General features: G+C 31.6%; 2 protein-coding genes and 2 long non-coding RNA genes across 6 annotated transcripts; 2 read left to right on the top strand and 2 right to left on the bottom strand.

The window, feature by feature from the left end:
* Positions 1-38358: 38358 nt before the first annotated feature.
* LOC139907055 (uncharacterized) lies at positions 38359-43050 on the bottom strand. The gene is made up of 2 exons (XR_011783369.1): positions 40099-43050; positions 38359-38880 (listed from the first exon to the last, which is right to left on the bottom strand). It is a non-coding gene; the product is annotated as an uncharacterized lncRNA (long non-coding RNA).
* Positions 43051-43151: 101 nt separating this feature from the next.
* Positions 43152-48153, top strand: LOC121128952 (uncharacterized). The gene is made up of 3 exons (XM_040724574.2): positions 43152-44163; positions 44242-44795; positions 46684-48153. The coding sequence occupies exons 2-3, from the start codon at positions 44565-44567 to the stop codon at positions 47290-47292; spliced, it is 840 nt and encodes a 279-aa protein (XP_040580508.1). The 5' UTR covers positions 43152-44163; positions 44242-44564; the 3' UTR covers positions 47293-48153.
* A 17818-nt stretch (positions 48154-65971) lies between these two features.
* LOC139907045 (uncharacterized) lies at positions 65972-67073 on the bottom strand. Its single transcript, XR_011783359.1, has 2 exons — positions 66935-67073; positions 65972-66885 (listed from the first exon to the last, which is right to left on the bottom strand). It is a non-coding gene; the product is annotated as an uncharacterized lncRNA (long non-coding RNA).
* Positions 67074-67585: 512 nt separating this feature from the next.
* Cds (CDP-diacylglycerol synthase) lies at positions 67586-70297 on the top strand. 3 transcript variants are annotated; one of them, XM_071893018.1, is made up of 3 exons: positions 67586-68218; positions 68270-68420; positions 68478-70297. In XM_071893018.1, exon 3 carries the CDS (start codon positions 68645-68647, stop codon positions 69947-69949), a length of 1305 nt encoding a protein of 434 aa, XP_071749119.1. In that variant the 5' UTR covers positions 67586-68218; positions 68270-68420; positions 68478-68644; the 3' UTR covers positions 69950-70297. The 3 variants fall into 3 exon arrangements, with proteins under 3 accessions (XP_071749119.1, XP_071749120.1, XP_040580499.1); XM_071893019.1 differs by having other exon boundaries at positions 68270-68447; positions 68509-70297; XM_040724565.2 differs by having other exon boundaries at positions 67586-68447; positions 68509-70297.
* The last annotated feature ends 1792 nt before the right edge of the window (positions 70298-72089 follow it).

Raw genomic sequence — 72089 nt, 5'->3', positions numbered from 1 at the left:
TTATGATTCATTGTTTTAATTAATAGCTTAGGTTTCTAGTTAAATCTAAAGAAAAATGCGTAACTTTATCCGAAACTTCTATGACTTCTATAAAATTATATTAGATGAATCCTCGTCAAAAGACCTGATATCAATGGACTATGCAAAAGAAGTTTAAAGTACATACACAAAATTTTAGACGAATCAGAATTATAGATAAGAAGAAACATTCTTGATTGATATACATGACTCCTCTTCCCCTTATAATCTCTTTAAGTTAAACAATTGCGAAGTTCAGCTATGTTTTTCACATATCAGTTAGATTATATTTCCCCCAGCTATACAACTCAACAATCAGCTACTCTGGCAAGGTTGTGTTAGGTAAGTAAGCATTTGAATAAGGGTCGAAAGTAGTACGTTATTTAATATCATTCCCCATGTTTATGGAGGGAGGAAAATAATTGTGAAGGGAATTGGGAAAAGCAGATCAAGAAATTCTATACTAAAATATACATTCATACGTTCATAGGGCAAAAAAATAAACGACATTATATGTATTATGTACCCGTAATATAACAAAGTAATTCATAGTTTCTTTCTCTCCAACTACATATTTGGGGAGTAACAACAGGCAACTGTTGGATCAAAAAGAAAGAAAAAAAAGCGCTGAGCTTTACGTTATTTTTATTTTTTTGGAGAAGGAGCAACAAAGGGTATTATGTTATGAGTGTAATAGATTTGCAATTCACAGCTGTTATTACTCTATTCAAAAGAAATAATACTTTTATAGTAATAATAAGAACAAAAACTAGAATAAAAAGAAATAAGCTTCCTTGCTCCAGGATGAAAGGAAGAGTCTCACCCTCCTTCCATAAAAACTTAACATATTATATTACCGGGCGCAGTGAAAAAATCTTTACACTTTGTTTTTGCTACATAAATCAAGGTTTTTGGGAATGCGGTAAAAAAAAAATAAGGTCAGATACTAAAAATAAACAATAAATGAAATAAATCAAAAAATAGAGCTTCCAAAGTGTTTTAAAAGCCGAGAAAATGCCATCTAAACGTTACAAACGAATTTCGTTCCGTGCAATTTTCGCAAAAAACAGACAGAGGAGAATTTGTTACCAGGGATCCAGACCAACTACTCGGATATGAAAGTGGTGTTCCTGAACATACGTCCAAAAAGACCCAAAAAGGGGCTGGAGGACAACTTGCCTCTCTGGCCAAAGAAAATGTGGCCCCCGACTCACCAAATGCCAACCCATTGAATTTCACTTTTTGGGTGCATGTTGAGTCCATGGCCTGCATCGTCCGTCACCCAAACATCAGCAGCCTCAAGGACACCGTCAACCAGCACTTGGATGCCATATCTGAGGACTACATCCGCAATGGGTGCAAGGCCTTCCGTGACAACCTGGAAGCCATCATTGCTGCCAAGGGGTCTGAATCAATGATTAGGGTAGCCAAGACCTCATATTAGTTTTTATTTTATTTTACTGACGTACCCTATTACAACTGGTTGCTGATATACACCTTGATAAAGTTCTAGATTGAAAGTCTAAAGATTTTTTCGCCGCACCCAGTATGTACTACTACAATACTAAGCTATGAGAGTACTCCAACAAGTTTGGAGGGATTTGAAAGTGTACTTAGAGTAATATTAAAAAACTAAGTCGAAAAATGTAAGCATTATGGGCCTATTTTGGCATTATTGTTAATTAATCGTTTACACTTTTTCTGTTCCTGTCTGAAAAAATAGATTTCTTATTTTTAAGCGAAAGGACAGTTAATTTTTGGCAGAAATTTAGTAAGGAACGAAAAAAACTTATTTGCTCCTAAGATGTTACTTTTGAAACCGGCTTTCAGCTTTATGTATCGCACAACTTCTAATCTGTAAAAACGGATAGAAAAAATCTAAAATCAGCTGTTAGTTCGCCAATTCTTCCCGAGTATGAAATTATTATTCAATTATGGTTGTATGGGGAAATTATTCAGAGGTTAACAAAAGCTCGTTCAAATTCAGCCAATCAACAACAAAGAACATCCAAAACACATAAAAACCAGCAGCTGACAACAAAATACTATAGAGATCATGTAAAAAACACTGTGTTTTTGTGTGTTAGGTAGGTAATTTCGTGTGATGATGTCAGTAGTTTATAACTTTATTTAGTTAAATATCAAATGTTGTTTTCGGTTTGTAGAGTTTACCATGCTGATGAATATACTAGGTCATGGTCGTAGCAAGGTGACTATATATAAAGTGTGTCGATAAAAGATTTATTTACTCTTTTATGACGCCACAGAGGAGCCAATTTAGAAGGAAATTCGATAAAACAAATTGTATTAATAAATAATATAGTACTTTATTTTCTCGTCAAACAATAATATTAGTGTAAATTTTTGCCCTCCTACGATTACGGCACTAAAGTTATTTTAAAAAAGAATAAATTAAATGTTTTTTTTTAATGAATAATAGGTCAGAACATAATTTTTTACTAAATATACAAACATAGTGGACATCCGATAGATTTCTACAGACACAAATACGCCTAGTACCTCTAGAAGAAGAAATAATTCTTGGAATAATATGAGTTAACACTGAACTTGGACCTGTTATGACGTCATCAAAAATTTGTCAGCTAAAGTCAACCAGACTGCGTTGCCAGTTTCTTAATGACGGACTATATTCCTTGGCCCGTAGTTAGTTACTTATAAAGTAATTCAGACTACTCTCAGAGCCCACTAGAGTACAAATAAGTATTTTTTTAGCCAATTAAATTTGGGTGAGCGAATTTTGTACATTCTAATGCCGTACATATTAATCTACCTATGTAAGAGCAAACTCCATGTTATTATTTCTATATTCTATTGCACTCATCAAAATTTGATCCACGTAAATACGTGAAATCACTCTTTATCTGTGATCTGACTACACATAGTTCAAGGCAAGATGACTCAGATTTGTATATACATTATGTACATTACACACGACTTTCTTATTGTCTTTTAAGTACTTGTGTCAAGGATAGCAATGTATTACAATCATTATTATTCAAGTCCTCTTAAAAAAAAGATTTAAATATTCACCGCCCATGTGTGCGTACGTCTTTAAGTTATAGTAATAAATAGGTATACAATACATGATTTTGAGCAAAAGAAGTTGCGTTAATTATCAATGTTCCGTATTTTTTATGCATAATAACAATCTTATATTCTTTTGATTATTTGATGCTCTCTGGATTATTTATTATATTTTAATATATTACACACCACAGCATTACCACGCTTTACCTTTATTATATCACGCAACCTTTCCCCAAAAGAACCCCCACCCAAAAAAAAAAGCTTGTAATCAGTTGTAATCAGCCAATACATATAAAAATATGAAGAAAGATCAACAAGAAATTGTATTCCTGTCACTTTGGAAACGGAGCCATGTTTAAATTGATGTGACTTTTATAATCTATCCGATAAATGATCGCAATAAAGAAAGGAATGAGCATTATTACTTTTCTTTGTATGCTGGGTAGATTTTATATGCCCTTGTTTGAGTTTTGTATGTATGTATATGAACAGCTGCCCAACATTATTTTTTTTCATAGACGTTATATTCACACTATAAAAGGGAAACAATAGATTCCACAATGTTAAGAAGAAAAACGTAGTATCCAAAATAGTTGCTAGATATAAGACATTATGTGTAGTATTGGATTGGTCTTAATAAAATGTGTAGTCCTAGGACTTTCCTTATAGCACGTCGTTACCTTTAGTGTATCACTCACCTTTCTTCCAAAAAGAAACAGAAAAAAGGCTAGAAATCAGTTGGTAATTAGCCATATAAGTCAATCACAACAACTGCCATTTATCTCTTATGTACTCCTAGACTATATCTGTCATATTCTTTCTTGGCCGTTTTTAAAATAAATGACATACAATAAAAATCTACATAGTATTTTATTCGATACTGTATTATAATATTGCTTGGTAATATTCTATTAAAAGAGTAGTTATTATATTATTTCTATGAAGAAATAGCCAAATTTTATTAATAGAAATAATAAAATGGTCAATAAATACAATATATAAACGACGGGGGATCAACAAGAAATTGTATTGCTGTTCATTTGGAAACGGTGCATAAGTATAGACAATGAATTCTTAGTTCATTGGTATAGAATAACTTATAACTTTGAAATTTTTGGAAAAGAATAAATTATGAAATAGTCATGACGTATCAAGGGAGAAGAAGGAATCGACAGCTGACAACAAAATGCATAAAGTGTTTTGTTGTTAGCCGTGATTGGTATTTTGTGGTAACTACAACACCTAAAATGACGTAGTTGCTAACTTTGTCTTTTCAGCTCTTCAAAATAACCTCTTTCAGATACAGAAGGCAAGAAAGCTAAAGTTTAAATTAGGATTTGTTTGGTTTGAACACGTTCTAGCTATCATTAATTATTATTTTTTCTCGCTATAAGTGAAGAATAGCTATAGAGATAGCTAGGACTGTAGGTCTAATTAGGTCAAATGTAGGTCAAGTCCTTAGGACCGACAGATGGTAAAAAAGATTGGACCGATAAAATAAAAGACTGAAAGGGGGGCTGATTAGGTAATTAGTCCAAGGGCCGATCCAACATTAGACAAAAAAAGTAATGCTCATTTTTATTTTCGAATTCGAAATGAATGAAATCAATGTAAGTAGTAGAATTCTCTATCGCTGTATAAATAATACACCAAATTAAAAGTAATTCTAAAGTGTTAAAATGACCTAGTAAAGGATCAGGCTTAACGCTCTTCCATTAATTTTTTTGGGATCTAATTTGTACAAAATATTATTCCATATCCAATTGAATCTATCTATAAAACAGAAGGCCTATCAACTGCTCTCTTTTCCCAGGACATTCCTTCTTTTTTCATCTTATCCATGCCGTCTAGGGATTTTTTTAATATAAAATAATGCAATGTTCTATTTTATGGACAACCAACGGTTCATGTTAAAAAACGACATCTACATTAATCCAAAATATTTATTAAGAAAACAAAAATTCAAAATATTTTTCAAAAGTATATTTTTGTACACGGCATAACCTCACAAAAACAAAAATACACTTTATATTTTGTTATTATCTTACGATATTTCTGGCCTCCCCCCCCCCTTATCAGTGTTCTTAGCGTTGATTGATTGAATTAGATATCGCTCTTAGCACATAGCGAACAGTTCTCAACAGATATTGAATAATAGCTCCATAGCTGGTAAAAATTGAATAACTATCAAATGAATTTGGGCCTTTTTTCTTTTTCTTCACGTAAGAAAGGTTGCGTGATACAATAAAAGTTACAACGTGTTAGGTGTATGAATATAGTTGTTTAATATATGACCTGCCGGTTTGAAAAAAATAAAATTAATGATTACCATTACAATTAAAATAATTCTAGAATTCAATGCTATATATACATACATAAGTAAACTTTTGAATCTGACTCCTAAACTAAATTTGAACAAATAGCAATTAAAAAATCAGCCCTTTCTAAAGTTTTTTTTTTCGTTATAACTTTATATTATTGCATTTTTAAAACTGAGAAAAAAATCAAAATACTAAATTAGAACAAATAGCATTTTTTTTTTTTTTGAAAAAAGATATTGTTTTTTTTTTTCCTCTATGACATTGAAATTTTATGGTTAAACGATTTTTGATTTTTTTTTTTGTGATAAAGTTTTCTTCTTGAGAATTTTTATAGTTGTATAAAAATTCTGAAGAAGTGGGGGCCAATGTCCCATTAGCCTCTATGGCTCTTATGCCACTGGATGCGACATACTATATATATTATATACATATATATTATGCGATAATAACGGCAACGAATTTCCCTCCTTTTTTGAAATAAAAATATAGTTTTTTCAATTATATTAAATGACCTGGTAAAGAATAAGGCTTAAAATACTTACTTGCATTATCTTATTTTCATGTACTTTATTCTACATCCAGTGGAATCCATTAACACAACACCTTATTTTTTGGAAGGAATTAAACATGGGATTTAGTATGAAAGGTTAAGTAGCAATGAATTATTCAATTCCCATAATGTTATTGTCTGATGATGTTGTGATTGGAGAAGAACTCAGGGTCGACAACTTATGCACTCCTCCATTTAAAAGCTATTTTGACTATATATACAATACCTATTATTATTTTTTTTTTTTAATACTCCAACACAAGTTGTAATCAATTATCTAGTAGTAAGATTTATTTCACCCAACAGGAAGATGGATTTTAATCGGTGAACTTATATGTATGTTATTTATGTATGAGATCTTTTTTCTTTCTTTTTATGTAGTGTGAGAGAAGATTTAATTCATTAATCATTTATCTGAGTTGTTTTTCAGGTATTCTTTGTATATTTTTTTGAAATTAATTATTTATTAATATTAATTTCTTGTAATGAATGATGATGACCTTATGTCTTGCTAACATTTTACACTATGCGTGGCTTGTCAATACAAAAACAAGATAGAACAGGGGTGTCTGTAGGATTATATTTGGGGGGGGGGCAAATACTTTAACTTTTTGAAAAAAAAAATGAAATTTCAAGTATCCACAGCCATTCACAATTTTTTTTTAAATTTTTTCCAATATAGTTTAAAATGTTAAATTTTTTTGGAAAAAAAAATTATAAATCTCTAGCTATTCTCAAAAAAATATTTTTTTTGGAAAAGATTTTCAAAAATTCATAGCTAGTAACAAAAAATTAAATTTTTGGGATAAAAAAAATTTGAAAAATCCAAAACTATTCATAAAATATCAAATTTTTTGGAAAAAAATTAAAAAATCTATAGCTATTCTCAAAAAAAAAAATTTTTTGGCCAAAAGTTCACTACTGTTCACAAAAAATTTAATTTGTCTATAAAAAAATTCCAAAAATTCACAATTATTCCTAAAATATCAATTTTTAGGAAAAAAAGTTAAAAATTCCATAGCTATTCCCAAAAATTTAACTTTTTTGGAAAAAATTCAAAAATCCAACGTTATTTACAAAAAAAAATTTTTTAGGGAAAAAAATTTCAAAAATAATATTTCAAATAAAAAGATTTCAAATATCAATTTTTAGGAAAAAAAAATCAAATTTTAAATTTTCTAGTAAAAAGCAAAGTTCTTTAATTTTTTCTTTTTTTGAGCGGTTACATACCCTCCACCCCACACTCTGCAGTTGCCCTTGTAGAAGGATTTTTCTCAAAATGGAGGGTGTATTACATTTGTTTTCTTTCGCCAATTATTGTCAGTTTCTATCCAAATAAATATTCTTATTCCCCCTATTGAAGACACGCAAATTGCAATTATTGTATTTAAAATTGATTGTCACAATAAAAGAATGATAAATTGATAGATTTTATTTCAAAGGCCATTATATAGATAAACTGGAATGGGCACTGTGTAAATGCAAACCTCTGCCTATGTTCATTTTTCCTAAATTGTATTTTTTTCGATATAAAGCATCTTTAGCAAGCCAACATAAGAACACCAATTTGAGCTCTCTACATCAATATGTTCCAAAGGTATTCTCAATTATTTATTTTTATCGTTTTGTTTTATCTGGCCTTTGATCTTGACTTCTCGAAATGTAATTGCCTCTTATTGTGACCATATAGAATCTTTGCACTAAATTAGATCAAAATCTATCCGTAACTTTTGCCCAACAGACAAAGAAACTAACAAATAAACAAACGTAGCCAAAAACATCGTTGGCGGAGATAACTATAGATAAATTTTTTGATTATTTTACCTCTTCTCGCAAATTTTGAATTATAAGCCTATAATTGACTCGAATATATCTATAAAATATTCGGCATTTTCTCATTTTCTTGATTTTTGTTTAAGATTATTTATATGTTGATGCATCACATGTATTCTCAAGAGGGCAAAAATGTTTTAAACTTTGTAGGGGAAAATACTACAATGTAATTTATCTATTAAGCAATAAGAAGGCTTAATATTTGCGTGATTAAAGCTACAGATGATCCCTTATACTTTTATTTCGACGTTTCAGCTAGATTATATTTAGAATTAAGGCTGATTTTAGAATTTTACTGAAACCATCACTAGGATTTTTCTTTGCTTTTTAACAAATTTTTTTTATAAAAAAACTTATATTTTCAATTAACTTTTTTTAGTCACAACAATGAACTATTTATAATAATGACGCAACAAAGTTAGAATTCATTTCACAAAATAGTTCAAATTTGGTAACCAAATATTATTCTGAAGGGGGAAGTGTACATTGTACAGTCGTACAATCAACGCATCCGTAGTCACTGAACTAGCTCGTGCAAGTTAAACATGAAAATGAAGTGTTGCAATTTACAATTAATTTGTCGTCTAACACGGCATTACGTTACCAATATACAAATTTACATTGTATTTTGATGTCGGTAGTCGTTTTCATTTTATTTTTCCACTTTATCAGTGTTCTGAAGGTAGATTGCTTGAATTCGAATTACCGGTTGTTAAGCATTGAACAATTCCCAACAATTATTAAATAATAATTAAGTAATTTTTTTATTGGGGTGGCCTGATTGGAGTATCTATGTATGGCTCACCATTAGATAAATACTTATAGTGGAGAAATTATGAGTGTCCAGGGCCCAACTGCCCCATCTCGGCGATTACATCTCTGTAACTCCATAGTTGAAAGAATTGACTAACTATAACCAACAGATTTTGGGCATTTTTCTGTTTCTTTTTGGAGTAAAGGATGTGAGATACAATAAAAGTACCAGGGACCAGGGATGCCCCTCATAACTTTATTGTATCCATAGATGCTCCCCTAAAAATCCCAAGAAGCAAAACTGAAATTCCAAGAATGATTATAATAATTTACAGAATATTAATACAATTTGACAATCACCTTTAATCAATTATATTTCATATTCTTATTCACCGTTAATAATATTTGCTGATAGTTCTATAGAATCATGTTCTGTATGTGTTTTAAGCCTATCTTGGTATCGTTGATGAACATTCCCCGTTTCAAGTTTCCTTATTAAGCCTATAGGAGCCTGCCAGTTAGAAGATGTTACCCTGTTCTTTTGAATATATTTTTTAGCCGCAGTAAAATCAGACAAAAGGAAAGCGAGTTCAAAAAAACAAAACCAAAAAACAAGTAGTCAACTCTCAACGCTTTAGATAAACAAAGTATGAAGATATAATAACTATAATCAAACGAAAATAATCAATTGTTGTTGCATGTACAGAGTGAAGACTCAAAAATTATAATCCTATTTGAGGCTGTCGAACCTCAGTTCTAAATGTCTGACAATTTTTTGCTTGGGGCCATTCAAAATAACTGACAAAAAGCTACAATTCGATGTTTGTTTTATTTTTGTGCGATCAAAAATGTCCGAGCAACAAGGAAAATAGCAGTGGGTGTGCGATCTCCTCCACGCACAAGTCGATCTCTGATAAGAAGATCTTCACAGTGGATGCTGTTCTGAACAAGAGAAATGATCGCTTCTTGGCTGAATCAAGAGCTCAGGTCCAAAGGAACTTTCAGGACCATACATCTAGTTCAGGTCATAGTCTTCGGCATCGTGGCATACGACGGCACCAAGATGCCTCCCTACTTGTTAAAGGAGGCAAACGAGAAATTGAACAATGACGTCCACAGGTAACATGGGTTGTCATGGTTGAAGAGCACGTTCCCTAAGGACAACTATATATTTATTCAAGACGGTGGCTCTGCACCCAGGTCTAAGAAGGTGCCGCATTTCTGCAGGGATGACATTTCTGCCCGTGGCATACTTCTGGAATTCGTCCTCACCCGCGTGAACCCCCCTGTACTTCGCTGTTTGATGCATCTTAGATGGCAAGACGAACAAGACATATCACCCAAATGTCGATGCCCTGAGGCTTGTGATCATGGAGGAGTGGAATAACTTGTTCTCAGGCGTCATCAAGAACAATTTTGCTTCTTTTCGTTCCCTCTTTCATAAAGAAAAATTGTTGAATTAACAACTTTTGTTGTAAAGCTTTACCGTTAAAATGGCCATAATAAAAATATGTAGATTTGAAAACGGCATTGAAAATTTTCTAATTTTTCAGTCGTCCCCCTGTATAAAATCCCAAGATTTCAACATTTTGATAATAACTACCCCTAACTTGACGTCAATATCCCAAGATTTCGGATAACTCTCAAGGAGTACCATTTTTGGTAAGGACGTGCTATTTTTTAAAATTATAAAACTTGTTTTCAGTATCCCCTCCCCCTTCCTCTATAACGGCACTGAGTATAATCCTGCCGGATTTTTAACCTATTTTTTTTTCTTATATGTATTGTTTAAAATAAATAAGAGTTGAGCCCCATCCAATAGGGATTTGCATAATAATTCAGTCTCTAATTATTACAATATATACATAAATGAAATATTTCAGTTAATTAGTTTATCAGAATAAGACAAGCCTGAATACCTTTTGCGGGTGGTCCTTCAAATAATGGAGAGAAAAAAAGAAGAATTTTATTTTATACATAGGTAAATGATGTTTAATTATTAGATAATTACAGTATATGCTAATTTCAGTTCTTATACTATAAGTATAGGGTCAATATACCTGAAAGTTGGTAATTCCTCCGACCTTTCTCTAAACGAGGGTTGTTTGAAAAGTCTCTGCAAAGTCTGAGAGATAGTACTACTGGCACGAATCGAGCGATTTTTTGTGCTGATTAAGCATTCTTTCATGAAAGGCAAAACAAAACAAAAAATTGTTGTCATTAAAATGGGTTTTTTTATATTTTTTTTTTTCATCGTTTAATCAACACACAAAAATTCTTTATCGTCCATTTTTTGAAAATCCCTCCACTGATTCAAGCAAAACAGAAAGAAATAGACCGATCTGGCTGAAAGTTGGTCTGTGGTCTTCCAATAGATGCTACTAATTAAACATAACCTCGATACGCCCCAATAGTATCATCTCTCGGACTTTGCACTGACTTTTCAAACGACCCTCGTACATTGGTATTTGAAATGAATTTGTTACTCTCTGGTGACGATTTTTAAAACAGCGCGTAGTACTAATAACAAGAGGTAGAAAGCTTGGACTCAAGCCTTGCGACTCTACTTGGTTCCGCATCCGTATTTTGACAACTTCAGACTTCATTCGAGATAGAAATCAAAGACTTGCAACTCGGGCCGGCTATAACTATTTTGGTCCTCTATATTGAAGAGATAACACGGACTCAAATCCATGTCTGGCCAGAAATAAGGATAATAACTGAGGCAAGGGCTGTTTTGAGTGTGAGTGAACCCTTGGGAAGAGAAAATGTGAGAGGCTATTTCATTTTTTGAATATTTGAATTTAATTTTTTTATCTTATTTGCTTAGAAAATAAAATGTGGGCCTTAAATGTTTTTTTTAAAGCCCCTTTTTCATTTTCCTATGGATCTTTTCTATGGAAATAAATTTTGAATAAAAACCTATTTTTTGGAAATTAAATTTCAATTTTTTATTTGAATCAAACCAGGCCTAATATAAGTAAAGAGCCCACGGCGTCCGGATAGGTTGCCATGGCCTAAGGATGGATCTGATTGTGACTTGATGGGAGCTAAAATATATAACTTGGGGCTTTATATGGCTTCAAAAGGTAAGTCATATGACTCTACTTGAACTCGAGAACATATTGAATTTTAAACCATTTTTTAGTTATTTTTTTCATCATGGTTTAAATCTGTTCAAAGCAATAACTACAAATGGAATAGTATTTTTCACAGTAGGTATAAGGACTTTTTCCCCAACTCTGATGTAATAATAACAGTCATGAACTGAGGAATGAATTTGAAGCCTGTAGTTCTTATTTAATTTGACTTAATTGCGGGTGCATCAGCGAGAATAATATCAAAATTAATGAATTCTTTTATTTTATTCAGACAATCCGAAGATTCGATCTGAAGACTGGACTGGACCAAATAAATAAGGACTGACACAACACTATTGATAAGAATAATATATTTGTACATACATACATATAATAAAAAGGTTGTTGGCGCCAAGTTTATTGAAATGGAATCAGTTCAAAATTCATTCTTGTGTAGGTTGTCGTTGAGATATGCACAAGTATTTTTTTTTTTTTCTTTCTTTTCGAAAAACTATAATTGGGTTAGGTTCAAATCGGATTATATAAGGTATTCATATGTTTCTTGGTTATAATTACCAAAAAGAGTTCTCTAAACACAAATAAAAGCAATTTCATTGAGAAATGAAATACTGAAATTTTCTGTATGATGGAGAGTCAATCTATAAATAGAACTTAAACATGAGTTTCCATGGTGTTGTTACCTCACTAACATACAAATTTACACTATATTGTTTTACTTATCTTCTTTTTATCAATGTGCTGCACTTTGATTGGTTAAATTCGAACAAACTAAACAAGTAACTATCCTTTATTGTATCATGCAACCTTTCCTCCTAAAATAATCCGAAATTAATTAGTCAATTCTTCCGTACGTTGGAATTATTTTTTAATATGTAATTATTTACAAATTAAGAAGAACTAATCAAATTTAACAAATCAATGTTTAGTAAATTGATAAATAGAAAAAAAACAGAAAATTAGAAACTGAAACAGTGGAAATGGAGTATATAGTTTTTTAATGGGGTTTTTGCTCATGGATCATGATCATTAATTGTGCCAATCAATTCATGATATCCTAGCCAATAAGCAAATAATATTATTACATAGTGAGCCATCGTAGTTAACTTATGGTAGATCGGTTAAGGCTGGAGAAGGATCTTACATCCCCCAGAGTACTTTTTGATGACATATGTAAGTTACATTATGTGTATTTTTTTACAAGTTGCATGCAAAAAATGCAACAAAACAATTTATATGCAATTTAATTTAATCAATTTAAGATAATCAAATATTTGTTACTCTATTGGATGTTTGATGACTTACTTAAAGTGTTTGTTTTCTTTTTTTTTATATTTTTGATAAAAGTAACTGATCCGTGATTGGTTCGTTAGATTCTATGGCACCTTTGACAATTATAATCCAAGAGTTCACGGTTATCTACTTTTAAATAGGTAGTTAATTAATAGATCAAAATCTAATGATACCCTCAATTAATAGTTGATAATATTTTCATTTAATAATGCCAATTAAATATGACATTGTGGGACAGACACATTGTAACATGTAGAATCTGCTTATTTGTTAAAAGCTACAATTTGAACAAAATCCTCATTTAGAAATAACATATTCTACCCTGTGGTTATTAATGAGGGATCATTTTCAGATTTATCTATATTGATTAGTTATTTCTTAAATTTTAAGGTACAGACATTATAGATTACTTTCGCCTACGAAGGTGAACGGGAATTATGTTTTTGACTCTGTTAATTTGTTTGTAGTCACAAAAGTTAGAAATTGATTTTGATCAAACTTGGTAAAAAGATTATATATGGTCACAGTAAGGGGCCATTAAATATAAGAGGTCAAGGTAACACAAAACGTAAAAATGCATAATCGACTATAACTTTAGAAAAAATTGAGATACATACTCAATTTGATTTTAGTTGGAGGTTTAGGGCTCTACTTAGTGCCCTTTCTAGTTTTCAATGTAATCATATTCAATTCTCCATATTCCTTCTATGTACCAGAGACATCCACAGTACACCAGAGGGTATTCTAGTAAGATAAGCAGGTTCTCCAGACAAAATTGGGTTACAAATACTGGTTCTGACTTATTATATCCTCGTCAGCAGCTCTAACCTGGTCTTGCAATAAGTCTTACACAGAACAGCACAGGCTAGTTTGTACTTAAATATAGAAGTCAAGTTTTACCTTCTTTCGCATAATGTCCCAAAATATTCCATTCAGACCCAGATTAGTCGAAATAGTCTGGATTTTCTACGATCACTTACTAAAAAAATACACGGTTGTATTAATTTTGGTTTTCGGTCTGGAAATTCAACATCAGTCTAATATAATTCTGATTTTTGTTTGGACCAACCGGTAGAGAAAGAAAAATATAGAGGTGACAAAGATTTTTACTAAACCGTTTGCTTTAGATAGGCTACAGATACTAAATAATCTGATAATGAGAATTTTAATACAGCTGTTGTGTTCGTTTTTTTTTGTTTTTTTTGTAGATATAACGTAGACATCAGCCTATTAAATTGAGGACGGTTTTGGCAAAATACTACCACTGAAGTATACCAATGTTAACAAATGAAGCTAATGGAACAGTCTTTCGCATACCTGGTCACCCCTCTCTATATTTTTTTCTTTATAAGACCAAAATTATTCAGTCCTTTAAAAAAGTCTGGAGCAGTCACATAGCAAAATTTGTTCTAAATCAGTCTGATTTAGATCTCGTCTTTATCGATATCTTCTAAGATTCGATGTATACGGAGGAATCTGATAAATAAATTATTTATGACGTCATGTGTGCTTTCAAATTGTTTATGAAGGCATGTGTGCTTTCAAATTGTTTAACATCCATACTGACATCATATAAAGTTTAAAGTGTTTCGGTTGTTCACAAATAAATGGATCAATAAAGTAGACTGCAAAACTAGGTAAACTATTTGAAAACGATTAAATTTCAGTTTACCGTCTGAGACCGCGCTCTGGACCGATATATCGAATTTAATTGGTCTAGAAACATCATTTTGACCGGAACAGGAAAAGTTTGTTCCCTTCGATTTCGGTCAAGAAATTCTCCCTCAAGACGGAACTAGGAAAAATTCGGTCTTTGATCGAGTTTTAACATTACTATTGTAAATAAAACATGTTTGACATTGAGGTACATATCTGAAATCTCAATCTGTACGCAAATAGGTACGGATATGACATATTATTATTAATACAAAGATCAAGGACCTCGATGGAGGAGACAAAGAGTTAAATTAATTCAATCTATTGTCTTTTTAATGGTTGAATATTTATACACATAACATATATGATGTACCTATAAGGAGGGAATTATACGTACATCGATTTGACATAAATACAAGTCACCCATATTTGCCAAGTGTCAATGAACGAAGGAGCGAGTCCCTATTATGTATAGACTAAAATGATAATGAAGATGATTGCAGGAGGCAGACTTCGAAGTAGAAGTAGTATTGTAATCAAATCTACATATTTTGTAGTAATAATAAGAATAATAATTTGAATCACATGCAGAGTGAATTTATCTCCTTATATGTGAGAGCTAGCTGGCTAGAAAGATTAAGTATGTGCGTAGGGGAGACCGACAACAGTTGTTACAACTAAAAAAATATCTATGGATATTGGCGCCATGTATTATTGTCCATCGGTAGTTTGTATACCTATTTATTTAATACAGTAACTTAGACCATAAGCGCTGCTATCTTATGTAATATGTGGGGTTTTTCGTTCACACTTAAATCAACACTTTCCAAAGACTTTAAAAGGTGTCTTGTAGTTAATGGAAGGTTTAATTTTTTCTTCGCCCAAAGTCCACGAATTATTCCTCAACAACAAGCACAGGGGCGTCCGCTGCATATCTTGCTGTGGACGCCACTGTCCTTATTACCTCTACCCTTAGAGGGTCTCTAGTTGGGACTGGTAACATCAAAAAGATACAGCGACAATATTTACATTACAATAAGGCATGAGCGTTGATAGTAGCTTAATAGTAGTTTGTTTCCTAATGTTGAGTTTCGGTTTGAAAATCCTAGACCCTTCTCAGACTGTTAGGATTTGTAATGGACGCAAATTATTGAGTAATTAAAAAAGTTTGGTCTGAAATTAGAAATTTTAACGCGTCAAACAACTCTGAGTAATAGAGCCCAGGTTAAAAAATGTTCCAACTCTACCCTGTCTCCTCTACAATTTAATATGGATTCCTTGGACTGTCTTTGGATCCCTCCTTATTGTCTCATTATTATTAATATCATACTGATGGGTTCGTTTCTTTCTATATTATGTACGTAACCATAGGTTCATAACCTGTTTTTCCATCTCACCTTTTCCTCTGCTCCATCACTAATAAAAGAATAGATGAAATTCCAGATACTTAATGTGAATACATATATGATCTGTGAACACAAAAGCAAGCAGATCTCAACATTTAGTGTCGAATACATTTGTATTTTGTAATCAATTTTTGTCAATTTCTATAAATAAATTATTCTTAATAACCCTTTGGGTCTGTCGCAAATTGCATTCTTAAACTAGCCAAAGTAGATCGTCATAATAAAAAAATGATAAATTGGTAGATTTTATTGTAAATTTGGGCCCAATATAAGTCTCTTAAATCAAATAAAGATATTAAACAATAGCAAAGATTCTGGAGTATCTTAATTATATATAATTGACTCAAATATTTCTATGAAATATTGGGATCTATCTATATGAATATATGGTTGTTCCTAGCTTAGCTTAAAAAATTGTTCAATTGTTTAATTTAATCGAGAAAATAAATAATATAAGATATCACCAATATATAAAAGTTCAAAATATACATTAAATTTCTTCCCATTTGATGAAACTTCATCTCATACCATGATTGAGGCTGTTTTTTGGGTGTGATAAACATTTCTATATTTTTCTATAATCTTCTTTTTGGTAAAAACCAAAATACAATTAATTCTCCTTTCATGCGTTTTCGTAAATTGACTCTCTTTCTGATTTAAAGTAGATCACTGTACGTATTTATAGATTTAAGAGCTTATAAACTTTTAAACTTTAACTCGCTAAAACTTTAGATACCTACAATCACGGCGTCATTACTCCATTGACATAAGAAATTTACCCTGTATTTTGTTGTCAGCTATCGATATTTCAGATTATTTCCTCGTTTTTATCAATACTCTAAACTTTGATAGGTTGATTTCGAATGAAATAAAGAAAACTTTAATTGATGTGATAAATTGCATCATAATTTAAGGAGACGCCTTTTTGGGGGCTAAAAGTTGATCATTTAACTAAATAAAATGGACAAATTTCCAATAAAACTTCATCGAATTGACTTAAGAATAAATAAAAACTTAACATCTGCATTGAATACTAAATTTCAATGCCAATGATGAACACTCTTATTTGAATTAAATCAAAGTAATATGTATTGAAAATCCCTAAAATTAATTAATTTTTTATAAAAAAAAATGTCTTCTTTTTTTATAGATTAGAGAAGAGAAAATATGATTATAAAACGATCTAATTACATATTTTTAATATAATATTAGGGTCAGAAATTTAATAAAAATATATATTAGAGGGTTAGAAAATTTATTGTCAGTAAGGTCCTTTCATTCGTTAATCCCGTTTTAACATCCAATAGTTCACCATTTTCTTTAATATTAAGGAAAAAAAAAGGTTTTCACACTAATAAAACTTGGTTGTTTGCAACCCAAAAATGGCTGACCTCACGTGAAAACACTCTATTCAACAACTATTAATTAATCATATTATAGCTGGTAAGAATCGGCTAACTACCAACTTATATATTTGGAGAAAAAGTTGCTAGATACAATAAAAGAAACGATGTGAGTAAATAATCAGTAATTGTATCCTAACAAAGAATTAGTTGTTGAATATAAATCGTGTCAAAGGGAGTTTGAGTCTTTCTGCTATTATAAAATAGCAAAAACAATCGCTTGATGACTTCAAGCAGAGTTTCATGCTAATGAATCTCGAATTTACATATAAATTATATCTATTTATACCTAATATGCATGGAATGAAGGTATATTGTAATTTTTCTTTCTTTGCAATACATCGACTGCTGGTTTTATTTGATAATCAGGAGGCTTCCCTGAAGATTAATCTTTTTTTTTTTTTCATTCTAAGCAGAAGTCTACAATTCAATTAGACATATCATCATTCCCTTTACAGCCACCAAGAATATTAAAATTTGTCTCGTTAAGTGATTTTTTTATATTTTTTTTTTATTGCTCACCCATTTTGGGGTTTTTAAGATTATCTGATGCATCATAGAATCAAATAATTTTATGACAAGATGTCAATTGAAAGAAAAAGTAAAAAAAAATTGACACCTGAGGAGAAACTTACCTGGTCGTTACATTTACTAATACAATCTATTTAATATATTTATGGAGAAGTGTCATTTTTTTTTTTTTCATTGTAAAGATGTGTAAAGATTTAACATGATCAATTCATCACGAATTGACAAACTTTAAAATGACTTTAATTTTGATCGTAGTTAAGGTTGTAGGGAAGTCAAAATTATGTCGTTGAGTCTGGTCCCGTTCTAAATGTTAAGGAATCGTCCGAAACGGAAATAAAAAGTTGTCCCATAGATCACATTATTACTAGTACTGTGTTGGTCATTAATTAGGACTCTGAAGCTCATTCTGAGCAAATTTGGGGCAGAGTTAAAAGGCAAATTAGTGAACAATATTTTTGTGATCTAGTCTTTGGCACTCCCTACTGGAATTAAAGAAAGATTAGAAAATGACAAAACGGCCATGATACCCTTACAGATTTAAAGTGTCCCTGTCTTGAACGTTGGTACAGTACAAGAAAAATGGATATATTAGAGGAGTCAGAGAACCTTGGAATTTACATGACAAAAATTTTACACAGATCGCCTCAGGCCACTGAATGACAAACCTACAGGGAGCGGGGATCAAATTGTCGCCAAAATATTTTTCTACAAAAAACAACACAAAATATACATTTGTTAACTTTTTTATTGAAAATCAAAACTATGACGAGCATATAGATATAGAGTAGCCATTCATTCGATATAATCACCGTTGGCATCAATAACGTCCTCAATACGGCCTCTGAACCGGCCGCAGGCTCTTCTGACCATCCCATTGTCCATGTTGCCGAATACCTCCTTGATGGAGTCCATCAGGCTGGCCTTGGTGCTATGGGGATGTCTGTTGGTATGTCTCTCAACATAAACCCAGACAAAATAGTCCAAAGGATTAAGGTCGGGAGAGTTAGGAGGCCACAAATCCTTGGTTACGACATCATAACAGTTCTCGGTTAACCACTGCATGGAGATTTTGGACACATGACAGGGTGCTGAGTCCTGTTGCCACACTCAGGGCCTGTCTTCGGCCACCCCTTGGCTCCAGGGCAGAACCACCTTCTCCATAGCATCCAGGTAGACCTCTGTATTGACCTTTAGACCCGTTTCAAGCATGTGGGGAGGCATAACATGACCTTCACTGCTGACCACCCCGAACACCATGACCGTTGCAGGGAACTTGGTCTTCATTACCTTCCCCACATGACTCATGCAGGTGGCTATCCACCTGTTGTTCTGCTTGTTGACCTTCTGATCTTGACAAAAATTATTTTCATCATAGAAAAACCACAGCATCCCGGGCTGCTTTGGGTGCTTGAGCTTGTTGAGCAATTTTGTTGACTTCATCAGCCTGTTGCCCTTTGCCTTCTGGGTCAAGATCTGGCCCACCTGCATCTTGTAGCTCCTGCGGCCTTCATGGACCTGGTAGGGGCATCCTCAACCATCTTCTTCACCTTGTCGACAAAGTCGGTGTCCCTGACCTTCCTGTCGGCGTCCTCCTCCTTGGGTGCCCTCTTTATGGTGGCATCAACATCCCAGGTGTCCTCTAGCTTCTTACGGATACGCTGAACAGTCCGTAAATTGACTCCTAAGGTTGAAGCAATCGTTGAATTGGAGATTTCACCTCCATTATTAACCAATGCCATGACTACGGCGGACCTCGAAAGCTCCTCGTTCCACTTATAGCTCTTTATCTCCTCATATGATGACGGCATGATGCTAACTGAACTACGTATCGTCAGCTGACGAGAATAGCTTTCCTATTTGGTAACCGGTTTTTTATTTGATAATGTCGTCTTCAAGTTATCAAAGTTTAAAGTAGGCAACAATTTGATCCCCGCTCCCTTTGATTAAGATTCTTTATTCAACATTATTGAGATCAATTTCATACAAATGCATGAGAATTAAGAATACCCTTCAGGATTTTTCATTTTTACAGGTAGAAATCGTAAGTTGGGTCCAAAAATTTTTTTGTGTATGTTTCTTTTTAAATTCACATCCCATTACTTTTCATCAATATGGATACATTTGATGAGTGCCCTCCAAAAAAACTTTGAAGCTGAAAAATAGGTGATGTACCACGAAGTGAATATTGCTGCTCGAGTATTTTCGAGTTTATTAATAAACGCTCGAGGAATTCCGAGCTATACTCGATACTTGCTTGAATACTCGTTACTTCATTTATAGCTAGAAAGTAAAAGTCCCATTATCCCCCAAAAAGGTATAAATTACCCCATTTGGGGTAGTTTACCTCTATTCCGCGACCACTGATTTAAGGGGACCAGAGCCCTTCCACTCCACCCCTAGTGGACGCTCCTGATACTACCGTCATCCGTCAAAAGAATGGTATCTTATAAAGGATTTTTGAAAATTTGGCATTTAAAAATTGTTTATCCCCTCTCCAATTTGTAATATTTATAATAATAGTAGATTCACATTCTTAACCGGCTCGCGAAACTTTTTGAATCACAATTTAAAAAAACCATTTGAGGATTTACATGTGTTAATATTCTCAAAAAAGAAAAAGGGAGAAAAACGATTTTTGAAGAGTTACAATTAAGTACTTGCATTTTAGATACACGAGCCCAATTTTGGGGCCTATTTTTGTTTATAAAACTCGAGTACAAATTTATGAGTTTGCCTCTTGACACATCACTACTAAAAATCTTTGATGATCTGCTAAACACAAGATCCAATCAAACAAATGAGAGTTTCACAATTACTTATTTATATAAGAATCCAAAAATTGTAATATTTTACTTCGAATATAAGATAAATCCGGATTTAGTCAACTTTTCATCTGAAAAATAGTAGTTAGAGTGTATTGCAGTATTTGAATAATTTCCTTGATAGAGGGACACACATACTTAGTAAGAGGTGGTCGTTGAGCAGAAGCTTTTGATTGCGATTTTCACTTCTCTGATAGTAGATACACATATTATTAAGGCTTTCCTCATCAAGCAAATGGGGAAGAGGAGTGCATTGCCATTTTGAGAAACGATGATAGTCACTTTTTAGTGCAATAATGTGTACTTACTCATTTTCCACATGAAGCTCAAAATACAATGTTTGTAAATAGGTACCTGATGATCTTGAACTGAATTTTATCTTTCTACATTCTTCTTGGCAATTAAAACCAATCCCCACAGTTATTAACCCTCCATTATTTATCTCGGATATTATAAACCTCAAAAATTATATAAATGCTTCTTATTCATTTGAATCTAAAATGTATTGCAATACTTTTATGTATGATCTTGAAACAAAGAGTTCCCTAAAGAATAATATGTTCAATGTAAAATACAGTGAGGAGCATAAAAGCATTTGAAGCACCCTCTATGTCATTGATATACATATGCACAACAACAACTATTTGAATTTTTTGGTCATCAACACTCTTTTTTTGAATGGTGCGAACTGCATATTCACTCCATGTTATTTATTGAACTGAGGCATAAATAATGACGTTGAATTGACCATTTTAAATCAAATCAATATTTGATTATCATCATTTCTCTATCGCTTGATCAATTGGGCATATCTCCCTCCCTCTCCCCACTCCTACAGGATGCATGCATGCATGTCTTCAATGCACACTTGTGTCAAATAGTTGGGTTTTAAATGAATGCTTCTTCAGCACATTTATTCTAATGGTTCAATTTATTCATTGACTTCAAATGCACGAATTACTTTGATGAATGAATTATATTGTTATTATATTTATAATCCGCATATTCGTGATCCGTATTTCGTGATCAACATATTTTCAATACATTCATACATAAGTACAATATATATATTCCTAAAATCGATAGTAATGTCAAGTAAATACCTACGAAGATCCTTTATAAATTTCACTTTCTTGTTGTAGTCTCAATATATTTTCACATTAATCCTTTTTGTTTTATTATTTAAAAAAATGAGAAATCCCACATCTTTAAGCGTGAGAGGATAGAACCGTACTATTTGTGTGTACTAATTATTATATCCTAGTTGTAACTTGTAAATACAAGTTGTAGAATTGTATCCTCTGAGCTTACAAATTCCTGCATTTCCGCATCTCTACTTATTATTAGTTATCACGGTGTTACTTCGCTAGCACAAACATATACTAGTTCATTGTATTTTATTGTCAGCTGTCGATGTTTCCCATAATCCGTGTTCTGAACATTTTTGATGGGTTGGGAGCAATTCCTAAGAATGATTGAATAATCATTCCATAGTTTTCTTTCAATGGCCAACTAACATCAACTGATTTTGGCCCTTTCTTTTTAATCTTTTAGAAGGAAATACATCCCATATTACGTATTGACTTATTTAAAATATAACCTGCTAGTTTGTAAAATTAAAAGTAACCCAAAAATGAATTCCTAACTCTGACAATTTAGGAGAAAAACAGCTTAGCTGTCCTGACGTTTTATTGGTTGAGCTGCGAGGAAGAAAATAAAAAGAAAAACCACAGCTTATCTAGCAGGGAAATATATAGGCCGGAGTTACTCCAATATCGATCCTCAATTTTACTCTAAGTCCAAAATTGAATTTACACATATAACTCCCCAAGAAATCAATAAATGATACTCTCCGTCATTCATAGCGGCAACGTAATATTTTATATAACTCTAAGATTACTAAGATCACATTAGGATTACATATAAAGAGTTTCGTGTCTTGTACATATTATAACGTGTATTTTTTTTTGTAAATATACGACTAAGATGATCCACCTTTTCTACTGTAGTAGACTAGAGTCCAGACTCAATGTCAAGCTTTACTAATATTGAATATCCATTCTAAGGAGTAATGAGTAAACATTGACCATTATGTTTTAGAACCAATTAATTCCTTCGTTACATTATAAATACAGATTGGACGACAAATTTATTATTTAGTCAAAAAATGATAAAGGACCTTCAATCAGGAAGAGAATGATATTTTGTATCATTTGGCCTTCGTCACAGCTGTCCAACGTCCATGAACTCCGCTCCGCTGCCTAACTAAGTCGTAGGACCTTTTCTTAGAAAAAAAAATAATAAAAAAGTAATTTTAACCCATGTTTCCTCATTAAATTTTTTAATCCAGGTCGATACTTTTTTCTAGTCCAAAACAATAATTCCTTCATTCGGGGAGGGTTACAGCCCTTCCTCTGCGGACGCCCCTGCACATCAAGCGCGGATATTCTTTGCTGTGTTGGGTTTTACTGATGTAAAACGTGCGTGCCCAGGAAATTACCCAGTCGCCATGACCACCATTAACAAAGGTATTGTTACTATATTTACAATAATCTAGCCACTAAGGGGGGAAAAATCTCCCAAATGATAACAAACATGAATAAAATTAGTTAGAAATCGGCTAATTTTGGAATACTGGATGAAGAAGGAGCAACAACGGTGGTGGGACTCAACCCAAACCAAACTCAAGCCTATTTAATACTGGCTCAGTCTTTGAGTTGAGAGACGTAGGGAACTGTTACATTTTGTGTCATAGTATGAACTACCTTAATATGTTATTCACCATATTTAATACTCACGTTAATCTCAAAAATCAATTGGTATTGATGTTGCGACCCAATGGGGGTCGATACCTACAGGTTGGAAACCACTGTTTAAGATGAGCATATTTAAGATTCCTTCCACAATCCATTAAATCAGTTGTAATTGCGTCCATTAGGTTATACTATTACCTAGTAGAATTGTTTTATGGCATTATACATGTGTGTATGATGGGAGGGGTATCCAAGAATTTTAAGGAAGTCAAAAAGGGATGGGTATGAAAATATAATAAAACATTGTATAAAGAATTGAGTAGAATCATGTTTCGGTTTTCTTATTTTTGAAGATAAGACATAAAGGAACTTTATGCTATACAATATACAGATTATATAGGTACACACATGGTCATATTATGAATGTGTGTGTGTGTGTGTGTCAAACTTTATTTTTATGACTACAGGACCCATAAGAAAATGTTCTCAAAGGGATAAACATATAACATGTACTTGCTTACATATTATATTCCGTACAGGAGTGTTCAAAGTTATGAAGGATGCCGTAAAAAAACCCATAACATTCATCTAATGTTGATGTTTTTTGTTTCTAAATTAAGGCAGTGATGTTATTTTTTTCCGTTTATTTTACATAGTGTTGTGCTAACTCAAACAATGAACAACTCGGTCAAATTCAAACCAAATCAGTGCTGATTTCATACTTTATTTTGTGGGTTTAGGTAATGTGATCACAAAACCTCATCAAATATTTCGAGTTTGTGGCGCTGTCTTTAAGTTATTTTCTAATTTATTACAACTTATAATGAGATTACTCTAATATTTAAGGAGACAGACTATGTAGACATACGATACTGGTCTAAAAAGTTTCCAAACTATCAAAGATACAAGACATTTTTTCTGAATTTTTATTTTTCAACAGGGTCTCCTTTTAAATCAAACCACTTTGCCAAGTGATGCTCCCATATCTATACCTCGTACTCACCCTTTTTCTCTGCAAAAAAATTGTTGACAAGGCACTTTTTGTTTTTGTCTCAATTACTCCGAGTTAAATTGACTTAGACGCCTCAAACTTTAGGACAACATGCCTTTTTATGTCTGCTATATTTTAAATCTGTTTCAAGGTTACATTTTCGAAAACAAATATTTAATGATGACAGTTCAATACTTTTTTTGTTTCTTTTCACAAAAACACTCACATCAACTCACTCAAACGACTGTGACATAACAAAAATGGCTGAAACTTTGGTGAGTAACTGCCAACAGATGCAATATGGATGTGACTAGCTTTTATTTACGAGTGTTGCCATCTTCACGTTGAGGTCAGAAACTTTTCAGATCACCCTCGTAAACCGCTGTTGTGTGACGAATTGCATTTTCTCACAGTTACTATTAAAAAACATAAGATCATTAGTGCTCAGAAAACAAAGTTGAGCAACGAGGCATCGGTCCTTCAAGCAAATGTCTTCACCATCCCACAATCAGTGAAATTTCTTGTCAAGTAAGAGAAACCGTCAAGAAATGTTCTAATTCAATCGGACTCTCAATCAGCAATTGTTGCTATTCTCAATCCGATTCTATGAATGATGAACAAATATTGAAGAGAGGAAAAAGGGAGAAGAATATAAATCCTGACTGCTGCAAAGGTCATAATGATATAACAAGAAATATATTTGCAGATTACATAGCAAAAACGTGGCACTAAGAACCAAAAATGAAAGTGGTTGGAGTGCTTAAAAGCTACATTAAGTTGGTGATCCGTGATTTCTTCTTCTAGAGCAGGTGCAACCGATACAAAGATAACCAAAGTATAAAACATACACACATAATACGGAAAGAGCCAAAGCCAAAGAGTGTCAAACTGGGATGTGAGAAGATGAAACTGCTATTAAAATCTTACACAGGTCACGGGCCATTCCTGGGCAGCTGAGTAAATGGAAAAATATTAATGCAATAAAGAATACCTCGATGGAGGAATCATAGACATCAGATCGTCTTATCAATAGATGCTCTGCATTCTCGTATGAAAGATATCAAGTTATGCAAGAAAAAGATGAAGAAGTTCGTGCTCCACAATTTATGAAAAGTACAAAAATGAACGAAACCGTAATTAACAAATTCAATACCTAACTAAGAATCAGGATCTGCCAGGGTAGCACAAATACCCCAATGTGTTCTTTACCCATCTTAGTATTTGTATATTCTTATTACATGTGTGTGTGTCTCCATTAAACGACAATAAATTTTAACTAACTAAGTGCTCAGAAAGAAGAAATAAATCGTCAAAATAATAAAAAGGTTTTTTTTATGTTTCTTTTTCCCCTTTTCTAATTAATAGACTCAGCTCAGTCGACACATCACTATTTTCTATAACCCTAATCTCTCAAGAGATTCATTTACTCAGCCCCTGTAAACTTTTTTCTCCCTCCAAAAAATTAACGATTATATATATACATAGTTTATTTTTGAGGGCAAATAACTCAGTTCCATCATCAAATATTGTTATTAGTATTATTTTACTTGTGAGAGGATCAAAAGAAGAGCCGAACTACATAGACATTAGACAACAAGTAAAAGGTTTATAAATCTAACTGATATTTTTGCTGTCTTGTCCATTCATTTACAAATTAAGGAACGTCTAGTCTGACGACGCTTTGTGTTTTTGAAGGCTGTACTTAAAATATGAATGTATTTTCCTATGATGGATGATGGACATTGAAAACGTATGTATATGTACATAGGATTTAGCAATTGGATATGAAATGTTGAAATGGTATTTGACTGTGTTGTTGAATACGAGTTTTCAAATGTCAATTTCTATAGTGTAGTGTTGTCATGATACCAATGTTTTTGTACCGGTTCTGTTATCAAAATTATTATCGATATTTCTTATACTTTTTTGACTAAAAATGTATAGAACAAAAACATTTTTGTTCTAATAATATTTTTACTGCTCACAACTAATTTAATGAAACGTCATGTTAGCTAAGCTGTTCTCCTCCTAATCTTTCTTCAAATTGTGAGGGTGACAACATTCATTTTCTGTTTTGTTTTGTTTTTTAACATACCTGTGGATAATATTATTTTAATCCATTTATTTTATAAACCTCTGAAAATAGTAGTTTTTAATGAATAAACTACCTTTAATTATTAGAAAAGGAAAAACGGTTGATGTAACTGATCTTTTTCCTCTTTTGTTCATTATTTAATATGTCGTCGTGGTGTTAACTTCTCTTTCTGAAATAAGGGTTCTCGCCTATTTTTGGTGTGTGTTTTAAATATAGAAGATTCTTCTTTTTATAGCAGTAATTTATTTTCTCTGCCAAAAAACATATAACAGCTGATATTAACAATGGTTTTAATTCAGTAATACCATATGTATCGCTCCCACCTTCTACTTGCACTATTATAAAAATTCCATCTCTATGTATATGACGAGGTAGTATTCAAATTTGACTTTTAAACTATTAGTGTGCCACAATATAAATTGTAAAATAATCTAGGAGGAGGAACTTAAAACTTAAAATTTTATTGATGTACTGCTGAAAACTGTGCATAAGTAGACTTTGAATAACTTATTACTTCATTAATTCAACAAAAACAATAAATTGTCAAGTAAGGAGTTTGGCGAAAATAATTGACTGCAGACAACAAAATACATTGTAAATTGTGCGTAAATAGCTAAGGCCCTCAAAAAATAGGATTGAATACCCTCCGCTCTCAGATTGCCCGGAGTGAGAGTGGAATTGCTAAAAACCAACGCCAATATATACAAGGAACCCCTCTAATACCTTGGATGTATGTGATGCTCTGGTGGTGGTTTTTAAGGATCCGGAAGAGCATTCAATAGTATTTTATGAGATCCTAAGCTATTTATTCCCCCTCCTCCTTACCAATCCTCTCGATCCATTTCTTAGAAGATTGGATTGAATTTAAAAAATTGCAAGGAGATTATATTGCAATAATATTACTCACACTTTAATGTACTTCCTTAGGAGATGGAACAAACAATATGTTTAGATATTTGTCATAAATAATATTAAACGAATATATAATGTGATATTATTCATCATGAAGTTTGAACAAAATACAGACAATTTTCTTCCATTGCAATTTTCTCCTGGGCAGTTTTCATAGTACCTTCGAAATGATATTCAAAAAACTTGTGTAGAATAAATTTTAAAGATAATATTGTAACGAAAAAACTATTTGATAAAAACTTACTTAATATGCCATATATAAAATATTCATTTAAAAAATATTGTGGATCATAGGCTCATAGATTACTACGTTACGGTATTTCTTATTATTAATTCGGAGCGAACTGCAGTTACACAATTAATACTCGTTTACAATATATCTTCCCACAGTATATATTATGGGAAAAAATGTGCCCCATCCAAAAGAAAAATCTTAGTCACGGTTATGTCTACCCCTTCCAAATCCTGCAGACCCTACCCCTAATGACGTCGACATTATATACTTGCAAATACATTCACCGCAACTTACCCTCTTCCTAATAATATCTTATAGACGCATATTAGCAACTGACTGTAGGTACTTCCAAGAAAATTTAAGAATTTTGCCTGCCGAATGAAATAACGCCCACTCCGCTACTACGTATTACAAAAAAGGAATTAATATTATCGTAGCCTGTATATGATACTAAAATTATCAAAGTTACTTCATTTTAAGAGATCTACGTGCAGTTTTATATATTGTCTACTATGTACAAATAAGGCCATACTTGCATTTTGAAAAATAGTCCATTAATTAATACTAAATCATCATTATTATTTTACTTATGTCCGATGGACCCCATCAGGGATAGAACAGAATTCAATTACTTTAGAAGAGTAATAAGTGATTAAAAGGCTAAGAGCGTATGTGAACCCCTCTTTGATACATTGCAAAGATGTTTTTGCTACAACATGAATGGCCCATTAGTCATTTTCTTTCTTCTTCATTATTATAATAGATTGAAATAATGGAATAATTTATTAAATGCTTCGTGAGGGAATGAATGTTAAAGGTTAATGTAGTTTGTTAAAGTTTAAGAGAAGAAACTGATTTGAAATCCTATTAATTTATAAAGAAAAGGTTGCGTGATTATTTTGACATATTAAAAGTTCCATGAATACATTTTGAATTCATTTGACAATATGGAGGCGTTCTTTCTATAAATATAATATATATTTTTAATTTTTTCGTCAACCTACAATGTATATCTATGCATTTAATTGATATTGCTTACAATTTGATAAATTGTCTAAAATATCAATGAAAAAAACTCCAAAATATGCCAATCCACATTCATGTTTGAGTAGCAATTCATTTATACTTTTTCTGTCTACTAAATGATTTCGACATAATCATTTATAAATAGCATTTTACTCCTCCTTGTTTCTACAATTAAAAAATATTTTGACACATCATTATTTGACAAAAAAAAAAGTTAACTGCATAATTGAGTTGTAACAATACACAAATCATATAACAGCCCACAAAAGAAAATATGAATTTTGTGAGTATGACAATTGGTATAATTAATCATGCTTAGTACTTGAGCTTATTTCTCCACCATGGCTCATTCTCCTTCTCAGTTGGATGATGTAAAATTCATGAAATATATTTTATTCAGATAATTGGGTATTATCGTATTATTCACTAATTCATGAATAAGGAGAACTGGCTTGAATTAGTGATGTAACAGATCTTTTAATTGCAGATCCAAATTATATGCTGATCTTTTCTTTTAGAGTTCCCTGTTCTTAAGGGAACACCATCTAAATTTTAAAGATTCTTATCTGGTTTCTCAATTAGACTGGAGATACGGTTCTTTCTTATCCTATTTTCTTTATATTTTTTTATCGGGCCAATCTTTTTTACCATTAACGGTTCTAAGTACCGATTTGTTGGTTCTTCAGTACTATCTTTCTCTATTTATTTACATTACTTCTAGCTGGGATTGAATAATATAAAACGAAAAAAAAAAATGAATAAGCAATAACTTATAATACTTGATAATCATACTTTCTTGCCACACACATCTAACTATAAACTTTAAGCACCTTGTCTCTTTTAAAGAGGTTATATTGAACAGTTGAAAATAACTACGTCATTTGAGCTATTGTAGACAGCATAAAACACCAACAAGAACCTGTCCTTGGACAGACAAATGTTATACAGACCGAGCTGATAGGAAATCCCAAAATGGTTTGAAGACAAAATCGCCACTGTTTAAATCTTAAATGCTTGTTAGCCTCTAAGTATGAAAAAAGGAGAACACGCACCAGATGAAATATGACACTTCATTCTTATTGGTTCATCATAACAAATTCACGGCTCCCAAATTGGTTCTTTTATATATTTTATTAAGCAAATAACCCTGTTCCAAGTCGGAATCCTTGACATCACTAGTTTGAAACCTTCCCCATAAACATTTATAACTCAATAAAACATTGTGTTCACATAAAGATGGAGTTTTTGTCCCAGATAAGTTAATGCTTCTTTTCTTTTTTGATGTGGTTATTATGGGTTATTTTAGAGCCCATTTAATGCTTAGATTTGTATACATAGTCTAAGATTTTTTTTTGGTTTTATTCATACAACTTTAATTATGAGATAAAATTTTGATGACTGTGGTATGGAAATTATAATATTTAAGGGACTTGCATAAATTAAAATAGAGTCATTAAGTTGTAATATAAATTTTATGTAAAATGTGGGATGAAAGAGTCTCTGGATTCATTTAAAGCCTCATAATAAATGGACCGGAATATATTTAGAGATGATTTCATAATTAATATAACTTTGCGCTCGAATTTGAGTCTCCAATATGTAGTATTTTCTGACCAACTTGGGAACATTTAATAAGATCTGCTCGCATGATGTAACCTTTATTGCCTTGGTTTACATGATATTGCAGCATGATTATGGTGTTGAAGTAACTTTAGATTATTTATACTTTAAATGATATATATATATCTATTAAAAAATGATATATTTTTTAAAGTACACATTCTAAAAAACTATATTAAGAAAAAAAAAAGATATTAATATATAAAGTATTGAAAAAAAATTAATTTTTATAACACAAATATCCTTTAAAATCATGATGTACCGAATTTAAAAGATAAAAATTCCCCCCAAAAAAATTAATTTCCTTATAAAATACTAGTGCACTAGAATTAAAAACATAAGTAAATAAAAAAATCCCAAATAGACAAGAAATATTGTACCTTTATATTACCTTTATTATATCACACAACCTTCCATACAAAAGAAACCAGAAATGGCCACAATTTTTGGGTGACTATCCAATTCTTCCCAGCTATACAAATATTATTTTATAATTTGTGAGAATTGTTTGCAGCTAAAATGAGCTATTTTTAACTCAAGCAATCAACGTTCAGAACATTGAAAAGAGAAAGAGAAACAGAAACATCGATACTCGACAACAAAATACTATATAAATGTTTGTGTTAGATAGGTAACGAAATGTTATAAGAAATTTGTCTATAGTTGTTATAGAGATCGCTTTATAATGTTATAGCCATGTTTATTTCACAATCCCTTTCATTGATATACGAGATAGAGAAATTCAAAATTATGTAAAATTGGAAGATAAAAGAAAAACGGTTGACAACATATTACCAACGATAGCAATATTGATAAGTTTTCAAATATAGGTGTTAGTTGAATAGAATTTACTTTATACGACATGGCATGTATTCCAACATGGCTGATAGATTTACACACTTAAAATTACTCTTATTTATTTCTCAAATGTTTATTTTAAAAGAAGAGAAAATAAATTATAAGTTATAAGAACTTTTTGGCAACCATCTATTGCTCTTCAAGTTATGCTTATGGGGTTGACATAATTTTTTTCAAGTGAGAAGAAGCTCGTTCACTTGAGGCTTCCGTGATATAGCTTGATCAAAGCCTTGGTTCAGGTGATCCTTTTCTGCCTTAAAGACGGGTTTAGGGGCTGTCTTTACAACGATAAGAAGCTGTGAAACCGTAGTTCTTCATCGATAACACGATGGATAGTTGAACAGGACTCTACGTCGATGAGGCGTAAAAACATATGCTAGAATCTTTCTACGAAATGAGAGGTATAATTATGTACCAGGATAGGATTGTTGTACCTGAAAAACTCCGTACTGATATGTTATCGACACTTTATACCTGCTCATCAAGGTGTATCTACTATGATACTCTATGCTTTATCATGTATATTCTGGCCAGGTGTAAATAAAGATATCGAGAAAACTAGGAAGGAATGCCGAACATGTGATTCAATTGCTCCATCACAAGCTAAATGTCCTCCATTTATCCTTAGTAAGCCAAGCTCTCCATTTTAAACCGTAGTGGCTGATTATTGTGACATTAAGGGACATAAGTAACTCGTAGTCTCTGATAGATTGTCAGGGTTGACCAAGGTTTATGAATGCATTTATTCAAAAAGCCTTTTATTTCCCTCAATCTAAGGGAAGAGCTGAAGTAGCTGTTAAAAAATTAAAAAGAATGCTACAAGAAAATGTCGGTCGAAATGGAATCCTAAATACAGACGAACGAGCAGTACTTATTGTGAGAAATATCCTGTTACTAGAATATCGCAAGCTATGGTAATCTTTGGGACACACATGTCTACCCTGCCAGAACATATGTAAGAAGAAATTTTTTCATCCACAAATTGATCCAAAATGGTGAGATGCCTGATACATTAATGAAAAGGGAATAGGAGCAACAGCAATTAAGGTTATTTATACTCTGGGTATTGGTTCTAAAATTGGTGATAGAATAATAATAAAAAATTGACATGGAATTCGTGCTAAAAGATGGGATAGGACGTGGACTATAATGGAAGTTAGGAATTATGACTAATGCACGGAAAAGGTGGATGTATATGATATATACGTTTCCTCCCTCCATTTGATGATCCATTAAGGACTCTGAATAACGAAACTGAAGATATTGTTCGAGATATACTTAGAACCAATGAAAATGGAAAGCCCTCGACGTTTACAGAACGAAGACAATCCTCCAGAACAAGGAAAAATACGACCCCTTTCTTGAAAATAAATCTAATATTGTATAATATATAATAGAATATTCATAAAATATTAGGGAGGGGATGAACAAATATATAAGGTTGAGTGACAATAAATTAGAAACGTTGTGTAAGACCACTTGTTGTATTTTAAACAATGAGGTGTTAGGAAAGATTGCATTCGGAAAACTTGCCTGTGTAAGTTTGCCATGGAATTACTCGCCCTGGGAAAAAGCTCACCAGGTGGAAGAATCGACTTCCTTTATTTAATATAAATAATAATCTCAATTGCAAAATACAAATGATTAATGAATTCAAACTAAAAAAATGTTTCAATTTTTCGCCAATAAGTTGATTTTTTTTCGTAAAACAAAATCGATTCCTCGTGTTTCAAAGTTTTTTAAGGTATGGATTGTCGATTTGAAAATGCAAAAAAAAATTAAAAATCCAAAAAACAAATTATTGTACCAACAGAAAAAGGGAGAACGTATATTAAATACAAATTTTAAAAAAGTGAATTATAAAGAGGCTGAGCGAGTTAATCTTGGTATTTATTTTCAATCTTCATTATGGTTGAAGAAGGACAAATGGCAAGTTAGCAATAATAATGACAATAAATAAATCTTAGATGCAAACATTCAAAAAATTGCTTTTTATATTTACCAACATCACTATTTTCATATGGTCAATCATATGTTGCATTTTCAAGAGTGTCAAAAGGGGGTGCAAAATTGATCATATTTACATCAAATGGACTGGGACAACAAAAAATGTTTTACAATATAAATTTACCTGATATATAATTAATTGTTTTAGTTTTTTGGATAACACAGGGTAACAATGAGGGAGGGGGGAATTTAATTTTGAGCAGAGAATCCATAACTGATCTTAGTTTTTCTCTCAGTTTTCTGGATTCTGAAAAACCCGGGACTATCATTGTTCAAAGTCATCAATAATCACCAAATCAAAAGTATGAATAATAAAACTTATATAAAAGTGTTTTTTTATTATTATAAAGTATATTTATTAAGTATGTATCTTGTTTAGAACTCGATATATTTACATTTTTAGGCTGAAAAATGTTGATCAACGACACTCATAGCTAGACCCTTATAACTTATTTATAATATATAGTGATGAGTAGTGATGTCCAAATAATGCATAAAAATGGAGCTAAATACCCAAATAAAAATGATAATAAAAAACTCAAATAAAAATGCAAACAAAAGCCAAAAATATAATTGAATCTGGTAAAATAGGATGCTACATATAAGTTTGAGTAGCTTCTGTGTAGCTTTGTCTCCCTTTTGCTTAAATCCACATTCTTTTTGACCTGGCGCACTGTATGTACTGTTATAGGACACACTTCCTGTTGTCCTCAGGGCTAAAGTTGCAAAGCTTTGTTCCAGGCAAATAAGTCTAAATTTTGGTGTGACCCAGCTCATTAATGAGCACTAAGTGGTCCACTATCTTAGGTATGAGGAATTTAAAAAGATGGTCTTTCACTTCCAATTAATCTAAATATATTGAAAAGAAATTCTACTGGATGTCTGTTTATATTTAGAAAGAAAAAATCGATTCTCAAAAATCTAAATAGCCTTGGTGGCAAGATGGTTATAAATAGTATTAAATATCTGAGTACTTTTCCCTTCATAATTCATGGTTCATGGTCACGTAAGATGATTGTGGTAAAAAAGTAGCGGACAAAAACTTTGGGGTAATATCGTTGTGTACATCATGATTGTTTGACAAGACAAAATCATCGTAAGCAATATGATTCTGAGTAGTTACATTGTAAGGCAATATTATCGTGTGTAATTTTGTTGCTATTTATATTATATTAGGACGATAAGACTATTTAATGGTGAAGAAACAAGCCAGGATAGAACCCTTCTAATATGCTATAATAAACACCACAGGTTGTGTAGGTGAACTCCTGTGCCCGAGGCAAGATTTCCTTGAAGCATCAAGAAGCCATACTAATATCCCCGAATACAACCCCGACCCTCAGGCTATACAGGTGATGTGCTTGGCCCCAAGGCAGTTTAAACTCTACCGCTGCTTGTTTCTAAGTACCAAAATAACCCTTCTAATAAAGCATAATACAACCCCGGCCACGGGTTGTCTAAGACCAAATCCGGTTGATATTTTCATGCTTAACGTTTTAATAAAAACAAAGGAAAACTATGTAAACTCTTAGGTAGTCCTACATAAAAAAAAAATTATTAAATGAAATAAAAATAAAAAACAATTTTTAAACAAGGGAGTGAGCACAGAGTATTAGATGTGAATACTTTGGATTTAAAAAATTAATATAAACAATATTACATTATCTTTTTTTTTTTTTTTCAACATTCTTTATTTGGTTTATATTTTATATAGAACATACATATATATAAATAAACCGGAGCAATTGCGTCAAAATTACATAAATTAACATTATAGTTTATACTTAATGCTCCGGGGTAGAATTTCAACTAAATATCAATCTTTGAAAAAACAACAGTAAACACGCAAATTAAAAATTATGATAAATATTTGTTAAAAAATTTTTAAGCCCTTTTTAAAATACTTCGATGATTCCGTGAAGTTGATAGAAGGTACCGGACTTCTTCACCTGCAAAATTCCATGACTCACATCCTGATTTAGGAATTTTCATTGTGAGAGAGACATAGCGGGCTGAAGCTGCCAAGATGATACCTCTCAACTCATCCTCCCTAATAGGGTGATAGTTAGTCGGCTGGCGATGAGGGCTTTACAATTAATAAAACTTTTTATCATCATTTATTCCCTCAGAGAAGACACAATTTTTCTTTTCCAACCCATAGAGAGGCCCACACGCTTACTATGCAGCTCCCAGAGTCCATTCATAGGTGCATCAAAATTTAGGGGGACCATCTTAACGTGCCACGGACATGGCATTGAATAATATTTTGAAGAATTAACATGTGGAAATATTATTCTACCATTATGGGGCTGATGGGTATTTTGGGATATTAGAAGGGCACCTCGATACTCAGAGAAGGTCCAGCGGATAAATTTGGGGCCCAGAAGTTCACTTACATAACCGGTGGGCCAGGGTGTATTATAGCATATTATAAGGGTTCCATCCTGACATATTTCTTCATCATTCTTCTGCAAAAAGTTATTTATTCAGGGGGGAAAAATTTAACCTGAAAACGGGACAGTCTAATGATGTATATTTCTATTCGTAATGAGAGTTTTTGTTGTGATATAAATAACTCCTTGGTGATTTAGTAAAAGTGCATTGTATTATCTACGTATAATTCAAAATAGATGAGATTTAGAAGTTCTTCATCCTAAATTTGATTTTAAATATTTTCAAATATAAATAAATTAAAGTTTTACATCATATACAAAGAAATCTGATAGAACTACGCAGCACTTGATCTATTCCTTTCATCTTTATAAGAGTCATGTACTAAAATATGTTCCGAGCAAATCAATGTCTAAATTTATACAGCAATAAAGATTTTTTATTCTCATTGCTAGGGATCTGAAAATTGTCGAAATCCTCGTGAGCATCCATTTATTTAAAAAAGTATATTTTGGTAGCCTGCAAGATACAAGTGCTCTTATTAATTATTTCTTGACATGGTAACCCTGACAATTTGAAGACTGTTAAGGAGGAGAGCAGCTTAGCTAGTATGACGTTTCATCTGCAAGATTAAGGAAGTAATCGCAAACGCCACTTCGTATCTGGCAGTGACATAGCCAGGAATTACAGCAATATCCATTCTCAATTCTATTCCGAGTCTTAAACAGGCTTATATTTATAACTCGACAACAAATCATCAGTGTTACTTTTCGTACTTCCCACACTGGGGATTATTTTATACTTATTGTTCTCTATTTAATAAGTAAATAATAGTGATCTCTATTGATGAAAATCTAGTTTATTTTGACATGTTTAAAAAAATGAAAATCGATATGATAACCCTAACAATTTGAAGAATGTTTGGGAGGACGTGACAAGAAAGGAGAATAAAATAAACAAGGGACCTGGCAGGAATTATTCCAATATCGGTCCTCAATTCTACTCTGATTCCAACAAGGACTTACAATTATAACTCCGCAACAAATCTTTGGGGATTTCTCTCTGTCTTTTCTGAGCAAACACGACTGTTCAATCAGGTTTTGAATATAATTGAATGTAGTAAGAAAGGAAGTTCACTACTTAGGAATTAAATAATAATCACAACAGCTAAGGAAATGAAAATTCATACTTCAGATTACCAATACACAAAAAACGGGCCAGCTATAAAAAGTTATTTTCAGGTAGAAATTACAAAAGAAGCGCAATCTTCAAATCTTATATATTTTAAACTCTGGGTACAAAAGGCTTAAAAATGGCCAATTTCAGCAAGAATATCTTCTTTTTTGTTTTAAGTTTAAAAGCCAGTTATTTGGTTTTCCCCAGCAGAAGAAGTCTTTGTGTAAATATTAACTAGAAAACGGGACAGTCCAATGGATATGAAATCATGAAACTTGTTCATTTCCTGTTTTTATCAATTTTAAGGAATTTAGTAAAACATAAATAATATTATTTTTGTATCACAATAATGTTGTAGAATCAACATAGTATTTAAAATCAAACGCAAAAAAAGTAGTTGTTTTGCTTATCAATGAGATTAAGTACATTCGAAGGTCAAAGTGATAAAGATATTATTAGTGATGAATCCCCTATAAATCTATACATTCAATTTCTCTTTAATTCAATTATTCTACTTATTTTAGTACTTTAATAATAAAGTAGGCCATAAGCTACGTCAACATAACTTCCTTTTTCCAAAAAGCAATAAAATAGGTTATATAAATCAAACGAGTTTTATTTTTGTCTCATAACAATAGTATTCATTTGAAGTTTTGCTCTAACTACATAGTTTCGTAAATCATATTGAATAAATCGAACTTTGGTATCGTAATAACCTGGTAATTTTTCATTTTTTTGTTTCTCTTTAAATAGCTTTTGATTGAGAGATGTTGTAGGGATAATCATTTTTGAACAAAAAGATGCAAAAAATTAATTAGAAAATATCTTATATTAAAGTTGTGGATAATTAGTTTAAAACAATCGTTTCTGTATATTTAAAATTGAACCAATTTCATAAACGGCACCAATAAAAACTCAATAGCTAAATTGCTATTACTTAAATTTTATAGAATATTTTGACAAATAATTTTTTCAGCAATATTTATTTGTGACGACAAATGCACGTTCCTCACTTATCCAATGCATGATAGTGACTGACTAAATCTCTCTCTGGAAGTAACCACACCCATCCCGCCACTACTTCTACAGTCTGATTGTCACGCATTATGAAAAAAAGGTGAATGTTGCTGCATCTTATATATTAGGATGAATCAGAACCAGCATCAAATATCATATCATCATAGACATCAAAGTAAGTCTGTATTCAGAAGGGGCCTGGTGGTCGGTTAAAGTAAATTTGTAGCCCATAGAAAAAATTTAAACCTTCACTTTTACTAAATAGCTTGAGGGAATCATTATTAAAAATTGTAATTTTTATTTTGTTTACAACTAGCAGGAGAACCCGTTATTATTCGTCGACAAACAGCCAGACAAACTTTTATTTACCAATGCATCAAGGAATACTAGAACTACTAGAAAGGAAACAAAAATATTGCACTCACACAAGAGGCTGACTCTCTCCTTTCCTGTAACTACAAAGAGGAGAAATGACTAGTATGATTTATGAACATTGATAAATTTATCCGACTCGTAACAATTTATCACAATCTTAAATTAATCAATTTCTTAACGAATCCTAAATTATATTTATCCTTTAACTTAATAATTTCATTTTATACCCAGACAAATTAAAACTTAATTTATATTACTTTTGACATTCATTTAGCATATATTTTTTTTTACATAAGTATAAAAATAGTTTTTATACTTATGTAATAATAAAAATATTGGAAGAACAATCATCTGTTAGTTCGAATGCAGTTTGGCAATGTTTTTGTTGTTGTATTGATGAGGGTAAATATTTTATCTTCAGTAAGCAACGCAGAATTCTTCACCACAACGTTGAAAAGTTTATAGATATTTTAGGAATATAGGTAGAAAAAAAGATTCAGTAATAAACTCAGTCATTTTAAAATGCAGACTGCATAGTCTTGAATTCGCTGTTGGTGTCTAGTAAATCGTATCTCTTGGGATGGCTCTAAGCCATTTGGTTAGAATTTTGGAGTCCTGTATGGGGAATTTGTAAAAGCTCATATCCGTTTAGTAATGCCGTCATATCCCTGCTTGCATCCAGGAGCAGAACACTTGCACACACATATTAATGAAGTAATAAGAAATAACAAAAAAAAAAATTAATTAACTTAGGTGAACCACGTTTTCCTTTATTATAAATTATAATTTATATAACATAGGAAGAATGTGTTACCCTCCTCGTGTAGAAAAAAAGTGAGCACGATTTTAAGACGCACTTCCAGTTGTTTTTTAGCAATCCTTAAATACATGTACGAGGGTGTTTGAAAAATTTATTAACCTCAACGTCAAGATGGCAGCACTCGTAAATAAAAGCTAGGCCCTTCAATCTAGCATCTGTTGACAGTTAATTATCAAAGTTTCACCCGTTTTGGTCGCACTGTTGTTATGTAACATTCGTTTGGGTTTGTTGATGAGAGTGTCTTTGTGAAAGTGGACAAAATCGAGTATCGAGCTGCATTAAATATTTGTTGTCCAAAATGGTTGAAACTTTGGTGAGTAACTGTCAGCAGATGCGACAAGCTGTTTCAGCCATTTTGGACAACAAATATTTAATGACAGCTTCATTCTCGATTAATCCATTTTCACAAAAACACTCACATCAACTCCATTCAATAAATTTTTTGCATACTTTATTTAAAGCAATCCTTTCCCTTTGGCCTTGAAATTGACATTCGTCTAAATAAATATATTCCTTAATCGATGTTTATATTTAAAAAAATTCATTTATATAGGTATTTAATAGAAAAATAGTGCAGTTATCTTCAATTAAGTGTAATAAATATATTTATTTTAATTAATTGAAATTAAAAATAGATAGTACATATTTTATGTCATTGAATGGACTCAAAGTTTCAATTTACTGTATTTATTTTATTAAAATCAATAAGAACATTCTTTTGCACTCCAGTCAAGTACAAAAAAAAACTGTGTTTCATTTCCATTGCAGTGCTTCATGATTTGAGAATACATTTCTTGAATATGAATAATTCAGATCATGTTACTCATAATTATTTTTTGGCATATTTTTAATCATCGTATCGTAAAAAAAACTACACCACATTAGTATAAAATATTTTATCATTTATTCAACAAAGGTTAAGAAAAGCAGGTGTAACTGGGTTAATATGGGCCCCTGTCTTATAAAGTTATATGAGAGACTCAGTGAGTTATTTTGTTTTGACATGTGACAGTAAATTACGTCATTTATCAGCCATATTGCATTCAAGCTAATTGTGTGAAGAAGATATGTACATATATATTATTTTTACCTTTTTTCCACGGATTTTTTTAATTGCACTCTATTAGTGGATTAATTTTTTGTGCAAACAAAGATGAAATACTAAACATAGAATACAATGTGAAAATTATGTAGTACTAAGCATTAGTTTCTTGGATGATAAATTTTGTAGTAGCATAATGAAATATAAGTAATGGCTCAGGGAGTAATATGAGATACACTAATTGGATAAATAATATTGGACAATGCTTTGTGGATGTTTCTGATATGTGTAGGAGGTGTATCCAGAGCTAGCACAACTTTGAATTTTGGCATAGATTTACAAGGTTGTACCCGGTTAAGGTTCAGCGGTTTCAAGAAACGGAACGGCAAGACCACTAAGGGAACAGCCTTGTAGATTTGTGAAGCTTTGTTAAGTAGGAGGCCTATATGCAGCCATACAAACCCTTGTTGCCCACATTATATGCGCTGCCTAAGTCATTATATCAATAATAAAATACTGTTTATGCATTATTTCCTAATTAGTAGCTAAATCAAAACAGTAAAGCAATTTCGTTTCATTTATACTAATGAAACTTTGGTGGCCCATATTACCTTGAGTATAGGGCCATATGGGTCAATCGCAGGTTTTCAAAAAAAGGCATCTAAGTATTTTTTTTTGTGTGTGGGAGATAAGTACTAAGAATTTTTACTGCACAACATGAAGGAACATCTACTGTGAAAATTCTAGCTACATGACCATAGAAAAAAAAATACACTTATGGAGTGATTTTGTGGAAAAGTAGCTGACTCCGTCAAAAAAGAAGAAATTGTTGATCAAAACACTCGAATTCTAGTAGTTAACACGGTGATACCTCGCTAACACATAAATACCCCAAGGTTAATAGAAATACATGGTTACACCATAAAGCGTGTACGACTGATGTTTGACCTCCACTACTCTTTTAATATTGACGTCATAGTAGATGAGTGGTTGCGTGTTTTGTCAAAATCTGTTTTTCTTGCCCAGTAGCCGGTACGATACATTAAATTGAAAATTCCAGCAATAGTGACGTCATAGACTTTACGTGTTTTGTCAAAATTTGCCTGTCTTACCCAGAAAATTCTAACAAGCCCGATTACATGATGGTCTAGACTTGTATTTCTATTAACCTTGAAATACCCTATGGCTATGTATATTGTTGTCAGGTGTTGGCTGCCTTCTCTCCCTCGATATACGTCATGGCTATTTCATAATGTATTCTTTTTGATAAATAAAATAAGTAATAAGTTATTTTATACTTATGAGTTATGCTCCGTTTCGAAAAACTTCAATGTTGATCCCTCGTCATTTAAATAATATATATATTGGACATCTTATTATTTATATGAAGAAATTTTGGCTATCATGTAGTAATACAAATTAATAGCTACGCTTTTAATAAAATATTACTAATCTAATGAATAAAATACAATATAGATTTAATATTAGCAAATATATTTTAAAAATGGTAAAGATATAATATATGACTGTTATAGTCTGGGAGTACATACGAGATATATAGCAATTCGTATGATTGAATTATTTGGCTAACAACAGGATAATTTTGGGCCTTTTTTCTGGTTCTTTTTGGACGAAAGGTTGCGTGATACAATAAATGTAACGACGTGTTAAGTATGTTAAAAACATAGATGGCGCTTCAAATATATATTATTTTAAGTATTAATTGTCCTAATAATAATTTATTACGATAATTATATGAATAGGGATGGTAATAGGTTAATACAGTTCTTGAAAATGAATTATTTTGTAAGTATATTAATATTTTATTCCAATTTTGAGATTTAAATATTATTTTATTTACCCTTTCAAAATATCAATAATGGATTTGGGAGATAATTCTAACTATATTTCAATTCAAGAATCAATAATTATTGATTCTTATGATAAAATAAATTGAATAAAGGATATAATTTTATATCTATTTTGAAGAAGATTTAATTAGTGGGAATATATCGTTTGATTTAGGAGATGAATCAAAGATAGCCTCATTTATAAACTGAATAATATTATTCTTAAAACCGATATTTTTTACTACGGCTATACTAATACAATAAATTGTTGGAGCTTAATTATTGTGGGAAATACTTGATCTCGATTGTTTTGTTCAACTATCTTGTTTCTCTCGTCTGTTATCGCAACGTCAAAGATTTTCCCTTACTATTACTCAGTATCATCACTCTGTGTATTTTATCTCTATGGATTAAACTTATACAGATATAAAGAGGTACAATTGGATAGATAAAATGAAATATTAGTAGATTTAATACAGACTTAATTTCACTTTATTCTGTACCGTATATCTGTTCTATTTTCTTAGAGTGCTTCGTATTTGTATCATATTTTAGTTCCGTAACGATTCGGAGGAACACTTTTGATACGAAACTGCCCGGCTCTGAATTCATCCCATGTTAATTTTTGATCTTCCAGCCACATAAATTTTTCATTGATTGATGTTGACAAGACCTAAATCTATAGAGATTAGAACCAATATTTGTTTTGGAAAAAACAAAAGTTTTCGAGGTATAGTGCAGAAACTGAAGTATTAATACAGATCAACTTATAAATTCTTATGAATTTTTCAATAGATATGTTGTAGAAGAGAAAAAAATATTAAGAATTGACTATGTCTATTATATAACTAATATTTTTTTATAAAATATTACAGGGGTGGGCTTGAATCCCCTTTACAAGGCTAAAAAATTATTGCTTTATGGTAAAAATTTCAAATTTTCTTTTCTAATAAAGTTTATTGTCTTCTAAAAATTTTAAACCCCAAAAATAAAATCCTGCAGTTTCAAAAGTGAATAGCCCATGCCCCCCTATTGCATTAGCCCTGTTAATAAATAGTTACGTCACTTCTTTTAATTTATGAGTGTAATCGCCTTCATAATGCTAACATATTTTTACCCATTTACTGCCTATTGTTTATTACAGGGATCGGCAACCTTTCGGAGAGTAGGGGCCAATGAGCTATGTAGTGTCATGGCAGAGGGCCAATCAGCTATCGCTGCAGAGTCATAGGGGAAAACCATGTTATTTACTATATAATTGATTCAATATAATTTTATTTAAACAATACATCTATTTTTTACTAACGGAATCATAATAAAGAAATATAAACACAATTTATAAGAAAAATCTATATTTGGATTTTCTTATCTACACTCTCCAGGTACAAAGAAAAAAAATTCTTAAGGCTCAACTGTCATTTTGGATTGATTAGTATGTCTATGTTTAGATGATTGTCCATGATAAGATGACGGCCCGGTCAAAATTCAGTCGCGAGCCGATATGAGCTGCGGGCAGGGGTTCCCGACCTCTGGCCTATTACATAACTGCGTAAAAGGGCAATTCACGAAAATAAATATTTATGATTTTTTAAGCAGACATATTAATAATAATATGCCTACATATTTGAAGGGACTCTGAAGACATACATCCAAGGTCAAACATGTTATTTGCTCCAACTTTCCGTATCATTATCGCAAAAAAAAATCTATAGTAACAAGTATATTTTATAGTATTACATTTACTGTAATTAACTATTAAATTCAGAATGAGAGAAGTTGCAGAAGAGAAGAGGCTGAATGCAAAAAAGAGGAACACTGAGCAGAAATAGAAGCCTTTTTGTTCCTTCTTGGCTTACGGACTTTCTCCATACTGTTGTATAATATTAATAAATGTCAATATCTTAATATATTTTATGTTTTCCCAAGTAGTCGTCTGTAAAATCAAGAGAGAGGGGGGAGGAGGAGGGAAGGAGAGCTATGGGTAGGAGTGAGCGGACAAAGAGAGAAACTCTCCATAGATTTTTACATACACAATTTTAAATTGTAAGAAAAGAGAACTAAATCAATTTCATCCTTCGTTCGGAGTGTAACGCATAACTAATAATAATACTTACTAGTGTTATTTATATCTCTTATCAGGATCATCATCCATGGTGTCTTCATCTCCTTAGGATTTACTGTTAACGATATGATCCAAAGGGGTAGTCTGTCTCCAAGGATATCCCTCCTCTTTTCAAAATATTATAACAATTTTGGAAATATTGTAAGTAGTTGTTTAAATAGAATATTGTTATAATTTGGGATGCAATAAAATATGACTCTGGTTTGAATTAAATTTCAGGATGAACATTTCTACTACTCCTAGTACATGATTAGCGAGTTTGTAGACGATAGTAGTATCAAAATTTGGACTCCAAATCCAAGCAATCGCTCAAAAACCGTCATTGCGACGCAGATTTACATTATTGTTATGTAGAACAAGAAGAAATAATAAAAAAAAAAGGAAGAGGAGTCTTTGTAATACAATTTCATAAAAGCGCTCTTCAAGTATCAATTCATTTACATACGATACAATTTACACATTACAGCATTTTCAAACGTACGCTTTGTGTGAAGAATTCTCCAGTATTCAATCATTGAAGCAATATCCCCAAAAGAGAAAACATGTGTGGTCTCTCTGAACAAGAGCAAGAGTCTCCAGAGTGGGAGCAAATCCTAAAAGGAATAGAAAAACTTCCTTATAAAATCTTAAACTGCGAGTCCTCTTATAAATCTGAGACATCTGTCATAGATGATCCTCCTTTCCGGATTGTTAAAGAATTGGGGATTTCAGCTCCCTGTAATCGTAGTGTCGTTTATTTCTCAAGGCATGGAGAGAGTGAGTACAATGTTCAGGTAAGTAACTCATTTTTTAAATAAAGGATAAGATGTGCTAAATGTGTATTAATTAATTATATTTAAAATATCCTAAGTTATCAGTCTTGTTGTGTTTGGTATTTTTTCTGAGGATTTGAAATGAGTTGAATATTTATTTATGTAGGGTATATACAATGGATTCCGCAGGATTATATATACCAATGTTGCTGTTGTTTTGGGGGAGGGGCTAGAACCCACCCCAGACGCCCCTGATATATTTTCATAAATTTACTAAATCTGGATGTTACAGAAAATCTTAAGAGGATATGTGTCCAAAAGCATGGCCGGATGACATTTTCTCCTATTCTTTCGTAAAGCATTATTGATTTAAATGATATGTTGTATATATAAAGATGTTTTGACACATACATATTTGAGTCGATTGAGTAATTTGTTGTGTTCTTGGACTTGAATTTTTTTATATGTATGCCGACGCATTTATAGTATACATTAAGAATAATATCCTAAATCATTTTTAACTGTACATTTTTTTCTTCAAAAAAGAGACTCTCGAATCGTCCTTCGTATGAATAACTGGTTGGAAGTATCTTCTACATATATTCATAAACAGTTATATCAATCTTTTGATTACATTAATGAAGTAGCTAGAGCTTTTCCCTTCTAATAATAAACTACATACCTTGTGAATTATATCATTTTGACGTGAAACATAATTGATTCTCTCATGCTTATCATTTTTTTAAATAACACTTTGAACGTCAATGCATATGCAATTTTAAATAACTTAACTTTATTATTATTTATCCTCCTTTTTAATTCGATTCCATTCGAATAACCTCTAATTTACTTATGTAAATAAAAGTATACAAATCGTATTTAGTCAGCTTTAATGCAATCACTGAAATAGAAAACTGTCTGCTAAATAAATAGATGGGAACATCTATAAATAAAAATATGGGCAAAATTGCGTAATACGTTGAAGAAATAATAGATTGGCTTTCTTTGAGTGAGTTGGCCTTAAAATAGAAAATGTGTGTGTTAAAAAAGGGGGAGGGCTTTGTACCTAAGAAATGAATTTGTGGAAGTTTTAAGTTATACTATAAATGAATTGATATAACTTTTTCTCTGTGTAATACTTTGTTTTGTATCAGAAAAATTAAAGGTATTTTCTTCCCACAGGATTGCAAATCACTCTCAAATGTCTTTATATAATAGTCGTTATATCGTTAATTAGGTCAGGGACAAATGTTAATTTCAAGAAAGCTATATCAATATTATTGATTTATGCGGCTTGTATATTATTTGAGTTAAAAATTTAGGATATACATATTAAATTAAATAGCATTATAGGATACTTCTTGCAACGAAAGTCAGTTAGGTGGAGAGATGAGTAGTTGTAATAAGATATCAATATCTGAAGAAACCTTGTATTGAATGTAATATGCAAATGCAAAGGTTTTTTTAAAGAATTACATAAGAGAAAGGAAGATAGAAATAATGGAAGTGCATGAGGCATAACTAGGCTTTAAACATACATATATAACATCATTTTTGTCTTTAAATGACTGATTATTATTCGTGTCAAAATGTATGAGATGTGTGTATTTAAAGAAGGGAAGACAGATATTTAAAGATAAGATGCAATGTGTGCTATTTGTTTGTAACTGATTTGCGCAGTTGAGTATTTATTATGACTGAGTTGTGTATGTACATTGTGACTTGGATAGGAGTCAAAATCAACTCTTCAAATACCTTTTCCCGTGACTTTTAAAACTATTAGAGAGATTTCATCATCAGATAGGAGTATACATAATATATACTATATTCAATTTTTAAATTCGATTTGACTTTACATTATTATGGTTCTTCATCATCTATCTATATGCATATTCTTTTTACCTTTCAGGATAGAATCGGTGGTAATCCCAAATTGACACCTCGTGGAATCTTATACGCACGTAGCCTTGCTCAATATTTCGCAGGAAATTGTGATATTCAAATTTGGACAAGTACTCTTTTTCGCACAATTATGACGGCCTCATATGTCAAATCCTCATTTACTCGAGAGAAAACTAACCTACTCAATGAGCTTCACTCAGGCTACTTTGATGGATTGACTTATAGAGAGATTGAGGAAAAATTCCCGCTAGAGTCCTTAAATCGAAAAAATGACAAACTACGCTATCAATATCCTGGAGGAGAGTCATATTTGGACTGTTGCACACGATTAGAGCCTTTTATTACTACTCTGGAAAAATATAGAGCACCTGTTAAAGGAGGGGGAGGAGGAAACAGCATCAATCCTCCATTACTCATTGTGTCCCATCAGGCTGCACTTCGATGCATTTTTGGATATCTTCTCAATTTAACGTCAGATAAAATACCTTATATCGTTATACCCCAGCACACCATCATTAAAGTAACCTACATGGATGGACACAATATCCTAGAGTATATTCGAATGCCTGTGGAGCATGTAGAGAATGGAGTGTCTATGAGCAAAATGAAAGAATGATATCAAAAAATAAAAAAAGACTCAAGATTTCAAGAAATACAGACATATACCACATAGTGTATTCGTTGTTAAGTATTCCGTTACTCAAGCATAAAACATAACATTTAGTATTTATTTAAGCGTTTCAATGGGTTCAACGTTAATAGCCAGTTCTGTTTTGTTAGTATGTATATACAAAATACATCAGTAATTAGTTAGTTCAGTTATCATCATTGTTTGTTATTTGTACGCTTCGTGATGAAAGAGTAGTCGGAATTACGGACTGTTTAATTCACACTTTTAACTTTTTTTTAAATAAAAAAACACCAGTATCACAATTAATAATTAATTAGTTATTCAAAACTACAACCGGAGTCCTGTCCCTCAAATAACTAAATAAAACTGGTTGTACAAAGAACCGAGTTGTGATTGTTTTTTATACATAAGTTAAACCGAATTTCCCGGAATATATTTTTAATAATTTTTTTTGTATATTGTTCGTTTCTTTAAGATTGTTACAATAGTATACAACTAAATATACAATTAATCTATATTCTTTTTGTGCCCCATCCCATAATTGATTTTTTATTAGATAAAAACAAAAAATCCCGCTTGAATTTGAGAGATTCAAATTATTATTTTTTTACATTATACACATTAAAAATTAGATTGTATTTTTTTAATTTTTTTTTAATTTGATGAAGTACCATATACATATTGACTATTGCATATACGTATATTGTTTTTGCTAGAATTGAAATCAATCTATTACTTCATACAATATAACTAGTGTTGTTGTGGTTTTTTCGTATATTTTTTAAATATACATAATAATATAATTTGTGCCTGCTTATAACAAATATATCTACAATCTATTATAAATATATCATTTTAATTTATATGGGCAAATGATCATTTACTGTCGTTTCTTAAGATCGTTACCAATGTATGCATTTCCTAGGGGAAAAATAGGCCCTTAGAACTATTGTTTTTGTACGAGGGTCAAGTAAGATTTGGACTAGTTTTGATTCGTATAAGGATTCTATTTACAGTCTTTATTTTTAATTAAATTCTATTACCTATAAAATAATTATAATATTTTTAGTTGGAGCTAGAGACTATACAATATCATTCTTAAAGAATGACAAGCACAGTTGAATGATAGATTATCTATGATGTATTTTTACATAATGTTCCAGTTAAAAATAGATTGATATCTTCCTCTTCTTTTTGGCATTAGTTATTTGAAAAGACACTTAAAAGAATAGTTATTAGTGATGTGTTATGAGCAAAACTCGTAAATTGCTACTCGAGTTTTATGAAGGAAATATAAGAAGACACAAAAAACTAAATCTTAAGCAAAATTTTAGTCCTTTATGGATGAATTTTATAAATTAACGTAGTCTGTCGATTCACAACTGGCTAATCCGATGGTAAATCTGCAACTAAGCGCCTCGAGGTAGTACCACAATTATCACTAACTGACATACACAAAAATTTCAAATTGTTTTTAGACCCATTATGTGGGCCTATGAGGAGATAAGTGATATTTCTGGAAAGTTAACTCGATCCCTACATCTGACGATCTTTTGGATGAAGCAGTAAACAAGGAAGGAACCCTTTTTTTTTTTTGGAAGCCATGGCCATGTCATTAAACAAATGTGTGAGTTTCCATGTTTCCTCCATGGAACCCATCACTTCGTGTGGAAGGGTATGTTTTTTACTCGGTGCAATGCCTGGAAAAGAATGAAAAAGCTCATTAACAACGCTAGAAAGATACTTTTAGTCTCTTCCTTTAAAGAACCCTAAAACATCAATCCTGGAGGAGGAATCAAAAGACTCGGCTCCAAGCCTGTTATATTTAGATACATGGAATATTAAATGTTCCTTAATAAATATACAGATTTAGGGTTCTAGATAGTTTTATCATATGAAATACTGGGAAAAAGGCCATGGCTTCAATAGCTTTGGTGAGTAGAGCTAGAGCTAGTTATTTAACTTTATTAAGTTCAAGCTTTAGAATAGATGGCGATTTTCTATTTTTGTCCCTTTTTGGGTATAGAAAAATTCAAGTTTAGGCCATATTAGATGTGGAATTAATTTAGCAAGTTTTTCTCAGACGAGAGACTGGATCCAGTCAGACATATCATTGAATATGTAAATAAGAATGGAATTAAAAGATAAATTGTTTGTGACTTTGAGAGAAACTGTCAACCCTTTATAACTCAGACTGCTAATAAATGGTTAAAAGATCATGCAAAAGACAGGTATTAATATTGAATTTTTAAAGTTCATAGCTTAAGAGCGGCTGTTGTAGCTTTAAAAAGTTCAAGAAATTATTAAGCAAGGTTTTTGGTATGAAGAATCACGAGCTTTTTATCGGTGTTATGATGTTCATATAAGGAAATAGTTCATTTATAAAATATTATTTTATTCGTTACAGCGCGGTATTAAAATTCGAAGTTTACGAAGTATCGCAAATGGATATTTAGTAAAGTATATAATAATTGTGTTTTAATTTGGGTCCCTTCATTCAAACTAGTTTTGAGTAAAACAACTTTGTAGGATTATAAATGTTTAGCTAAGCTATGACATAAAATCGTAGACATCAACTAAGTCTACTATATTAATGGCATATTTTATTAAAAGCGTAGCTATGCATTTGTCAAAAGTCCCTCCAACCATCCCTTTTACTTAGTTTAAGCAAGGGTTACGTCCTTGGTGTAAGTTACGGCTATCAGCAGAAAGAAGATGATGTCAGAGAAGTAACACATGGCGTAAAGAGTGTGAGATTCAGGGTGACCTTATTCTTATTGTAAAGTTTTGCTCTCTGTTTCTAAAATAGCTAAGGTAGAACGGAATTACAAATGTATAGCTTCGCTTTTAATAAAATATGACATTAATACTTCTGTATTAAGTAAAGTTTTAGTTCAAGACTTAGTTCACGCCTACTATTTAATCTATTTAGGAAAGGATGTTCACTACTGAGGGAATTAAATAATGACAACTGCTAGGGAAAACAAAATTCATTCTTCGGATTATCAATCCCATAAAAACGGGCCAGCTAAAAAAATCACAGGATTTACATCAGTACATATAATACTAGAAATCTGTATGCAAAGGCTCAAGAACACTCGCTACAAACGGGGAACAGGGGCTGAGAAATTAAAACAATAAAAAAAGATCTACAAAATGCTATCCACCGGTATACTAAAAAAAGAAAGCGAAAATTAGCGTGATCACCCTGACAATTTGAAGTATGTATTGGAGAAGAGCAGTTCAAGTATCATGACGTTTTATTAGATTAGTTGTAAGCAAGGTATATATAATCATTAATCAGGTATCTTTTTCTGAACTTTTCAGGCGTACCCACCAGAAATACGGCCCGGCACCGACTGTGACGTAATTGGATTTAAAATATTAATTAAAGTTGATAATCCTGTAGAGAAAAACGCGTGCAAGGAGAAGGGGGAAGGGGGGGGGAGAAAGACTTATGGTATCATTGTTAAAAATACTGATGTCATTGTCAGCTGCCTGCTTTATTTTATTTTTGAGGGTATGACGAAAGTATTTATTAGCAAAATGTTTAATGAAGATATACTACGTATAATTGACTTAGACGTTTTTTATCCGTTACATTAGATTTGAAAACGTCACACTCCATGAAATTGTAATTCATTATGAACCATATTCTCAGAATAATAACTAATGAAGCGACAAAGTAGAGTATTTCGAAATATATTTGAAGTTCCAAGTTTAAAAAAGAAGGCTTAAATTAAATATAATCTACAAGGGTAGAAACCATCATACATTTATGTTAGATATACAAAATTATACAATTAGAATCATATAACTAATAATAACAATAAATTATAAATACAGAATATTGAAATAATAGATTGATTCAAATAATATTTTCTTGTTCTGACATCGGAATTCAGTTAAATTTGTCATAACTTTAGGTTGCAAGACACAAGCCAGACGTATATACAATTGTGCACAGGATAGATATATCTCTACCGATGAGATCTAAATAATTATTAATAATAAAGTAAATGTCAAAATGATAAAATTAGGCAATAAATATACTAATAAAAAAAATGTTAGAATTAAATCCATCTCTTATTCCAATTTTAGTACGAACAGCTTTTAGAATCTTACATTAATTTATTTCATGTATATCTAAAAAAAGAAAAGTTAATCCATGGAGTCAAATTTTTAACCTTAATCACTTATCTTAGATATAAAAAAAAGACTCCTTTATAACTGATAAGACAATTCAGGCAACCATTCTTGACATGACATCATAAAGATTTAGAGCAAAAACTAATTATGCCGTAATGTCCAGCAATATTACTCCTTATTAAGAGCATCAAAAAAGATTTTTTCTCTGTTGTTTATGCTTGTATAACAACATACTATTATCATGAAGGATACACACAATTGCTAATTATAATGATACACCCAATGCAACTACCCCGTTTTTGTGATCATTTAAGCAGTTGTTTTTGCCTTTTATGAGTTTTCTGAACACCATTTCTTGGAGCTTATGAAACATAGTCAATAAATATTACTTTTTTATCACTTAATGATTAGCTATGTAATATTGGAAAACCTAAAGTCTTCAAGTGAAGAAACTAGTGCCAGACAGACTAGTTGTGAACCATCTAAAGCTACTACCCCCGTTGTTGTGACCATTTAAGCAATTGTTTTTGCCATTTAATGGGCCGTGTATCATAATTCTTGATATTTTTAGCTAGAATAGAATCATATTTTATAATTAGATTTTTTTTAAATGAATACTTACTGTTAAATGGTACAAAATTCAGAGTTCCATTTCGAAATTAGTAAATATTTTATACTTTTTACTGATAACTTTGATTGTAATTTGGTGGGGATAACTCTAAACAGGCTGGAAATTCTCTCAACTTCACAATTTACAATGAGGGTATTTCCATAAAATTTTTTGACGTAGGATGATTTGCAATGAATAAGGGTATATTATATGCAACAATCATCTTTGTGAGATAAGAGTTGAAGTCTGATTTGATGTATTCATCATTAACTTGATTTTTTAGATGAATACCCATGCTCTTGATATGAGATGAGGATAATGAGTGGCGTTTAATTCTAGACGGGGGACTAAAGGCAAATTTATATCGACAAATCCAACAAGCCATCAGTTTCTCGTCTGGTAAGTATTTCCAAATTCCTGGGCCTCCATTTCCAGAAATCCAGACAGGAGGAGACGTTATTTTAGGCATTTTATTCAGTTCTCTGTCGACTATCTGTATCTAATATTATATTAATATTGAATAATAAAGACGGGAATTGACAACGTTCTTGATACAGGAAGATGTTTATTATTTTAATCAGTGATGCCATAAGTATTTAATGCCTTCTCGTCGAACGCTTTTGTATCCTTACTAAATTATCAACCACTATTATCGTATACTACTAGTAGGTTGACGTTTTGCAAGAATTATGGGATGTAAGGGTTATATATCCATCTGTAGATCTAATAATTATGATAATTTACGATAGTGGCGACAAGGGTTTATATATCTTTAACGAGTCAGACCGTTGCTTAGCAGAAATAGTAATTTTTTCATCGGAAGATAATTGATAGTTCTGAGGATCTCCAAGCCTAGATTATCAAATTTTGTATAGGTAATTGGTCAATTAATGAGTTTTTATCTCCTTAATAAATGTATACTTAGTTGTTCGTTGATATTTCTTATATTTTTGAAATAAAAAAATATCTAGTAAATTAAAGTAGTTTTGTTAATATCATTTCCTAACAAAGAGTCATACAGAGTTTTACGAATTAAAGAGTTTTTATTATAACAAAAAAAATTAAATATTATGGGATAATTTCTTTAATTTTCTACAAATTGTATTATTTTTTTGATAATTTATACTATTATTCAGGGCCTTAATTCTTATAAATGTTCTAAGACGAGCGTACTTTCTAATAATATCTTGGTGGAAATCTGGAGCTGAACTTTGAAGAATTGATATTAAAATCTCAATAACATTAGGTCGGCTCGATATTTCCTGTCCATGACATGCTTCAAAGATTGCATCAAAATTTTTTATCTGAGTGAGGGTTAGGAATTTGTAGGTTTTGTCAGTCCTCCTTTGGATAATGCTGATATCCACGGTGTCATATCTGAATCACAAAAAGGATCATCTCTAGTCTTGAAACCGATTTCAAGATATTTCGAAGAAACTTCTTGGCCAAGTATCCAGTGATATAACCCAACCCTTAAAGTCTACAGTCATAGGTTGAGGAGGAAGAATTTGAGGGTGCTTCGAATTCCAGATCCAGATTTATAGCCAACTCGGCGGCTAAAAGGGAAGCATCTTCATATTCTTGCTAATCATTTCCGTTTATTTATTTTCCGGTTCTATTTACTTAATTAAACAACCAAGAAAGTTATCCATTGCTGAGGTAAATTTTGTGTAATACTTATGGATTTTTTAAATTATTTTCTAAAAAAATTAATATTTGAAATGTAATTAATCAATTTTTTCAAAAAGTTATTTTTTTAGTCAATAAGATTTTGGAATTATTTTGATAAAAAATACTAAGCAGGGAGATTAATACCATTTCAGTAAAAATATCATTTAAGTTAAGTTATATTGATGAAATATTACTCATTATGAACCATACAGACGCCCTAGAGTGTAACTATTTTTATTTCTAGGAAAAACCTATTACAAGGGTTCTATCTTTAATTTGAATACTATCTATATTAAAATTAAGCAAAGTTTGTCCATTTCTCTGACTCTGGAGGACTCATTTTTGACAAACATATGTAGCTAAAGCATAGAGTTTCATATTTAAAAAAAAAAGAAGATTTTGAAGGCCACAAAAAGAAGGCCTTTGTGGTGCCTCAAAATAAAAAAAATCTTGAACAAAAATATAGAAAAGAGAAAAATTTCTATTTATTTATTTACCTCAAATATGCATACAACCCAATATTTCAATACATCTTCGAAACAATTATAGACTTTGTATTCCAATTTGTGGGATGAACTAAGGTACCTAATGCTTGTTATAATTATACTTTCTTTGATTTATGATATACATTCGCCCCAATATGGTCTTTCAAATAAAATCTGTTAATTTCGCGTCTTTTTATTATGGCAATCAATTTTTGCTACTCAAAGTCCAATTTGTGACACACCCAAAGGGTTAACAATAATAATTGGTTGATAGAAATTGAGAATAATTTGCCAAAGAATACAAATGTAATCCATACTCAATTTTGAAAATGTTCATTCTAGCTTGCATTCAATATGACGGGTCAAAATTATATATATTAAAAAAATGAATGTGACTTTAGCACCAAGAATGTGTTTTTAAAACAAAGTTGATGCAGGTTACTCCCCTCTAGTACATTTATATTTACAAGGTCTGACTTTACTGAATTTTCTGGATCAAAGGAATTTGCGATTTTGGAACTAAGAGAGATAGGCATCTGAGAGACAAGTTGGTTTTTTCAGTTCCCAATGCACAAGAAGACCTAAAGAAGGGCTTCCTTGAAAAAAACGACCTTCAATTTCGTGAATTGAGATTGTATGAAAAGACCATGTGACAATTAAGATCTATGATGGAGAAGGTAGAAACAGAGGAAGTTTGTAGCTTTAGGGGCCCTAGAAACCAGAGAAATTGAGGAATGATCAGGCAAAGATGCAAGTGGGGTGGATTTGCTGAAGAGCATAAACCCGACGAATGTCCAGCTCAAAGATCAAACGCTGTGATTTGGAACAGCAAAGGACTATGCAAGAGTTTGTCGTTCGAAGAGAAAAATGAGAGAAGCTGTTTAAAAAAAAAAAGAACCGGTTGTAGAAGATTTTGGAATGGAGGAAGAAATTAATAACTTCTCCTTAGATTGACTCATTCTAATTGAAAAAGAAGGGAGTGAAGAGTATGCCAACATTTTAATTAATGAATACCCAGTAAGGCCAAAATTGATACAGGGGCAAGTGTCACTGTATTGACAGAGGAATTTATTAAAAATTGAGAAATTAGAAAAAGCAAGATGTGGAAGAGGGCCGGACAATGCAATCATTCCCATGAAAGGTCAAGGAAGAGTGTTGTTTCAAAGTAAGGGGGAAAGTATGTTTGGAAAAGTGAGTGAACCTCTTTTGGGGGTGATAAAAATAAAGTATTTAGACCTTTTAAAGGAAGGAAGTACCGATTCTTTGGAGTCCCCATCTATGCCAGGAGATTAAATAATAGAATTAAAAGAAGATGTGGTTCCTTGGGGGGAAACAACTTCAAGAAGAGTGAGTACCTATACCTTTATATATTGTCAAGTTGAACAAGATATAAAGAAATTGGAACTGTATGATAATATTGTTAAAGAGTTCGAACCAACAGAATGGTGGGCTCCAATGGTGGTAGTCAAAAAAGCTGAAGAGTTTAGACTATGTATTGACTATCAGAAATTAAATAAACATCCGAGTTCCCAAATTTCGTATATCGTCCTGTAAGAGAGTACAATAGATCGTATAAGAGGCAAAATATACTCAAAGTTAGACGCTGTTATGGGTTTCCATCATATAAAATCAACAAGGGATGACATCCTTATAACAAATGAGACAGACCAAGACCATGACGAGCGTTTGGGGAAGGTCATTTATATTATGAAGAAAAGAAATATTAAGCTAAATAAGGAAAAGTGTGTATTTAGAGTCAAGATGATAAGGTTTTTGGGTTACATCATATCTAGTGAAGGTATTTTCCCTGATCCTGGAAGGATTGAGCATCTCAAAAGGGTAAAATCGCCAAGAAAAGTAAATTAAGTAAAGTCTTATTTGGGGATCATAAATCCATAGGCCAAATTTATACCACACATAACGTCAAAAACGGATTCGTTAAGAGTATTACTTAGAAAAAACTGTAATTTTTAGTGGGGGGGAAACAACAGAAATGTTTTGCTGAAATTCAAATGGAAATATCTAATATAAAGAACCTTGCAAGATATCATGAAGGGAAGTCACACAAGATCAATGCTGAAGCTTCATCAGAAGGTTTGGGATTTGAGATAGAAACCGTCCATAAACCATTGGAAAATTTATTGGGAAAGCATTCTTCGGTGGACTTGCCATTGAGAATACAGCGATTTAAGCTCAAGCCCCAAAGTTATGACGTTTCGATTAAGTACATTCCAAGAAACATCCAACACACAGCAGATTTCCTCAGCTGGAGCATATCTGACTAAAAAAAATGAAGCAAGAAATAAAGGAAGAATTTGGCCTAGCAGGAGAGATTTTTACAATAACCGAAATCATTATTAGTGATGTACCTGCTTCAGATAAACGATTAAGACAGATTGAAGATTGCACTATAGACTACTATAGCAGATTTATTGATGTTAAGTAGTTATCAAATCCAACTGCAAGTGCAGTGATTAAGGAATTAAAAGTGGTATTTGCAAGACATGGGGTACCCGAGGTACTTGTTTATGACAACAGTTCATGTTACTCTAGTCAAGAGTTCTCTAGATTGGCTAAAGTGTGGGCAAACGGTAAAAAACGTCCTTAAGAAAAATGGGGAAATTGACAGGGCATTACTTACATATAGGGCGGCACCCATGCTAAATGGATAGACCCTAGCAAAGTTACTGCATAATAGGGAGGTGCAAACATTAGTTCCACGGCGTATTAAGGATCAAATGATGAGGAAATTCAGAAATTAGAAGAACAGCATCGATTCTACATCGAAAATCATCATAACAAACGCCATAGAATTTTACAAGAAGGAAAAGTCCAATGTGGAGACAAGGTCCATGTTGGTGATTTGAAAAAATCTGGATATACTGTTCAACATGGGCGTAGAAGAGGATGTGTAAAGATAGGAGAGAAAAAATACGTAAGAACGTTGGCTCAAGTAAGGAAAATATAGACAATGGACTCTGAAAAAAGATCAAATATGTAATTATATATGTCTGAGAAATTATATTATTTTAAGGTTAAATCATTATTAATACTTACATATATTTTAATAAGTATTTTTAAAGGGGATGTTGTGCATGTAAAATGTGTATGGTATCCCTGACACAGGAATATTAATAAAGAATCTAGTCAGTACTCATCTAACTTAAAAAGACTCAACAGATTTGTTACCACGTAGTCCTGGGAATATTTAGTTTTATCGATCCCACAAAAAGTTTATTCTTTCATGTTTGCTTTTTGTAACCAAGCGCGCTTTTTATTCATTAAAATAAAATTAAGTACTTCTTATTAATAATTTTTTATTTAAAATAGTCAAAGATTATCATTGATACATAATTTAATTATCCACATCCCAAGTACTGTAAATCCTTCATTTAAAATTATTCATCTCCTTTTTGAGTTACATCTTGGACAAAATCTTTACTTGCGCAAATTATTAATATATAAATACTAAAATAAATATATATACATATATGGAAGCGAGGAGGAAGTGTTTATAAAGATGGGAGAACTATTTAGTCAAATGGGACTCCCAGAAGAATTACTTTACAATGGAAAGACTTTTAGATCTAGAAAATTTAGTGCAACCCTCAGTAATTGGGGGATTACACTCCTATTTTGATGTGCCTACATACCAGAATCGTGGAACAAAACCATTGTACAATCAAGGCAATGGATGCACGGACAAGGAAATCAGTAAGCTAATGTGTCAACATATTTCCTCGGAGTGAAGAAAGTGCAATCCATTATGGGAAACTATTTATATGGAGAAATCCCTTTCTTGATCCTCCAAGGTTGGAAAGAAGGAAGTTCAAAAACGGAAATAAGGTTTGGGTGAAACAAGTTACTGGAAGATGACCGGAACAATGGAAAGATGGTATCGTAACTGCTTTTAATAGTGATCTGAGCTTCAACGTTGATAGAGTTCCTAGGCAAACGAAGGACCTTAGGAGAAGGAATCATGAAACGGATTGGGACCAGTTTAGAAGGCCTATCGATAATAAAAGCCTACAGTAACAAGGTCTCTTTCCAATCCGTCCTAGCTGATGCCAATGGCAGACCTTCCACTCTCCAGCAATACAACTTCCTGGATAAATGGGTAATTGTAATTAATCCTATGGCAGATGCCTTAGCCCACCTGCAAGGGAATAAAGACATGTTTCTGAGACACCTCCTTCCCACAATTCAGTGTCTTAAAAGATACATTGTAGAGACAGGGAGAAAGTTGATAAATGCAAAATGTTGGTTGATGTAGAGACGGATTGACTAAAGAACCGATTTGATCTTTATTTGGAATCCAAGGAGATGCTTCTTGTCTCCCTCTATCCCCCGAGTTCAAAGTAGAATTCTTGAAAGAACATGAGCATAGAGTCCGGGCTCAAAGAAAGATATATATCTAAAGATATCAGAGTAATGGATGATTTAGATTCTATATCCAACCAAACAGTGCAAAAGGAAACAGCTTCCTATAGCTTTTATATCAAAAGACCAAGGAGTACTGACATTGTTGAACAAGAAGCCAACTGATGAATAGAGTAACATTTATTCTATACATTCGTACAGGATAATTAAGAAATGCTTTCTTAAGATGAAGACAAGTGCCTCAAATGAGAGGCTCTTCTCCGAAGCCAATTTAATGCTTGGACCAAATAGACGGAAAATGTCTGATAAATACTTCAAGATTCATCTACTTTTAAATGCTAATGACTATTTATAAGTATAGACGTCTATTATATAAATTAATTCTAACCGTGTTAGTTTAAATATGAAATAGAATATACCCAAATTGAAAAAAACCGATTTTAATAAAATAAAAAGATTAGAATTAATATAAAAAAACTTATCTAACCGCTTAAACATGTATGAATTATTTTCTTCTAATGTATTTAGTTAAGTTAATCAGAAAAAAACAATAGTTTAGTGGAGATTCAACAAGATTTTCTATTTTACTCCAATTATACAAAAAACTGGAAATGGTCAGTTTTTGCAGTGATATGCTTCAAACAGTGGACGATGGACCTGGTTTGACTAAAATAACTATAAGTTATAACAATGGTTTGATTAAGGAAAAATTTAATACTATTGTTGTGTATTTACGTCATGATTTTATATTTATATATATTCATATATTCCGTCTAAATTACACACTGTACCTCGACTTGTTCAATAAACGCTGTTCTCCTACCTCTACCTTTTTTTCTTTCGGCAACGTGAATGGGATCCTAACCCCATATATTATATCCTCTCAGGTATATCCTATTATTGGTTTATAAACACCACAACTATGAATTTATACAAGCTCCGAATTTACTGGATTTGTTGCATTCATTTTTACCGTCCCTAGAAAACTTTCTTCTTCATGTCTTCCCATGAATGGAAAAATAGTGAACGAATGAACGACGGACGGAATCTTTTCAGAAAATAAACGAACGAACGGAAAAGGGGGTGAACGGGCCAAAACAACCTAATTTTTTATTGCCAATAACCTCATTTAATATTATATAGGAAGTCAAAGAACAATTTGTTTATCATCAAGATTCACAAAAAAATTCACAACTGTTTAAATGTATAATTGCGATGGAAATTTCCAAAGTTTAATTAAAAATTAAATAAAAATCATACATAATTTAAAAATAAAAAGTAACTTAATTTAATTGCATGTAGTCTTCCTTAATGTATAAGAAAAATTTCTTTCTTATAAAATATAATGCGTATATTGTAGGTAGTTTAATTTTTTTAAATGTATTAATTCTAAAACTTATTGTATATGTAGCAGCATATTAATTATATTTCAATTATTTCTATAAATACAAAGGTAAATGCTTTAAAAATGATATAAAATCAGTTGAAGTTAATATATTTTTGATAAATAAGTTAAATATAACTTAAATTACAACTGGAATTGTAAAAATAAATATATAATATCAATTTTTATAGTTTTGGCCGTTTTTTCGGGAAATAAAGCACTTTATTTTAGTATTTTTTGATTGAACAGGGTTTAATTTACATAATATTAGTAAACATAGTTCATTATAATATATCGTAATAAAATAACTTTTTATTGGTAATAAAAAAAAAGAAACATAATCAAAAAAATTATTAATCATAAATTTAGATTAGCAACATACTGAGAGGATGGTTGCATAGAAATCTCTAGATTTTTTACTGACTATTTGATTTACCGAACTATAGGAATTTGTATCTTCCCATTTTCACTTTTAAAGTGGTTTACGTGTGAGTGCAAATTTGTTCGGTCATCTTCAAAGCAGGCGTAACTGTGGGAGGATTGCCGTACATAATACCAGTTCAGAAGTAATTCTGACGAACTTAAACTTTTTTTATTTAACCCAGGAGGCCAACACTCAAAATTTTAAACTTAGGACTTGCTTATTTTCTGGGTATTATCGGTAAATATATTCGAGTTTTTGGATGGATTTTTTAATTATTGTTCTGGAATAAGTTAGGTATTTTTACATTCTATCTAAGTAGACAAACATAAATTATAAATAATATATTTATTTGAATTTTTAAATTATTTTTTAGGCAAAAACATGGACTTTACATTACCATTTTGTGTCCAAATGCGTTCCACCTCCCACTTGTGTCCGTGGAAGGAATATACTCATACTAGTAATTGTTATATATATATATTAATTTTAATTCCTTTTTTGCCAATTATGAAGAAGAAAAAGTCTAGATTTATGGGAAGGATTCCAGAATTATGTCATGTTGCTTTTGTGATTTTGGGAACCACGAAATTAGAAAATTCGAATTTCAACAACATAGTATAAGTCGTGTTCACAATTATAATTTAAAGCTTTATTCAAAGAATATAATTTCATGTCCTGATAGTTTTAATTTTACGTCGGATATGTTTTTGATAGCTATCCAAATCTAGTAAAATAAATGGAATTTTATACTCCTTCTCGCTACTACATCACAAAGTCAATGGAGTCCCAAAGTATTTTTTTCAAAGATTAAGAAAGAACTTGTAGGAAATGATAATCTTCTTGTCTTAGATAAAATTATGATCCATGACTGTAGTATTGATAGGTTGTCCTTATTTAATAAATTTGGAAGATGTTAAGAAGGCTGACAATAGAACAATCACAAGTTTTGAAGTAAAAAGTCTTAACAACATTTTGGGAACCGATTTCTGTGGCAAAAGACTAAAGGTTTTAATTATCAATGGTACAGCTTATTGTATAAAAGCAGTCAAAACCCTTAAGCAACATTTTCCAGTGATGTTGCCTGTCACTTGTGGCACTCATCGTCTGAAAAGAATTGCAACGCTTTGTCCTAATTACTTTAAAAATATTAACACTCATATCTCTGAAATAAAAATTTTGTGTCTAAATACTGATGATCAAAATCAATTGATTACTAAGCCGAGCCAATGAGTTCTTATACTATCTGGAAGAGCACAAGCTCCAATCACGCAGCCTGTTGTGGTGATAAACATCAATTTTTATGACAAATTCCTGTTGGTAAGCTCATATGATCCAAATATAAAAGAGTAATAGTTTGTCGTTGTAGTTTTTAAGGAACATCCCGTGGTGTTATATTTATCTCTTCCATTTTGGGTTAGCATTTTAAATCCCCAAAAATTGTTTTTGAGGCAAAATGATGGACTCACTTCATGTTTACAGCTCAAAATCGAATTAAATATTTTCTAAAAGGTTTTCGAAAGTAAATCGTCTAAAAATAATAGAATTAATTATTTAAACGGATAAATTTGCACTTCAAAAATAAAGTATCAACTTCAGTTCGTGTTTGTACAAGATTATCAGTTTCATTCATATTATATTATATTTATTTAATAGATATTAATATTGTAATAATAAAATAATTCAAACTAAAAATAAAATAATTCATGGTAAACAATTTTGCTTATGTTGGGTGTCGAACTGGAGCCGATAGGAAACTTCCTTCAGGTGTCTGACTACATCGATTTTCCAAATCCTTAATTCTTAAGCATAAATAAGTTTAAAAACATAGGTTTTGGTCTCGTGAATTGAACTTTAGGATCCTTTAACTCCTAATATGGAGGTCAAGGAAGACTAAAATTTATGATTTTTGAAATTCCATTCAATACTAAACTATATACAAAATTTCAAAAAAATCGGAGATGGTATTATCTGATGAGTGAGTGATTTGACATGGAAGTACCCTTAAATAAATGTTGCTCAAATGAAGGGACATGGGCAAATATTATACAAGAATTACCTATCTAAAATTTTCTAGTTAAGTTGCATTTGAATAATTTTATTAAACAATTTGTTTTAAAATGCCTTCATCAGATTAAGGCTTACAAACTTAAATATAATTTAGAAACATTAGTATCTCAACAACAAAATATGGATAAAATACTAACTGAATAAAAACCAACAAGACGTATGTACGTCAATTTTTATGCCAATTCCAGTCAACATAGAAATAAATGAATAAAAATAAACTACTAAAATATCAATATATGTTAGTATGAGCAAAATTGCATTTTGGCTAACGACTAGCTCGTTTCTTTAGGCTCTTTCTAAAAAAATTTAGTATCCTCCACAATGTCAATCCCAGTTTAATGGATGATATCCAGTCCTAAGCATCATCAACCCTCTTAGGAATATTCATTTTGAACCATTCGTATCTTGCAACCACCAGCTAATAATTATGGTTATTACATCAATTATTTACACTCGACATTAGATTTTCGCAAATATAAGTAGATATATTTTTTTTCTTAAATGAAAACCATGTGCTCTATGGGTTTCCATGAGAGTTATAGTTCAGGAGATAATATTTATTTTTGAAAAATGTCCCTACATATTGTACTTAGGATACGCCACAGAACTCTCAACAAATGGAATGCTTACTAATTTGATATATAATTCTATGGATACATAAAATCTTGTGTGATTTTGTATTACGGAACAAACTAGTTAGTCACTCAACCTACATACATTTCCTCACATGCGATCACAGGTTGAATCATGATAAGTGATAACCTTTTATGTACATATTTTAATTACTCTTGGGATTCTAATAGACCTTTTGTACATTTTTATAATCCTTCTGACATTCTTCCTCTTATTAATATTAAATGAATCATAAAATAGACATTCAACAAATATTAATTATACAGGATGCGGCTAGATAAATATTTTTTTCTAGTTTCAATTACCCTATTTGAACAAATAACACCAATTTAAAAATTTTGTATTACGCAAAATCTGTTTGCAGCAACTTTAGCTCTCTAACATTACTATGTGTGAAGTTTTTTGCGTTCAAAGAATTTTCCAAATATGAAAATGAGTTGAAAAAATTATTTTTGTATATTAGAAAATAAAGCAATCAACTGATTTTCACAAATTGCACTACTAAAAAACTAAATGGCAATTAGTTAAATTTTATAAAAAATATTCTGTCAAACCCTTTTTTGACGATATTTACCTTCGAAAGCAAACAAACGTTCTTCATTACTCTAATGCAAAATAGCAAGTGACTGTATTTTCAAGAAAATTTTAGAATATCCTGTAAATAAGATCCAATTCTTAATACAATTCTGTGTCCGTAGGCCCATCTCTCCTCCATCTGATTATTAAGAATTTAAAATAATTTCAAGCCTTCCCTCTTACTCATTAAGAGCTGAAGAGTAGATGAAAATGAGCTCTTATGAAAATACGTAGTACTAACACATTTTTTAACCAAAAGCTACTTGAATATATACAATAATGGTCGAACAAGCATTACTAAGACATCCAATACTAAACAATCATAATAAGACAATGTTTTAATCATTCATATTATATAAAATTGCGTTAATGTAATGCCCTTTTTAAAAGAACTTGTTTGGATTCACTATTACATAGTTGTGAATGTCTACATAATGGTCATTCAGTATAATAGCGATTTAAAAAATATATATATATAATTCTAAAATCAATGTAAATAAAATTAAGTTCTTCCAGATTGGTTCAAATTTCAAAATGGCTTTCTTTCTGAAAAAGTGGAAGTTATATTCAAGAATTGTAATACGTGATTAATATATCTACTACCTCCTTAATTCGGAAATGTTCAGTGAATATGAAGTACACTATTTATTTAAGAAATGTATCTATATCATTCTTCTAATATTTATCTTTATGAGAAGGATTTCAGTCCTTTTATACATAATCACATATTCTTAAAGATTTGATTCACTTATAATTTAATTTGATTGTACAAATCTCCAAAAAAAAACTATTTATAATTATATAAGTAAACATATACAAGTGTTAATTATTATTGGGGCTAGGCCTCCCCAAATATTGAAAGCTAATGGTAACGCCCTGCTACTTTGTATTTATATTCAGTGAAAATATTAAATTGACAATGAGAAGGTGAATTATTATGATTTTTTTTTTTTTTGCATTCAAATTTTGACCCAATATTTGTGACTAGCATTATTGTGACGTTCTATGAGAAACATGACCTTATAAGAAAGATTACCTTTTTTAGAATACATAATTTTTGAAGGCCTTTTTTTATAAAATTTATAATAATAAGTTATCGTAGAGGATGTTTTATTGTATTCTTTCAATGACCTTTTTTTCTAATTTTATAAGGATTTTTCTAAATAAAAAATCGCTCCTAGTATTTATATTTCAATTTCGCCCAGCACAGAGCCTCCAGTCACGAACGGCACTGCCACATACTTAATTTACTATGCTTCTACTTGTCCGAATATACCATTAACATTCATAGTTTCTACGGAACTGGGGAGAAAGGCGAGGGGTATGGGGAAATACAGTTACCACCCTCCGCAAACTCTGTCTATGGCTAATAAATTGTAATTATACATTTACAATTCCAATATATATAGTGCATTAGAAGAAATTGAATCGACTGAGAGAACAATTGTTGAAAAATTTTCTGAAATCCAATGAAGTCTTCCTACAACAAAAATAGCAAAAGCATACTAACTTTCTTAACGACAAACGTTTTAACGTTCAAATCCAAGTCAAGTCTCGAGTCTTGATTTGTAAAATAGATGTTAGTCGCAAGTTTTCATAATATGAACTTAAGTTGTAAGTATTTGAGTAATTTATTTCGTGTAAGTTCTATATATTGTTTTATTTATCCTTGAGTTTAAGTTAAAATGCTTGATATTGCGATTCTTTCTTGGGAAAATAAATGAATGAATCTGTGATAATATATTAAAATATGTATAACTTTTGGGATTTCGCCAAATAGAGAGATTTTTTACTCAAAAGTGTATAATATCATATACTAAAATGTACATAAAAAATTCTAATAATTTATCCTTAAGTAAGTGCCAACATTCGATAATTATTTGTTCAGCATTTCTCATTTGGTTTAGAAGATATTATATTTACTCTTGTTATCTCTTTATGATAGATACATAATATTAAACTACCTCTTTAGAATAAAAAATATCTACATTGTACATATAAAAATATTTTGTCATCAGCTCCAAATCTGTTCTAACCAAGGAGCTGGCTTTCACAACAATGACTATGTAGATCGTATGCTATATACACATAAATCATATATATACACAGTTATTATCTCTCAAAATCATTTACTGATTCACTTTCTATAACTGGAAAATATACCTAGATAGGATGAGAGGATGCTGTGACTTGTGAGTGATATAACATTTATTTAAACAGAGATTCTAAATTTATTTAGAATATTATTATTAGGGCAAAAGGTGTTTGTAATTTTAATACAAGTGTTTTTCGGTTGAATTAATGGATATTATTTATACATATATATCATTACTATAGTATTATAAGTTGATACATAATAATACATAATATTATGACTTTTTAAGGTTGGAAAATGACTTTCAATGTACCAGGTACACCCCTATGAAGTGAGACTTTTTTTTTTAAATTAAATTTTTTTTGAACGTTTATTGTGAAAAAATGGTTACAAATTTAATTTTAAAAGTATGAGTATTCGCTAGCCACAAATTTTCACCATCTCTCAGGAAATTTATGAATGCCTTTCCAAAAAAATTGTTCTTCTTTGGCTGCAAACCAGCCGTCGATCCATTTTTTGGCTTCAGCGTGAGAATCGAAGCGTAAATCATTGAGTTTATATTTATATTTGCATCGATGCAAACAAGTGATAATCGGAAGGCAACAGGTCTCGTGAGTAAGACGCATGAGCAAGAGGTTCCCAGTTGTACGATTCAACAAGCTAATGGGTGGCTATGGAGCGAAGCGGTGGTGCGTTGTCATCAAGGAAAATTACCTTGAGTTGCCTGGCTTCATATTTTCGGCGTATAGCATATTTTCCAACGGTCCGACGGTGAACACCCAATTGTTCTGTGAGCTATTCTTGCGATTGGCCATCATCTTCATCGAGCAATGCTTGCAATTCGGCGTCTTCAAACTTTTTCGGTGGGCGACAACCGCTCTTCATTTCTCACGTCAAAACCGCCACTTTGGAATTTTTCAAACCACCTGAAGCACTGTGCTCTACTAAGAGCATGTCCACCGTAAGCTTCCCCAAGCATTTGATGGGCTTGAGAAGCGTTTTTCTCAAATTGGTAACAGAAAATCAATGATGTCCACATATCGTAGTTTGTAGGCACAAAATTAGACATTTTTAAGAGCTAAAAAAGTGCGTTGTAGAATGAAACTATACAAACAATGAATTAAATATTGTTGACACATGTCGAAATAAGTACTTAGATGTTTGGACCGGTTTATGATGTCCAACTGGCTATACCAAGGGACCAATATACAATAGCCGAAATTTTCATTTCATAGGCGCATACCTAGTATGTACAATATTAATGTTATGCACGGAGTTCTTTAACAAGGCCCACACAACGAATCAAGAAGTGGAGGAGTATAGGAAAATATTGTGTCTATTAATTAATTTATTCAGAGCTGGAAATCATACCAATAATATACTTCTTTTTACGAAACGTATTATAATAAAAATGAGCGTATCTACTATATAACTAGCAATATTTTAAAGAAAAATATTTTTGACTGAAGTGCAAAAAAAACTCATATTAATAAAGTAAAAGCAAGAAATTGAAACATTAACAGCTCACATCTTATCCATTTCTATAAAAAAATATTTTTATAGAAAGTTTAACTGTTAAACAATTATCATTTCAAAGACATAGAATATGCATTATATATCATTAATTTAACCCAATTTTTATCATGAAAATCATGATTATGTACAATATCACTTTAGCACTGAAGATCAAATTGAGCTAATTCACAATTAAATCAAACTTTAGAGAGAAAAAAAAATAGCAGTAAAATAATTTTTTACAACAATTTCTTCTTTATTATTTTTTTTTTTAATTGAATGAAATTGGTTGTTCGCTTCAGAAATAAAATTGTTAGAATTTTGAGGCAATTTGATTCGTTTTTGAAACCACGTTAGTTAGGTAGGAAATTGATTTGCTTTCGCTTATTTGCAGAACTTGGCCTGGATAGATACTAGATGTATTTCATTATATAAATGAGTTTATATTAAAAATATATAATACATATTCCATATCCTTGGAATGATAGTTGTTTAATGCTTAAACTTTCTTTGAAAAGAAATTTAATAATTATTTGAAATGGGTAAGATATGAGCTGTTAAAGTTTCAATTGACTGCATTTAATTTATTAGTGTGAGAAAATAATTTTGCACTTCCGTCAAGCGCACAAAATGTGTTTCTGGTTGATTTTCATTTAATATTTGAGACGTAATAGCTTGAAAAAGATGCCCAAGACATTATTAATCAATAACTATTATCGGCTTATGAATCAGGAGTAGTTTAAAGGGGAAAAAAGTATTTTAATAAGTGTTATTGTAGGCCTGCATTGCTAGTTAGAGCAAAATCAGAGTGAGCACGAGTGTGCGTGATTGTCCAGTGAGCAAAAATGATATTGATTGGATGTATGCTGAATACTAAAGGAATAATTTAATGTATAAAAATCTATTAAGAGAAAGAGAGAGAGTGTGTGTGTGTATGTTCCAAATAAAAAATATACTAATTCATAAATCATAGGCCATAGGAAAGTAGAAGAAGAAAGGGAATAAAATAAAATATTGGATCTTCCCTAAATAATATATATTATATCATATATGTAAATACTACGAAGCAGAAGAGGAAGAAGGTAGAAGGAGAAGATAATAAGCTGCCGCTGGGAGTCAGCTACGTAATAATAGTAAATAGAGGATTGCGAGTATGTTGTTAACTTAATTGTTGTTGTTAGTTGTTTGTAAATATCCGAGTTTGAATCGTAGAGCTACACATGAGCCTGAGGAGAAGGCTAAAGGAATCCTTGGAAGTGATCAAGAGAAGAGACGTGAAACTGAAAGAAGAAGCCCCTTTGGCTTTTAATATTCATCGTTTAGTTGTAGAATTAGCATTGACATCGAGATGTCTGAAGTGCGACAGCGTATCGTGGGCGGGGGAGGAGAATCTGAGGACCCCCCTCGAGAAATTGCGGATGAAGGACCGTCCAAAGAGATTGGACAAGACAAGGGAGGGAAATGGGGAGAGGTTTTAAATGCGGCTCTCTCTGGACTTCCTCCGCGATGGAAGAACTGGGTTATTCGGGGAATTTTCACTTGGCTCATGATTGGAGGCTTCGGCTTAATTATTTATGGAGGCCCTCTCACTCTGATGCTCACCACTTTCTATGTTCAAGTCAAGTGCTTCTCAGAGATAATTAACATTGGCTATGCTGTCTATAAAGTGCATAACCTCCCTTGGTTTCGATCTCTCTCCTGGTATTTCCTTATCACATCCAATTACTTCTTCTATGGCGAATCCTTGGTGGACAGCTTCGGCGTTCTCATCAATCGTGTGGACTTCTTGCCCTTTCTCGTGAGGCATCATAGGTTCATTTCCTTTTCGATGTATTGTTTGGGATTCGTTTGGTTTGTGCTCTCCCTTGTGAAGCAGTATTATATGCGACAATTTTCTCTTTTTGCATGGACCCATGTTGCCCTCCTCATTGTCGTCACACAGTCTTACCTTATCATTCAAAACATGTTTGAGGGACTCATTTGGTTCATCATGCCCATCCTTATGGTTGTTATAAATGATGTCATGGCCTACATGTTTGGCTTCTTTCTTGGAAGAACGCCACTTATTCAGCTCAGTCCCAAAAAAACATGGGAAGGCTTTATTGGAGGAGGCTTTGCAACGGTCTTCATGTCTCTTTCCCTTTCATACTTTGTATGCCAGCATAGCTATTTAATATGCCCCATCGAGTATAATGAGTCTCTTGGAAGAATGAGTCATTGGGATTGTGAGCCCTCATCCAACTTCTTACCTCAGGAGTTCAAACTTCCTGAAACCCTGGCAAACATGAGGAATGTAGTCACGGGAGGCTCTGAAACTATCATCCTCTATCCCTTTTTACTACATTGCTTCTTCATGTCTATCTTTGCTTCCGTGATTGGACCCTTTGGTGGATTCTTTGCAAGCGGGTTCAAAAGAGCCTTCAAAATTAAGGATTTCGGTGATATTATTCCTGGACATGGTGGAATTATGGATAGATTTGATTGTCAGTTCCTTATGGCCACATTCGTAAATGTTTACATTCATAGCTTTGTGCGAACGGCATCCAGACAAAAATTAATACAACAGATTTATATGCTAAAGCCAGAAGAGCAACTCCTACTCTTTCTATCTCTCCAGGATTCTCTGACTCAAAGAGGAATTCTTGAGCCTTAAAAAGGCATCTCTTTTTTTCTTTCAAATTACAAAGTTAAGCATTATGATAATTCTTATTTTTTATTTATTACCTATTAGTTGGTTGCCCCATATTTTCAATGTTGAACTCATCCCACGTTGAGCCAATAATTCAATTAATTAGTTGTCATTTTTTTAGATTACTTCTATTCACCATATTCATTTATTCACTAATGTTGCGCCTTGTTAAACATTAATTTATTCATTATGATAGTTATTGTACAAACATTTATGGAAGAAAGATTATTATATTACCAATGTTTTAAAAGTCACACATTGTGTTCTGCATTTAAGGAGACTCCAAAGAATAAAATGCATGTTTTATTTCAACATGAGTTTGTATATCTTTTTTTAATTCACATTTCAAGATTTGGTCATTTCACTATATGAGATTTGAACTTCGTATACATATGTATATGCTAACACCATGCGTTACACTAGAAAAAAAAAGTATGTGTGCTATACATTAGTGTTAATATTCCCTTATTATCTTCGATAACTTAGTTCCTTGAATGTACCATGAATATATAAGTTTAATATTGCCTCAGGGAATAAAACAGGTCATCTGGGTTACATCGAATCAAAAGAAAAGAGAAATAGATATAAGTAAAAAAAAAAAATAGCCCCTAACTTATTTAACTTGTCTTTTAAATACCAAGAAACCCTTACCGCTGAGTTCCATTAAGTATGTAGTGGAAGTGTGTGGTCTCTCTGTATCATCAGAAATGTTATGTATAGTAATTTTATTGGTAAGCAATTTTTTATTAAGACATTTGGTAAAACCATCTCCTCCGAAAATTAATTATAAATCCAGGAAGCAATTAATCTTTATTTGCCGCTGTCACTTCTCAGCAAATGAAGGTGGATAACTTAATAAATATATAGTATTAAAGAAATATGCAGATTTGATCATAGTTTCAGTAACAAATAAATCATCACAGCTGAAAAAATACTCTCTTTATTAATGATACATTTTGCCACAGAAAAGAGGAATCATGTTCGGCAAAGTAATGAGTGGAAAAACTTCGATAGATAAGATTGTACTACTTATCAAAGAAGCATATCAAAATTGAATAGTACATAATAAATATTTTTAGCACATACAATTTTAGGAATTTTTTATCTTTGTTACAAAACTAATGCAGACTTATCAGACCACAGGAGGGTTGACCAAAAACTGGGATCTTGCTTCAGAGAATATAAATTATAGCAAAGGCAAGTTGAGTGTGTACATTTTATCCCCCCCAAGTATCAGCTTCTTCTGAGACATACGCTCATGAAGACGACTTCCTGTGTGCAAGACTTGTTCGATGGTGGACCATAACAACTTCGGCCCTAACTAGTCCGTCTCCATGAAGTTGTTGTCTCGAAATTGTTTTTTTTTTTGCACATTTAAGGGACATCATACTGCTTTGAAATTGTAACCCTTTCCTTTACTGGGGGCACACATAATAAGCTGACGCAGGTCCTCAAAGACCTTGATCACCCAAAATTGAGTATGATCTAAAGATGTTTTTTGTAATATTGGCTCTACAAAATGGATATTTATTCCATTGTAAGGTCATTAAATAACTTGAGAATAAAGATTAACATGGCAGGGGTATGAATAATTTTGAACAGTATTTTTTGTTTATCCTTCAATAAAATACACAAATAATTAATGTATTCTGGAATTAAGAATAGTTGCCATTCTTTCATTTGCATAAGTGATATAACTTATAAAAAAACTCGACAAAAATCCTTTTTTTTACCACAAAAGTTAACGAGTGTAATGAATAATTTTGAGGACAAGTACGTATATATTAAAGATAAATATGATATCATTTATTCCTTATATCATTTCCTATTATTGTTGTTTTCCTAGTCATCTATATTTTTTATTTGTTGTAAATCATAATTAACCTTATTACAATTATTGATCTAATTTCACAAAAAGTTTTCAAAATATTTAGTACACTTACCTATATTTGTTATTACGACTAATGTATTTGTTTATTTTTGCTGACCCATCCCTTAGTGTATCCTGGCTATAGGCCATGAATAACACTTGTACAATTTGAACCCTTTCGTCTCTTCTTGGAAGTGAAACATACTTTAATCCGTACACTTGATGCACGCATCA

The sequence above is a fragment of the Lepeophtheirus salmonis genome, chromosome 1, assembly GCF_016086655.4.
Source record: "Lepeophtheirus salmonis chromosome 1, UVic_Lsal_1.4, whole genome shotgun sequence".
Lineage (NCBI taxonomy): Eukaryota > Metazoa > Arthropoda > Copepoda > Siphonostomatoida > Caligidae > Lepeophtheirus > Lepeophtheirus salmonis.
The sequence above is the reverse complement of the archived record's forward strand: the minus strand, read 5'-3'. Positions and strand labels throughout refer to the sequence as shown.

Coding starts and splice junctions, on each gene's coding strand:
- Cds (XM_071893018.1), top strand. CDS start 68,645: ATGTCTGAAGTGCGACAGCGTATCGTGGGCGGGGGAGGAGAATCTGAG.
- LOC121128952 (XM_040724574.2), top strand. CDS start 44,565: ATGTGTGGTCTCTCTGAACAAGAGCAAGAGTCTCCAGAGTGGGAGCAA. Junction 44,796..46,683: donor AGAGTGAGTACAATGTTCAG/GTAAGTAACTCA, acceptor TTTACCTTTCAG/GATAGAATCGGTGGTAATCC.